The following is a 72,089-nucleotide window of genomic DNA, read 5'->3' as shown; positions in this document are numbered from 1 at the left end:
CAAAAACAATGCAAATGAGGTATATCCAGGCTTGGTTATATGCAACTTAGTAATGCACAATAATGGAAAACTTGACCGTTTCTTTGGTATTGTATAACCAGCCCTGATTGCCTTAATAAAGCATTTGTTTGATAATACAAAGGAAAAAAGAGGTCGACGCATTTCGAAGTAATGGGGTTCTCCTCAGGACCACCGAAAACTAAAAAAGAAGAAAAACAACAGTGTGTTTGTATTTCCAAACTCATGAGCATTACACCTTCAAGCGACAAGCTACTTCTGATCTTACCTATTTTATAGATCCAAACATGATCAATACATTTTCAAATAAAGATCTGAAAGAAATCACAGAGACCAACACTGAACACATAAATAAAACCAATGTCATGGAAATTGCACTTATTTCAGCAACAAGGGAGTTGAATCCAGCAAGGTCTTACCAGTGAAAAGAAGAAGTGAAGTGCGAACACGGGGCGGTATTCCTTGCTTTGTTGAGAGCCTCAAATATCTGTAAAAATAACATATAGGCTTAAGGTTGTCATTCAAGTTTTCCTTGAGGCCGAGATGTCTCTACATATGATTGTAAAGGCATACCTGAATCCTCGTGGAATATATCAGATGTCTGGAATGTTGGATGATTGATGATGTCATGGAATGATGGGTGCCTGGTGAGGTTGGGAGTGTCAGTTGGAGTGTGCAGGCTGAGCAGGACAGAGGCTGCTCCTGGTGGGGCATCACATGGACTTACCATCTTCCTGTGTCTAATTGATGTTGTTAACTTATCAATAAATCTACTATATTTATCTACACATCATCCGGCTACTGAGGATTACTTATTTACAATATCAGACCATTGCCTACTTACATTCAGAATAAGCAAACAATCGCCTCAGTGTCAAATACAATGTATGTCATGCACCAGCAGCTTCAGACCTTTTAATCAGATGACTGCAGCAGCTTTAGTTAGTGCACTTAAAACTCATCCTGTCTGCTATAGTGAGAACTTAATGAACGATGTATGTTCACTAGAAAATTGGCTGGAATCTTGTGCTAATGAGCTTGCCCCCCCTAAGTCCTGTGCAGCTACTGGTGGCAGAGCCTCAGCTCCATGGTTCACGGAGGCTCTAAGGAAAAGTAGAAGCTTCTGCAAACGTCTGGAGAGAGCCTGGAGTAGGAATTTTTGTTCTGAGGATAAGTTAGCGTATAAAGTGGCATTAAAATCCCACTATGCTAAAGTCCTCTTGGAAAAAAATAACTTCCTGTCCTTAAAAATAGAGAAAGCAGGCAATAAAAGTAAGGAACTGTTCAAAATTGTCAAAGACTTCTCTTCCCCGTGCGCGACAAACAGTCCTTTCATTCCCACAAATGAATGGACGACCCGCATTGCACATTATTTTTATACAAAAATTACTAACATCCAAGCTACGCTTGGGGAAGTACTCACAGCCTCAGCAGCCATTATTACTAAGCTCCCTTGTGCTTTACCCAATGCCAGTGGATCCCTACTGCACTTTCCTCCAATCACACTGGATGACTCATTGAAAATAATGAAATCACTAAAATCAGGCTCACCCTCAGACACCTGCCCTGCAAAAATATTGGCATCTGTTGCAGAGGTTATTAACCCGGCCGTAAACAAGGTTTTGAACCTCCCTCTGGCCGAAGGAGTGATGCCAGACAGTTGGAAGCACGGGAAAATTATTCCCCTTCTAAAAAAATCTTCCGCCGACCCTTCTGTAGCCAGCAACTACAGGTTTATTTCGTTGCTGCCTTTTTTCTCCAAGGTCTTGGGGAAATACGTAAATAAAGTTGTCACAGATTTTGACCAACTGTGTATTACACCCGAGCGAATCAGGGTTCCGTGCTAATTTTAGTACTGAAACTGCCCTTCTGGAAATTTCTGAATCCAATAAAACCTCTTTGGATAAAGGAGGGAAGGCAGTTCTGATACTACTGGACCTATCTGCAGCTTTCGATACCGTGCCCCATGACCTCCTTTTGGGAAGACTCCAGGGATGTGGTATAGGGGGCACGGTCCTCCAGTGGTTTACATCTTATCTGGAAAATCGTCAGTAAACAGACTGGTCTCCCCCCTTCTCGGACCCTATTCTGCCACTCAATATAGGTGTTCCACGGGGATCTATTTTGAGCCCCACTCTGTTTAATGTGCTCATGGCCCCCTTGGCGCCGTTGGCAGAACAATATGGCGCTAAAATAATATCACACGCCGATGATACACAACTGTTGTTCACGTGCGGTAAGGACGAGGCCCTGAATGGGAACGAGATAAACACCTGCCTGTCAGCAGTATTTGAGTGGATTAAACAGAATCAACTATTGTGTAATTCTGAGAAATCAAAAATTATCTTCTTTGGTCACAATCCGGGGGAAGAGTGGCGTGAATGGTGGCCATGGAACATGTCCCCTCCTGCTACCTCAGCCACTACTGTTAAGAATCTTGGGGTAAAATTGGACTCGGATATTTCCATGAAATCCCAGGTTCAGACTGTGGCTGGTACATGTTTTGGCCTACTGAAAATGCTGAGAAATTTCCTCCCACTGCTCCCAGTTTTCCATAGGTAAACAGTAGTACAAGCACTGGTTTTGTCCCGCCTTGATTATGTAAACGTTTATACGTCAGCCTTCCTGACTATCTTTTCGGCCGCCTACAGTTGGTACAAAATGCCGCTGCTGGAACCATACTTATGGTGGACCTCAGGACACACATAAATCCCCACCTGAAGTCCTTGCATTGACTCTCAGTACGAAAGAGGACACATTTCAAGGCCTTGGTGCTGCCCTATAAGGCCTTCCATAATATTGGGGCCTCTTATTTGAGAAACAGGTGCCAAGACTATGTTCCATCTAGAAGTCTGAGGTCTTCAAATCAGCTACTCTCGCAGATCCCAAGGTTCTCCCGCTCTCGCCTGGGTGGGCGTTCTTTATAGGTGGTAGCTTCTCGGCTCTGGAATAACTTGCCTCCAGCTTTGCATCAGGCGCAGGGCCTCCTCAGCTTTAGACGCAGATTAAAATCTTGGGTTTTTGCACAATAGGCCAGCGGCCTAGGGGCTGCCTGCTCTGCTCTGTCACTGGTTTCTCATTTCCTAGCGCCGGGACACTCCAGGGAGTAGCCGTGCGCTTTATAAGTACCCAGTAACATAACATAACATAACATAACATAACAAGGAAAGGTGCCAGGCACATGTCGCCTAAGATTCGCCACAGAAGGGGCATGCGACTAAAAGTAATCAACCATAATGTACAAACTGGTCATCTCGTGACACAGAACTTCCCAATGCTGTTTAGTGGACTGGGAAAAAAGAAGGACATCTGAGTCAAACTAAACATGAATGAAGGAGTTCACTCAGTACTGCAAGCACAGCAAAAAGTAGTATTCCACCTGCAGGAGGCATAGAAAGAGAACTCAGAAACCTCCTAAAACTAGACATCATTTAAGCTTTGAGAGACTCGTCGACATGGTTCTCCCCAATAGCACCAGTGCCAAAGAAACACATGAACTGAGATGTAAGAATACACATCAACATGCAACGGCTGAACAAAGTCATCAAGCATGGATTACATTCAGGTGCCACATCTAAGACCTGAACCCACAGCTGATTTGTGCAAGGATCTTGTCAAAACTCGATCTAAACAGAGGATGGCATCAACTGCAGCTGGGAGAAGAGTGCCAATACATCACAACCTTCTCCATACACCCAAGACTCTTCTGATACAAACTCTTTGGAATACTGTCAGCAGCAGAAATCTTCCAAGAGGTATCTTGCCAAATCAGACAATTGGTAATCACCGTATTTAATTACAGTGATGACATCCTAGTATTCGGAGCAGCAAAACCAGAACATGATGCAGCTCTTTACGGAGTATGACGGCTTCTTGTGAACACAGGTCTCACGCGAAATACTGGGAAATGTGAATTCCACAAAGCCAAACTACTATTCTTGTACCATATCTGCTCAGGAAAGGGGATGACACCAGACCCAGTAAGCATAAATTAGTAGAATACCACAGAGGAAGCCTACTGGACATAGGAAAGACATACTGGTAACTGAAAAAGGAGAGACTGCTAGTAGTGTAGGCATGTGAAACACTTTCATATGTTTATGTATGGCAAGAGATTCTCCACCATAACTGATTACTTGACCCTCTGTGGAAAACCCCAATAGCAAAAACGTCACAAAGAAATGAACGTTTGTGGCTAAGACTGCAGGAATACCACTACCAAATCATCCACAAACCAGGAAAAGATCAGAACTCTGCAGATGACATTTCAAGGCCCTCCTTAAAGTAGACAAAGTTCAACACCTCTGTTGCTGAGGAATACCGAGACATTTTGGGCAGTAAAAGCATGCCAACAGCCCTGTCACTCCAACAGGGCATTACAGTGACACATGAAGACAAAGACCTAGAGGCCATATCACAACCATTCAAGAAACAAAAGTGGAGACACAGCTAGGACAGAGGTGAACACCCAACAGAAATCAAAGCATTTCACAACATTCTGATGATCTAGGCACCACAATAGAAGGGCTTATCCTCAGGGGGTATAGAATTCTCTCGAAGAGTCTATGAAAACAAGCAATCAAACTCCTCTACGAAGTACATGAATGAATAGTAGCCATCAAGACAACGCTAAGGGATTGGCAGTGATTCCTGAAACACAGCATGGTTGAAATGGAACTACAGACATGTCACATATGCAAGTGCATCTCCACAACATCGAGACAGCTGCCTTTTATAATGTTGGAGATACCCAAGAAGGTATAGGACCTGGTTGCCAATGATTTTGGTAGAGCGATTTAATTGAGTAAATACCTCCTAGCATTTATGGATAAATATTACCGATTATCACTCCTAAAAATCATCTAGTTTGTCTGCACCATGCGAGCAGTCCAGATCCAGATGACATATTTGGTGTGGGGACTCCCAAAAACCGAAAAGTCAGACAATGGTCAGCTCTTTTCAGCAGTGGAGAGTTTAAGAATTCCTTGACCTCTTGGACATCGAACTTCAGATAATAATGCCAGTGAGGCCATAAACCAATGGCTTGGTAAAGAGATTCATGGGCACACTGAAGAGGAGAGTGCAGTGAGCCAACATAAAGGACATAGCAGTAGTGAAACCACTATGTCAAGTGCTGAGTTCATAGTGGAACAACTCAAATTCAGCAACAGGCAAATGCCCTGCCTCCCTTTAATATTTTGAAGGCTAATACTCACTGAACTTTCACAGTGGACAGACACTATGAAGGATGAAGAACTTAGACTCACAGATAGAGAGAAGGGAAGGATGAAGACCTATGCGGATGAGCGCAAGAGATGGACCTAACCTAAAGGAAGGAGCATGGGTTGTGGTCAAGCAGCAGCAGAGAAAGAAGTTTGACATGCCTTCAATTATAAGGGCCCTATTATGACTACGGCAGTCCATCGGACCACTGTAGCCATGGTGGGAGTGCGGGCACCAGCTGTCCAACCACCCCATTACGACTTGGGCATTCAGACTCTATTGGCACCACCACAACTGCCAGGAATCCCTAGCGGTGTGCAGCAGTCTTGAACCCGTAATATGCTTGGCGGGACCACTGCCGCCGTGCCAAACATATAAAAATTTTCCTTTCTGCCACGGCTTTCATGGCGGTGAGCCCACCATGAAAAGTGTGGCGGAGAGGAAAGGGGATGCATTCGGGGGGCACATAATGTACTTCCCAATCTACATGCACCCTCAGTTCCTGCAGGGCATGGACTTGAAGGTCCATGCCATGCAGGAACCTGCAATGGTGTTCCTGTTGCTGTGCCTTTTAAGGCTCTCCTATGAGCCATTAAACAGGTACTGCCATGTGCCAGGTGCTGCAGGACCTGGCACTGCTTGAAAACTTCAGACCATGCAAAACTCAGTGGCCAGACACACACTTTGGCATTCCTCAATTTTCACATACCCTGTCCGACAAATAACCCCCTCGCCTCCCATCACTAAACCACACGCAAAACACCAACCAGACTCTTCTGCTCAGGCAGAATCCTACTCACACACACAGACTAAGAACTAGAGTCGGCTGTCATGCTTCCCCCACCTCATGCCCAAAGCCCGTAATGACCTTCTCCTGCACATTTGAGCTGCCCTCTTAGAAATTATGCTCCAACAGGAACTTAAAACATGGCTTTTTACCTTGACAAGTCCCAGTCACAGATGACATAACCCTTGCTTTCTCACTACGACGATATTCTCCAGGGTAAGCTGTGCGTTTCACAAATAGCTATGGCACAACATAACATAAACTTTGCTTAGCATTATTGTTTTGGTTTTTACTCTGGTGTTCCCTGGTTCACACTACATATCTGTTATTCTCCATTTCGGTCACACTCTCATTTCTTTCTCACCTTTCTGACCATATTTGCACATATGTTTATTTCTCATTCACTAGTATCTACCTTGTCTTTCTCTCTCTCTCTCTTCAATCGCTTGTTTTGAACCCTTGTCTCTCACTGGCATTCTCCTCGCCACCTTCTCCTCCTCAATCACTGTCAGGAATATTAACCTGGGTGAGAGATGTGTGATTCTCAGAGTAAAGGTTGGATTTTGATGAAGGTGGGGGAATACATCCTTTTGGAAAGAGTGCCCTCACACACCCATGCGGTTGTCATGGTTCATCATCGGGCGTTTCCTCCTCGTGGGGGTGGCGCTGCTGTCCCCCAATGGCCCTGCGAGAGGGCTCTTTGTCAGAGATCTTTTTAGGAGTGACGCTGCAGTTGTGAGTGCGGGTGTGTGGGTGGGAATACCCCCTCGGTACCCAGAAACACAGCTTTATTCAAGGGCCCAATTGGTAAGATTAAAATGGTACACAAGGAAAGCCTCTTCAAAAATATTGCAGAGGAGTGAGTATTTTTCCTGCTGTTCTCTCGTCAATGAGTGTAAATGCTAGTGATGGTGAGTACATTAGGTCGACATGTTTCGCGCTTTGGATGTGTTCCTAGTGGATCATGTTGCGCTTCATCAGGACCGTGATAGAGGTATGAAAGAATAAAAATAGGAATCAGAGACGCAACACACTATATTCCTTTAGTACCTAGATTCAGGTTGTAAGGTGTCAATGTGTGTACATGAACGTCCAGTGGGAATTCCTGAATCCAACCTAGTAAGACAAAAATAATAGGAAAAATAATAATACAGTCATTGGATGACATTGCTCATTCATTCGTAGTTATTTGAAGAATGAGTATGCTGATGTTTACAATCGTAAATGCAATATAATGACAAGTAACAACCCCAGGCAAATCAAAATTCCAAAGTGCAATGAAAACCAGCAAATTAAAAATGACACTTTACTAAAAAACGATTTTTATAAAAAATCATCAGAGTATTTAATAATTTTCTTAATACAAATTACACAAAAAATGCATATATTTTCTAAAAAACCATATACATAATAATTAAAACAGACATGAACATAAAATTTAAAAATGATGGTAAGGGTGAAGCAGTGACGGTTTCTTCAACGCGTTTTGACACCAAGTGTCTTCGTCAGGAAAGTACCATCATATAATTAATCTCTAATTAAAATTAGAATAGACAGTCTTTAATACAGATTTTTACAGACTTTTCTACCTAAGTACATTATTAATTGCCGGTACATACATAGTCACAGTTCTATTTTTTTTTAAAACATAACAGTTTTTGAATTTACATTAGGGAGTACCCTGGAGAGGGCTTCGAGGAAACAGAATTCCAGACAGAGCGTGTAAGTAAAGAGATAGCGCATATAGGCCAAGAACTAGATACCCAAGATGAAGGTGACTAAGACTGAATCTTGCCAATTATTAGATGATAACATTTTGTATGAGCTAACAGTAAAAATAACCGCTTGTCTATAGGGCGGTACTGTAATGTTGTTATAGCAGCAAAACACAGGATGGGGGCTGGCCGCATTTCGATATCCATTTTGTTCAAGGAAAAAGTGTCTTCTGATATAAAAGAACTAAACATTAAGGTGCGCATGTGCCAGTGTTATAAAACCTTCACACAAATTATATTTATAACCCGCTTCAATTATGCCTGCCAATTGACTAGAGGTAGAGAGAACGAGGATGCGATTCTATACGTTTATAAGTGATCTCACCTGAAAAATTTAGCTTACGGCACTGCACCGTCAGGTTCTGATTTGTCTTAGTGATATTAGTGGTAATAGGGCAAGCGTGTCAATCAATATGAAAACGCTAAGATCAAAAAGACATGAATGAATAAAGTTTATATAAAAGGCAAGAGGGGGGAAAATCGTTTGTATTGTTCTTACTACAGGAACAATGTGGTTAATAAAATTCAACCATTATCCTAGCGGAGAGCAAATAATAAAATAGAGTTTGCCAATGGAGTCCCCTATTATGTTTAGACAAATATCTTGCGCACTGGCAGGTCATTTCATGTTGAGCAGAGACGTTACAGATTAACAGATGCACTATAGCACCATGAATATTATCTGTTAAGGTTACACAACAGTGTGTATACAAGAAGGAGAAATTAACCCAACCAACTATGTTAAGGTTGCATGAATTAAATTAGCACATAGCTAAAAATATTAGTACAGAGAATCCGCTGTTAGCTGGGCTGGTCGGACATTCAACTGTGCAGCACTTTGGCTGTCGTTTTAAAAGAAGGGCACGAATCTGGTAAGGAAAACAGTGCACCAGTAAGTAACTAGAGTAATGGTTAAAGGCGCGTTAGCTATAAACATCAAGGGAGCTACAGTTTATATTATAACCTACCTCTAATAGGCCAAATACACCTTTGGAGCTTTTATATATTTCCGAAATAACAAGGAACTGCGCAGTGATGATTCACGGTCAGCCTCACTGTTGGCAATTTCAAAGCGTATCTGTTTGAAATGAAGCACAGAATATATTAACAATGAGGTCTTACTAATGAACAGGGTTACTATTAGCTAAATTTGTTTAAAAACAGGGGCAATTTCAAAGCGTATCTGTTTCAAATGGAGCGCAGAATATATTAACAATGAGGTCTTACTAATGAACAGGGTTACTGTTAGCTAAATTTGTTTAAAAGCAGGGGCATACAGCTAGCATACCTTCAAGGGGCAATGATGACCTCCTCGTGATTCCTCTTCTCTGGTCAGTGCCGGATCGAAACAGTTTGTTACTCTGTTTCCTATGGGTTTATATAAGCCTGGTCTTGATTGGCTAAGTTGACTGGGCACGCCTATTCTTAAAGGGACCTGATGGTAGGATCAGGTTGTTTTCTACTGTGGATACGCATTTAAACGCCAAAAAAGTTTCATCAGTGTAACACAAAAGATAGTGGCATGGGGAGTAGAAACACTGGCAGCACTATTCTCCACCCTGAGGACCTCGGTTCGAATCCAGACATTGGCAGGACAGAATTGAACCAACCTTAGTATATTTAAATAATGGCGTTTTCCCATGGAAGATCGTCATTTAATCGATGGTGAAAAGTGTTGAGAGAAAAAATCCAAAACACTTCTCTTTTTATGCGGATTTTGTCTCCGCCTTTGTTGTTAAGAGTGGTTATTTTTTCGAATAGTCGCCATTTAATATCTGTTGGAAATCAATGTAATGTTTTACCAATGGGGCTGTCAGTTTGCATGTATTTATTGCGGATTTTTGTTTGGTTAGACAAACTTTAATGGCCCTGGAGGTTTCCCCGACAGAGCTGAGGTTACAGGGGCATAGAATCAGATAAATGACATTTTTTTGTATTGCAGTTCCTCAGTTCCTTAGCTTGAATTTTGAAACTGTTAAACATAATTTCTTCGCCTGTCAAAATATTAGAACAGGACGGACAGGATGAACACCTTACTGTACCTTTGATTGGATTATTGCCATCTATTGACTTCTGAATAAAGGGGCGGTTAATGTTGGTCGTGATATATCTATAGTGCACTATTAAGCCTTTAATATTTTTACTGCGGCGGTGAGCAAAAAGAGGTTTATCCATACGTTTCTGATTCTGATCTAAATTCAAAAGGTGCCAATTAGAGTTGATTATTGGTTTAATGTTGGAGTCAAGGGTGGAATGTTTAGTGATGCACACTAGTTTAGGTTCTTTATGGCTCTTGGTGGTATTTAATAGGCAATCTCTGTGAAAATAACGCGCCCTTTTATAAGACTTCCTCACTAGCCGATGAGGGTAGCCTCTATCTAAAAATGTATTTTCATTTCAGTGGCTTGGGCATCAAAATCTCTAAGGTTAGTACAACTTCTTCGAACTCTGAGAAATTGTGAGAACGGGATGCAATTTTTTGGCATCTAGGATGATAGCTCTGGAAATGGAGCAGTGTGTTTCTTGCTGTCGGTTTGATGCATAAATCAACCTCCAGGTTGCCATGACTGTGTCTGATAAGGATGTCTAGAAATTCTATTTGAGTGGTGTTTGTGTGGGCTGAAAATTTTAGATTGCTATCTGTCAGATTGAGCCATAACAAAAATTCTTTCAGAGTCTGTTGCCCATCGGTCCAGATGAAAAAGATATTAGCTATATAACGATACCAATGGGAAACAGACTCATAAAAGGGGCTACTTCACTATAAATAAATTTAGCCTCAAACTGGGACATGTAGATGTTAGCTATAGATGGGGCAACAGAGGCCCCCATGCACAATTGTAAATGCCACATGAAGGCATGCTGTGTCAAACACACCACTGTCACCAGTAATCATGAATGCAGTACGTATATTCATCGCTACAAGTATGTGACACACTCGAATTTGCTTGTCACAGAGGGAATGCCACCTCAACATAAAGCTAAAGAGTTGAGGTAACCCTGTGTTTGCACATGCAACACAATCTTGACAGGAATGTTATATCAAAGATCAAAGAGGGCACCCCTCTTGTTTCTATCAAATCAAGGCATGGGAGCAATAGTGGGTGAGGCAGTCCATTATAAATAACCTGTGGTGTCTTGAGAAATGCGGTATGCTAAGCTTGCGTGCACAATCGATTTGTTGGAAAAAGTGCGACACATCGAACAGTGCCAGGGTTCCAACCGGAAATGACATCAAGGGTGCAGGGGCAGGGCGCATCATGTTGTGTGCAGTACGAAAGGTATGGTGCAATGTGGCAGCCATCTTAAAGGGGAAGACGATGGGTAACTGATTGTGTATTCCTCATCATCACAGCCGTACTGTGAGCCTGAGGGAGTGTTGCTTGCTGAATGGAAAGGGGAGACCTCTCGGTCACCCCGAAATTATGGCTGGGTGCCCCGATCGCCCGGGAAACCTTTGCAGGCAGGGGGCGTGTCCCCGGCCGGTATGCCCAAAGTGGCGTGGTTGGAGCACGCCCCTGCCGCCTAAGAGGGTTGTCCTAACACCCGCCCGGAAGTCCGTGCACTTTTGGGCGCAATGGGGATGCTGCCCCGCCTTCCCGCTGCAAGATAAAAGGTGCGGGAATCCAGGCAGGCGTCCTCTTGTTCCCGCGCTCTGAAGGCTGCACCACTCGTCGCTCGTGAGCCCTCAAGGGAACAAGCTGCAGTTTTTTGAACGTGATAATCATTGTTTTTTTTCTGTTTCAGTCATCGAGGCGTATCTGGGATCCGAGGAGCTGCTGGAAAACAGGCAGAGATAAAACTGAACGTCATATATGCCTGGAAAGAAGAGTGGAAAGAGCTCCGAGATGGAACGGATGCTGCGCACACTGGTAAACCAAGTGGCGGCGATGGACAGGAAATTTGGTAAAGTAGACAGACTGGGTCGCGGCTGAGCGGCACTCCAGAAAAAAGTGGAAGCTCAGGCGGGCCCCTCAGGGAGACCTAAGAGGATCGTGGGGCTTGTTTTGCCAAACGTTACTCCAGGGGGGGATAAGGGGAAAAAGAAGAAAGGGAAAGGGGGTCCTAGCGAGGCCCCGACCATATGGCCCAGAGTTAGTGTGTGTGTGTAAGTGTGTTAATAAGTGAGAATGAGAATCAGTTAGCATGAGTGCGTTTGTGCATGAGTAACAGTGAGTGGGAGTGATTATGAGTGAGAATGAGCAAGTGAGAGAATGTGAGTTAGAATGATTGAGGAAAAAGAGAATAAGGCCAAGATTATCAAAACGTTTACACAACGCAACAGCACCCAAGTTTGCTGCATTGCATGAGAGGGAGAGAGCAGGAATGCACCATATCTACCGATATATGGAACTGTCCTGCTCTCTCCCTAACTCTTTCACACAATTAGGCTACCCAGCACCCCATGTACACACTTTTGGGCCTTACTGCAAAGGCGTCTGTGTGAGTCTATCATTTGTCTTGCACTTGAAGGTGCACTTCCAGTACAAAATACTATGCTTTGACCAACTTTGAAACTTTCCGAATTTGTGCTGGACATCCCGGAACACATACAAAGTGGGAAAAGTTAGGAGAAATAAAAGCATTTTTTCTTCTCAAAGCCTGCTTTCAATTGGTGTTTGATGCAAAACGCTGTCTACTATTGTTAGTAGATAAGGTTTTACATAAAAAAACAAGTGTGTTTGCATAGGAACACCTGTGTATGACCCCTTGAATGCCCCCCTGCCACAGAGTAACACAAAGCAGCAATTTGCACTGCTTCACGTTACTTTCAGGCAACTTTCCAGTGCAAAATAGGTTTAGCACTGAAAAGTAAGTTACAAAAAATAGTACAGGTTTGTCTCACTTTTGGGACACAAACACAGCGAAAAATTGTTGTTAATATGGGTACAAATGAGTGGAAATGAATATGAGTGAGGCAAATTTTGATAAAAATTGGGTAAATTCCTGCGTGGTTTATGCCTCACCACTTTTAAAGACGCCAATACTAACTAATGAAATGCGGCGTAACAGCCTGAGCTGCCAACTTTGGAATTGGGGAACAAGATTTGAATCCCAGCTGTGCCTTAAACCAAACAAATCTTATGTTGTTTAATGTAATCTGGTGCTCATGTAAAGCATGCTGATGCCTTTGGTCCAGGTTTGTTCTATATAAAACTGCACAAATAAAAAACAAAATGTGTCCAGGAAAATTTTACCCAGAGGATTGGAACTGCTACACGTGGGCACTCTTTGCTATCCATCCACCCCACACCTATTTTGACAACACACTTTTGCATATTCTTGTATTTCAGTCAGTACTTGGCACTTTAAGAAACAAAACCATGAATTCCCGCTACCCCCCTTGCTATTGACGGGAAGGTCTGGAATGCTGGATGATCATTGCATTTAAAAAACAAAAAGCTCTTTATCATTTATTTAGTGATTATTATCCCTCACATGAGTAGTAAGCACTTTATAAATGCAATTAAAAATCAAAACAATTAGGGGTTTCTGCCTGGTTTGCTAGGAAGCAGAGGAAGATGGTAGAGATTGCTTTTAAATATCAGATGTGGTCTCACATGCTAGCGTTAATGGGCAAACATTCTTTCTATTCAAAACAAAGGGTGATCAGTAAAGCACACTGCTTTGCACAGTTAAAACCCCTACTGTGAGGATTTTGTCCTGGATGTTGTGAATCAAGTGACCCCCCCATCCCAATTGCCTACTATGCGCCGAGGCTTTCGCTGAGTCGGACACCCACACAGCTTCAACCCAGGCTAGGGAACACAACAAGGGGGTAAGACCCTTTAAGCCAAATGGGCGTTGTGCACCTGGATCTAAATGAAGATTCCCTCTACTTTAGAAATCTCTCAGCACTACGTGCACATCCCTTCTATCTCCATTTTGTGTCCTGTGGCATCGTAAACCACTGAGAGGACAGGGAAGATTAGGAGTACTTGTTAGGTTGAGCCTAGAGCGACGCATGCACAGCTTGCTCGACTTTTAGTAAAGGGATTTTCAAAGTGCCACCAGTGGCTTTTGCTGGCCTCAAGCTTGTGTGCAAGTGCGCGTGCACGCGCCCAGCCGCCATTTGTCTCCTCCGTCACGTGTCATTAAGTTGCTTGTTTTTATTTCCTGTTCTTTCCCCTCTGCCTCCGTCCGATCACTTTCACTTTCGCGGCTTTGCTTATTTTCTCTTAGGGATCACTCACATTAGGAATGGATCTATTTAACGGGATAGTCTATACTATGGATATCCCTAACTCATGGAAGGAAACAAACATTGTGGTATTCCATAAAAAGGACAAACCTAAGGATGACCCCGGAGCCTATAGACCAATATCCCTCATAAACTCAGATACAAAGGTCTACGCCAAGGTTCTAGCTAATAGGCTGGGGAGGGTTGTCGCAGGCCTGGTGTCCCTTTGGCAGCATGGGTTTATCCTGGGTCGGGGAACAACGGACCATGTGAGACGGGTAATCACTCTATTTGATATACATGCTGCCGGGGGGATGGGATGGCGATGATCCTCCTCGACGCAGAGAAGGCATTCGACCGCGTTACCTGGCGGTTTTTATGGGGGATATTGGTACAAAAGGGCTTTGGTCCTAAAATAATTAGTGCAATCAAAGCAATGTATCGCAAACCCAAGGCTCGGATTCAGATGATGGGGGGAAGCTCAGAAGAGATTTTAATATCCCGTGGGACCCGACAGGGGTGCCCATTCTCCCCAATACTATTTGCCCTCTATATAGACCCGATGGTGCGGAAAATTCTAGGTTGTGAGGCAATTTTCCCAGTAGAATGCAGGGGCTACGAGACAAAAATCCTGGCATATGCCGATGATCTGGCTGTAATAACGTCCAATCCAGAGACTGCAATTATAGCTCTTACGGATATGGCTAGGGACTTCGGAAAATACTCTGGCTACCGTCTCAATGAAAATAAGACACAAATACTCTGTACTAGCAATATGGCAAGACAGGATGGTAGATGGGTCGATTCAGCAATATATCTAGGGATTAGGATAACCCCGGTAGTCAATATAATAATTGAAGAGAATTTTGGTCCACTGGTTGCCGCCATTACGCAGGAGCTAAAAAGAATAGACACTATCCATTTGTCTCTAATTGGGCACATAAATGTACTGAAGATGTCCATGCTACCAAAAATTATCTATCTCTTCCGCTCAATTCCGCTTCTGGTGGGTGAGGGGTGCATAAAAAGTATAGAAGCAGTATTTTCAAATTTCCTCTGGTCGTATGGTAAAATTAGAAGGTCCCTAAGTTATCTATCACTCCCACAAGAGAGGGTTGGATTGGCAGCCCCCAATATCAAATTATACCAATGGGCATGCCTTATGAGCCAGATGGCAATATTATTTGATACTGCCCTTAACCACACTCTGTCCTTAGATCCTCCCTCTATTTTCGAACTACTAATGGGATGTGATGCTCAAGGACTGTTGTTACGCCAAATAGAAAGAGGGTATTATAACAGAACTAAATACAAAATTATGGATGGAATCTGGAAAATTTGGAAAGCTATTCAAAAGGCATTAATAATTTACTAAAATAAACTACTATACACCATTGTGGGACTCTAAAGTTTTTCCTCAATTCGGCAATGATAGGATGGGGGCTATTTTGGAACAACAAGGAATAAGAATAATGGGGGACATCTTTGATAAGGGTACAGGGAATTTAATCGCTTTTACTGATATCCAAGCTAAATTTGGTATTCCCTCTACTCACGCGTTTAAGTATCTTCAGATTCAGCAAACCCTGTATGGTATCAGACCACGCATTCGTCCAGGCGTGAAAATCACAATAATCGAGTGTCTGTTGAAAGATGTAGCGCGGATTAAGATAATTTATAAAACCCTAACAGACTCAATTTCAGATGATATGGATAAAGTCGAATCGTCGTGGATGATGAAATTAGGGGACCCTGATTTTGATTTAGATAAGGCTCTCCAGCTAGCGAATAAAGCGCTTCGTTCTACCAATTTGAGAGCACAACATTATAAAGTACTCTTTAATCTGTACTTTACTCCGGCTAAGCTCTTTAATTGGGTAATAAAGGAAGATGACAGATGTCCAAGATGCCAGGAAGGACCCGCCGATCTAATTCATATGTTCTCTCAATGTAAAAAAATGAGGGGAATAGGTGTAGAGATAGAGACGCTTCTGAGGCTGCTGGATGTTCAGGTAAATTTATCCCCTACACTCATGATATCTGGTCTTGGTAATAATCCTGATTTAGAATGGGATAAGGAGGCCTTTGTATTTATATGTGGAGCAGTCCTTCGGATCTTGGTGGCAGCTGGATGGAAGATTAATACTGCACCTACTTTTCAAATGTGGCTGGCCAGGTTGCTAGGCATTCACAACATCTAAACTGCTCTCTATAAAAGAAGGGGAAGAAAGGTGAGGGAGTGGGGCCTTTCTGTCTGGGCTCCCCTCGCTTTGTGGAGACAAACCCCTTGATTGGTTAATAATATATTTGTATCTGTATATACATATGAATTTCTCTTCTAAAGCTTATGCTATCTTTGATCCTTACACTAAGCAACTATGAATTTTATATTTTGGATTTCCCAATGTTTGAATAATCTGATGCTGATAAATATGTTTCTCAATACATATGATTTTGTACTCGAAGACTTATCCTGTTTTGGTACCTTATGCTAAGCAACGAAGAATCGCATAATCGTAAACTGAAAATAACAAATTTTAATTAAAAAAAAGGAATGCAATCATTCAACGGGTATTGCCGAGAGAGGTGCAGATGCTTGCCGTAGTTATGAATGTTTTTGAAACCCAGTCCCCAGTCTGGGGTATACCCTCGGGAATGGAAGCCTTTTGAACTGGACTTCTTTTTGTTTTTACGTTCAAGTTTATTGAAACCAAGCATAACAAAAAATATGAGAAAACAATGCAGCAAAACAGAATGAGATGATAATAAGCCAGATAACAGTAAAATAAAAGGCTCACAGAAATGGAATCAATAAATACTTATAGCTAAATGTAAAGGGGTAAAAAGAGGGGAGAAATAAAACAAGGGTACTTTTTAAAAAGGCATAATAAGAGTTATAATGAAAGTTATAATAAAGGTAAAACATTGTATGCAATGCAATAAAAGAGTAACAAAAAGAGAGAATGATAAAATAGAGAATACATCTCAATAACCACAAATGGAAATTGAAGTAAAAAGACAACTTAGAGATACTTATGGAGGCTTTCGATCATCATCTGAGGGATTGGCATGAGCAGCAATCGTGGTGGAGGGAGGGGAGGAGAGTGTGGAAAGGTAGGTAGTAACTGGAATCCATAATAGGTCTCTTTTTATAGCAAGGGAAACAGGGGCGACGTAATTGGTATCAAGTCTATGATGAAAACAAATACCGTTCCACCAAGCAGAGTAAGTGACCTTTGTGAGGTCCTTCCAGTTGGAGGTGATCAAATGAAAGGCGACTACAAGAAAAAGGTCCAGAAGTTTAAAATGAGAAGGGGATTGAGGTAAGTCTGGGGATAAGGAACCTAGGAGGACATTAGAGGGGGAGAAGGGAAGTGACATGTCAAAAATATTATTAATACGGGACCAGACTAAACCCCAAAAAGCAACAATAGAAGGGCAATGAAATAACATGTGGGAGAGGTCTGCACTCAAACATGGACAGGACCAACATTTGGGAGAAAGGTCAGGGGAGAACGAGGCCAATTTTGCTGGGGTAAACAACAAACGCTGGTAAAGGAAATAAAGAGTTTGGGTAGTATTGGCAGCTCTTGACGTTTTATGGATTTTTAACCATAATTTGTCCCACAAGGGGATTGGCCAGGATGTTGACAGATCACGTTCCCAAGCCAACTCAGTTTTCGATTTGAGACGATCAGAAGGGGAAATAAGACATCGGTAAATACAAGAAGCTGGAGGAGAAGTATGTAGAAGAGGAAAGAGAGTGGAACAGGACGGGGGTAAATCAGAAGATGCGGGAAGAGATTGCAGATATTGAAGAAGAGAAGGAATGAGAAGATCAAATTGTTTCCGAAAAGAAGTGGGAAGATGAAATTGAGTTTGAAGATCTTGAAAGGAGAGAGGAACGTTATCGGACAGAAGCTGAGAAATCCAAAAGAAACCTTTCGATTTCCATGATTTCCAGAAGAAAGAACGAGTGTTGATGCGAAGTGCTTTATTATGCCAGATAGGTTGTTGAGAAAAAGATAAGAGAGAAGGATAGGAGGAGGGTAGAAGAGGAGATAAAAGATGATACGAGTGAGCAATAACAGGGAAGTGTAAGTAAGAGGCCTTAGCAGAAAAAGTGAGAGCTTCAGGAAAGTCGAAAGGCGAGATAAGGGATTTTTCCAAGGACAACCAAACTGGAGGGTAGGTGGGAGTGTCCGAAGAAAGCCAACGAGAGGCCTGTTTAAGGATAAATGAAGAGTGATAAGACCTAAAGTCAGGAAATTTAAGACCACCGATCGACTTATCCTTCTTTAAAGAGGACAATGCAATGCGTGGAGGTTTATTCTTCCAGAGAAATTTCTGTAGAAGAGAATCTAAGCGTTTAAAATAATAACTAGGTATGCGGACTCGTATCATAGAGAGTGAATAAAGAATGACAGGGGCAAGCATCATTTTAATCAAATCTAGTCTTCCCCACCATGAAAGATAAAGGGGATGCCATCTAGTAACAGAATCAGTGAGTTTTTTGTGATATATTCAAAATTGGCCTTCAAGGTGTAGGGAATAGTAGGGGAGAACCATAATCCTAAGTACTTAATTTTGAGAGGTTGCCTGGAAAAAACAGTTTGGTGGAAAAAATGAGGAAGACATAGGATATTGAGAGGTAAAACTTTGCATTTATCGCGATTGAGGCGATATCCAGAAACTGAGGAGAAGGTGTCAACCTGACGTAGAAAAGCAGGTAAAGAGGATTCCGGGTTAGAGCAGTATAAAAGGATATCGTCTGCATATACAGACAGTTTATTTTGATTGGGACCTGGGTTATAGCCAGTGATTTGGGCATCCTGTCGCAACTTTGTCAGGAATGGTTCCAGGGCTATAATAAACAAACCTCTAGAGAGGGAAAAATAATCAGAGATTTTCCCGTTAGCGAAAATGGAAGCTCTAGGGCCTGAATATAAACGGGAGATAAGAGAAATTTATTTAGGGGGGAAGCCAATCCAAGTGAGGGCATGGAACATAAAATCCCAACCGATCCTGTCAAAGGCCTTTTTGGCGTCTAAAGTAATGGCTGCAAGCGGATACTGTAACGAAGAGGCTTTACTCAATACATTAAAGAAAACTCTAGAGTTGTCGGAAGCTAAATGACCCTTGACAAAGCCGTATTGTTCGGGACCAATGAGTTCAGGGAGGATGGGATCAATACGCAAGGCAAGCAATTTGGCAAAGATCTTATAGTCCGTATTTACGAGGGAGATAGGGCGATAGTTCTTACGAAAATAGGGGTCTTTGTTATCCTTAGGGATAAGGCAAATCATGGCTTCTTGAAAAGTACCAAGGGAAGAGCCATTCGCAATAAAAGAATTGAATAGGAGGAGCATGCGTGGAAAAAGAAGTTTAGAAAAATGGGAATAGAATTCAATAGAAAAACCATCTGGACCAGGCGCTTTGCCACGTCTTAAAACAGAGACTGCGTGGGCAAGCTCCGTTAAGTGATATCGGTTTCAAGAGGAGCAAAATCAATGTGGGAAGAAGGAGGAGAGGCAAGAGAATGAAAGTAGGAGGATAAGTCAGAGGGAAGGGGTTGAGATTCAGGTGTATAAAGTTGTTTATAGAAAGTGACGAACTCCTGTAAAATAGCTTCATCTTTAAAATGGGAAGTGCCACCAGAGTCTGTGATGGAGGCAATGCGGGTGCGCTCCTGACGAGTTTTCAGATAAGAGGCTAGCAGCTTACCCATTTTATTCTGGCCTCTGTAATAGCGAGCACTACTTTTCAAAAGATAGGAAGCCGCAGCATCAGTGGACATTTTATTGAAAGCAATTTTGGCAGTGATAAGTTCTTTTAAAGAAGGGTCTGTAGGGGAGCGGTAATAGGAATATTCTAATTGTTTAATTTTAGAAAGGAGTTGGGAAGATTGTACCTCAAAGTTCTTCTTTTTGTGAGAAACATAATTCATTATAAATCCTCTAGCGGTCGCTTTAAAAGAATCCCAAATGACAGATGGTGGGGAGTCAGAAGTAGTGTTGGTATTGAAAAAATCTTCGATAAAGGAACTGAATCGGCCTGAAAAGGATTACCCCTTTTGGCTTCTGTGAGGGGGAGGCAGTAAAGGAAGGACGGCCCAGTCTATGCGCTCTTTGAATGTTACGAGTGGTGCCCTCTGGCATATGGAGGACCTTAGGGATGAAAGATTTGAAGAAAGTAAGGGGGTCTGACCCCTCCTGTCCTTCCTCAAGGCCATAAATACGGAGGTTGTTGCGCCTATTACGGTTTTCAAGCTCCTCGACCTGTCTCTGTAGTGTGGAAACTTGAGATTGGAGAGGAGAAAGCTTTGCACAGGTATCCGTAAGGGAAGAAATAGATTGTTCCACTGCAGTAACTCTGTTGTCGATTTGCGACCAGTTGTCGGTGAGAACCTGGAGTTTTGCGTTCGTTTCCTCCATAAAGGGTCGCAGTGCTCTAATCTCTTCCAATAAAATCTCCATAGAAACAGAGGAGGCAGGTTTAGGGGGAGAAGGAGGATTTTGCTTGAGGCGTTTAGAGAGAGATTTCCCTGATGCCGTTGTAGCAGAATCCGACGCCGCCATATTGTCTGTCTGAGGAGGAGATATTGAGTCTTGAATACGGGAGAATTTGGTAAATAGCTTCGAATTCTTGATGAAGATATGCCTTGGAGAAGCTTTCGAAGAGAGAGTGCTCTTCAATCTGCCCATAAGAAAAGTTGACAAAAGCGCGGCCAAAAAATGACGTAAAAATTTGTGAGAAGTAAAATATCACAAAATGGCCGCCAAGTTGAAAGTCAGTCAGAAAGCAGGGGCATCAAAGATAAAATTAGAGACATGGGGAGAGGCAAAAGCGTAACTAAGAGGAAGAGTTGAGCCATGAAGGACGTTATCAACATTGGAGAAGAAGCCACAGTCTTCCAGCGGAAGCATAAAAGATCGGCATCTCAGCGCGCCAGGAAAACAAAATGGCGGTCGCAAGGCTGCTGCGAGATAAGAAACTCCCATTGTCAATAAAGTTGTGAATTCTCAGCCGAGAGGAACCACAAATGTCCAAGAAGGAGGAGTAGATGTTCCGACGTCCTCACATCAGAAAAGTAGCGCTGAGGGAGCACGGAAAGTTAACAGCCTGCACAAGTCTCCGGAGAGCTTCACCCAGGCGCCGCCATCACCGTCGGGCGCCAAGCCACACCCCCTTGAACTGGACTTCTGGCTGTGGGGGAGCTGTGGTAAGTGAACAGCACTTGTTCAGGGCACAGATTTGAAAGACTGCTTTGAAAGAAGGTATATTCCGGTGCACCCTCTCCCCACGATTCAATGAGGGCATGTGTTTTATGTCAAGTATCGTGACCTAAAGGGCCATCATTAACCCCCAGCTATTAAAATGTTTAAGGATAACTCCATTGGCCAGCGCAGCTGTGATTTTACGAGGCCTCTTCATGGCGCACACACTCAAGGAGGAAGCAATAGCACAATGCAAGAAGTCACTCTTCATGGGGGGCGGGCCATGGCATGCTGGCACTTCCTGCATTATGCGTAAGACTCTGGGAAGAATGATTGCACGCGCCGGTTCATGATGCCATCCGTGAAAGTGAGAAGTGGACAGTGCCTTTGAAGTGGTGCATTTATAGACAGCCTCTTACCGCACATCCAAGACTTAGTTCAAGGCTAATTAAGCATTGCTCGCACCTGGTAATTGAGTGCGATATAGAATGCACCTTTGAACTTTTTGCCAAATAAATTTCAGAAACTAAACCCTCATAAAATGGTTTAGTATAATTACTGAAGATATTACCGAAGATACAGATTTTGATACATAAATCATAAAAATCCATGTATTTGTATTAAGGCCCTTTTACAGAAATTACCTTGGATTAAGCAATAACTTTCACGATATCACTGGTGTAATTATTTACCTGGAGAGATAAATAAAATCTACCATTCCAGATCACCTTAGACGGAGTGGAAGGAGACTTCATTTCTGTTTCAGAGATGATACCTACAGTCTACAATGGTAAATTTAGGGCCACCCTACTCCCTAATTTGAATATTCTCACACAAGTATTATCTCATCAGGTCATGCCGCTGCTCTTCCCTCCCCTCCGGATAGAAGCAAGGACTTAGCCGCATACTTCGATTCCAAAATCACGCGGATACTGGAGTCCCTCCCCCCGATCAGCCCCCTCATCCCGGCTGATATAGACGCCTGCTCCACCTGCCCGCGGCTGACCTCCTTCAGAGGAGTCTCCCTCGATGAGGTCACCACCACGCTGGCCAAAATGAGAAGCGGATCCCCCTTGGACCCGGCACCCGTCAGATTCTTAAAAACAGTGTCTCTCAGCACATCCCCCACCATCAGGGACCTCATTAACACATCTCTTGCCCATGGCACAGTGCCTTCCACTTGGAAGAGCGCAGTCGTCAAGGCCTTGCTGAAAAAGCCCCACCTGAACCCGGACGATATGGCCAACTACAGACCCATATCGCTCCTCCCCTGCATCAGCAAGATGGCTGAGAAATTAGTCAACGTGCAACTCTCCCAATTCCTTGAGACGAATAAAATCTTACGTCAGTCCCAAACCGGATTCCGGCCGGGCCAAGGCACAGACACTGCACTCCTCTCCGTCATCGAGGAGGCAAGATGTATCCTGGATTCAGGAGGATCAGTGGCAGTGATCCTCCTGGACCTCAGTGCCACCTTTGACACGGTGGATCACCGTGTCCTCCTCCATCGCTTGGCCAGGGCAGGAATTGTGGGAACCGCACATGCTTGGATCGAATCCTTCCTTTCCGGTCGCTCATTTCAGGTGTGGGACGGCAACTCCCGCTCAGACCCCCTCCCTCTCACATGTGGAGTGCCCCAGGGGTCCTCGCTTAGTCCCACCCTGTTTAATGTTTACATGGCCCCTTTGGAAGATGTTGTGACCCCCTACGGGATAAAAATAGTCAACTATGCCGACGACACCCAACTCGTCGTCTCTCTTTCCCATCTGGACAATAACCCAGAAATCCTACTGAACTGCCTGCAAGATATACACACCTGGATGTCCGAATCCTCTCTGAAGCTGAACGGTACAAAAACCGAAATCATGCTTCCGGGCAATAAATGGTCCTCCATCCCTCCATCCCTCCATCAGTTTGGCCGGACACCTTCGGTGATATCCCCACGCCTAAGACAGAAATCAAAACACTAGGTTTCTGGCTGGAGCAGGACCTTTCCATGAAGACCCAGGCAGCCAAGACCGCTGGGACTTGCTTTGGCCTTCTCCGATCAATTCGCAAGATCCTTCCTCTCCTTCCCCCCCTGTCCAGGAAACTTCTGGTCCAAGGGCTTATACTAGCACGGCTGGACTACGGCAACGCCACGTACCTCGGCGCTCCTGAAACCACCTTGGCCAAACTCCAACGTGCACAAAACGCTGCGGCGAGACTCATTCTGAACCTTCCTCCCAGAGCCCCGACCAAACCGGCCCTCAAATCTCTGCACTGGCTCACTGTGCGCCAGCGAGTGGAGTTCAAGGCCCTGTGCACCACGCACGAACTCATCAATGAGGCTGGACCTGCCGCCCTCAACGACATGATCACCCCCTACAAAGCCCCCAGAAACCTTCGCTCTGACAGCGAACATCTGGCCATAGTCCCAAGATTTAAGTCGCGCACCGGTGGCCGCCGCTTCTCGGTCAAGGCCTCTTCAAAATGGAACGCACTTCCTCGCATGTTGCGCCTTGAACCATGTCATGCCCTCTTCCGTAAAAAACTTAAAACCTTCCTCTTCCCCAAATAGTTCCTGGTCTCCCCTTCCTGGATTTCACAACCTCATAGCGCGGGGATGCCTTCGGGTCACCAGGCGCTCTATAAATCACAAAAAAATAAAAAAATAAAAAATTGTTGAGTCTTTAAGGTGATGAGTGATGGAGTTATTTGCATTTTTGCAGTATCTACTCCTGCAAGACTAAGTTGCAGAATGCAGAACTGCCGTCAAGCAGAAGCAGCATGACTCTTAGGATGGAAATTTCCTCTACATGGTACCTTTAGAAATTACAACAACAAAAAGATGATGGATAGAATTCTTGATATAATCTCAGTCACTTGCAGCTGCTCGGGCCGCATTCCACTCAATCGTTTTCCACCCACTCTGCCATGCTAGAACAAGCCTTGGTATAGCCAATAGGTCTCGCTTTTGGGACCTCATAAGTATTTAGTTATGCAGCACATATCCTTGGTGCATCAACATCAGCTGTTGCATGGCTAAACACTTATAAGGTTTCAAAGGCGAAACCTATTAGCTCTGCCAATGCTTGTTTTTCTTCATCCAAGGGCACATGGAGATGCTCACATATACTTGCTGTAGTTGTTTGTATTCATCTCGGGGGTCTGAGATCTGACTGACGGTTGACCTTTGCGTTTGCTTGTGCAGGAAATATTTGTGATTGTATGTTAGTGAGTTGGATTTTTAGGATTTTCTGTGGGGTTTTAAAAAAGTGCAGTAAGTGTGAGTTACTTCATGCATGAAGAGGACTGTCCTTTTGGAGACTGATGTATGTCGAGCACTCATGATTTTGGGAGTTAATGTTCGGAGATTGTCTTTGAGGCATAATGCAGGGACTTATTTTCGGACTATTATTATTATTATTATCATTAAATTAAATTTGTAATGCGCACAGCTACCCATGACAGGGTTTCCCGGCGCAGGCATGTCCACTACTGCAGACTGAGTACACAGAGAGCTAATCACCGAGAGAAAAGCCAGGTCTTGAGATCTTGGCGAAACCTAAGGTAAGAAGATTCGTGTCTCATAGAACTTGGGAGGGAATTCCAGAGTCTAGGCCCAAGACATGAAAAGGAGCGGCCACCCATCCTGGTTAATTTAAAACTGGGTGTTACATAATCGCCTTGAGTGGAGGAACGTAAAGACCGGGAAGGGATATATGGATGAATAAGTTCCTGAAGGTAGGCAGGAGCGGTCCCTTGTTTAATTTTGAAAACATAGCACAGGGTCTTAAATTTGATATGGCTGTCAATGCAGAGCCAATGCAGGTCCCGAAGGAAGGGAGAGAGGGATATTTTTCTTGGGACGTGACATAATAGGCGGGCTGCGGAATTCTGGAACACCTGGAGCTTCTTGAATACCTCCTGACTTCCGCCATTATGCATCGGAGCTGTGATGTGGGCTCCTTAGTATTCCCAGGGCCAGGAATATGATTAGTGACTGATGTGATGGTATAAGAAACAACGGGGCAGCTTTACAAGGTCTGGCGCATTTCTGCAAATCAGCAGGGATGCGCCAGAACACTTGTGACACGCAAAACCACCCGTGCGCCACCACTGATGCGCCGCATTTACAATGCGGTGCGCCGTCGCGCACAGATGGGAAGGTGTCTTTTGCATCCCCCGGCGTAAAGGCGGTGCATTGCTGGAATCGCGTTGCAAGCTTGCGGCCCGGCTCCAGCAAGGCTCGGGTGCCCTATGCCTAACATGCTGCATCACTCCTTACGTCTGCATCAAGCAGGCGTAGGGTTTTGAAGCAGCATGGCCGTAAAAGTGACTCAGTGAAATCTTGTAGATTTCACTGCGTCACTTTTACAAGGCGTAACTGAGAGGGAACGCCCACCCTGCGCCGGAACACTCACATGAAACCTGACGCCGGTTTCATGTGGAGCAGGGCTTTCCAATGTGACCCATCTCCCTAGATGCGTCATGTTGTAAATAAGACGCAATGTGGCGCATGGTTTACACCGCTGCTGCGTCATAGAAGTGACACAACGGTGGTGTAAATGTGTTGCAAGGGGCTTGTAAATCTTCCCCAACGTGTCCAAAATGAGTTACCCTTTTTCCCTCAATATGGATAGTGCATTTACGATGTTGCCCAGAGTGACCCCAGATCCGTATGATTTTAATGAAGGCGAAAGTCTTTTTATTCCTCTGGACATCTAACTATAGGTTGCAGCTTTCATAGATTTTTCTGGGATATAATTTAAAGGTGCTCCTTCCAGTGCCTCCTCAACAGAGGATGTGTCATATCACAGCTTGCAGCGAATTGCTTCTGCCATAAAAAACACGTTCGAGAGACTAGACATGAAGCAATCATTTTGAAGAACCATTATATCAGAACTGTTATCAAACTGCATGGAAAATTACCAGTGAACACAATTGCCAATCGCCCTCTCTTCCAATATCTCAACTCTCATAAATGACTGAATCCTTGCAGAAGAAGCTCACACAGAACCGTAATCGACAAGTTTGCAAACCAGGATGAGAATGTCTAGGATGTGTGTTTTAGTTCAGTGAATGTTGATCCATAAAACGTTGGGGTAGAACTTGATATTGGTGGGTTACGGGGTTGTCTGTCTTGATTTGGACTATTACTGATGTTGGCATGTGGTTGTTGCCAGGTTTCTGGAACTTTACTTAAATCTGAGGGGCTTGTCCCATTTGAGTTTTGGGTGACAGACATGAATAGTTTGTCCATTGGTGTGGCAAAGATGCGGAGGCTTGCCTTTCCCTTGCTTGCTTTTCTCAGGTGTCCCATTTTCATGTTGAAGATTTCTCTCAACTTGACTATCAGCATCTTCTGATAAACTCTGTGAGTGTGGGGCTGTGTTTGCACTTTTGATTGTTATTCATACCAAACCCACACTCATTGACATTAGGAATGATAGACATATATTGTTAATGGTTCATTTAGGTAAGCCCACAAGGTTATTTTAATTTTTTTCTCCGGTTTCCGTTTTAAATGATACAGTTTTTGTGAAACAAGAAAACAAATAATTATTGTCATTAATTGATCCCAGGCATGTCCTTTTTATATGTTTGATAACATCAGTATTTAAATGGTCCTATAATGTTTTAACTCATTGGAATAATCTAAGAAAGCATGTCCCATTTTTTCTGGATTAACGCTGACATGGTGAAGGAAAATTACATTAAACTGAAGGTGAGTAAATATTTTATTTCACTGGTGTAGTCAGGTGAAGTACCTGACTTTCATCACTTTATTAAATTCAAACCTTTGGAATTTATTTTTTCAGGTACGCTACTGGTGCCATATTTGCAGTAAAAGCTCTATTGCTAAACATATACTCCAAAACGTCAATTTGAAAGGTTTACTTTTAGCGTACTAAGTGAATAAAAGTAAGAACTTCTTCAAGTATTTCACTTATTTTGTTATTATGCAGACCTTTTGGTAAAGACTGTTATATTATTTTAAGAATACTTTAAATGCTAGGGTATTTATTGCCAGGAAGAACGCTTCTCTGTATTTCGTCAATGTAAGAGCTTGGCTCACACAACACATGGTGTAATTCCAATAATGTGCCAAGAAATTCCCAGTGGTTAGGGAAGTGTATTTAAGGGAGCGCATAGATGACAGGTGGGATTGCATGGTCATCCATAAGGCAAAGTCCATTTGCGAGTTCTCTGTGTTAAATAGACTTATTTTCAAATGCTTATGAATAAGCTTTTTGTAAATTGTCGGATTTAACAAATGCAGTTTTCCAACAATTTTCTACTATTTAATTGTTAATTTTGGTTTCTTTGTTTTCTCAACGGAATCACCGTTTATTTTCTACAGACTTGTATTGAGAAGAGTCAAACTGAGATTGAAATGTAGCTTGGAACAGTGGCATTAAAAATTTGAAGCACGAAAAAGCAAGTAGGAGGACGAAATAGAACAATAATTTTTTTTTATTGGAAAAAACAATTCAGTAAGCGTGGCACACTCCCCTTTCATGAGACTGCATTGCTCTCTGCATCGGCAGAGTTCCATATGACTAATTCCTTTAAGGCCGAGATTATACTGCTGTGATCTTCAGAAACCAAAATGTACATTTCAGTTGTACATTTCAGAACAATTAGAATGTTTGTAGTGTTTCTAATTTTTTCAGGATTAATTAAAAATGAAATCAGTTTTTTGACAACCATAAACTGAAAGGTGGGGGTAGGCCAGCGTTTGGAGAGGTTCGGAAAATGTTTTGATTGGGCCTGTAAACGTATGATAAAGCAGTAATAAGCATGTTCTCTAATTAATGTGAAGCAGGGCTCACAAACCATCTAATTGTAGAAAATGGTGAGCATTTTTCGGTTCTTATTCTCTGGAAGGGTGGACAATAAATGTTTGCACCATATGTCAAGGTTATGCCTAGTATCTGTTGTTATGGAAATATGAACACTTAATGGAAAGAAACATATTTTATTGTTTTCAGAGCGAGCCTGAATATACATATTAAGTCCAAGAATATAAAAAATCAGCAAATGCTAAAGTGTCTGTATATAGGTATATATATATATATATATCGTCCCCACCTCGCACTCTCCAATACGTGATGCACTCTCCACAATGATTACCGCCAGCCAGAGATATAGCTTGGAAGACTTTATTTCACATCAAGCCAAACTTTCAAAACCCAACGCGTTTCGGCGACACACCGAAAACGCCGAAACGCGTTGGGTTTTCAAAGTTTGGCTTGATGTGAAATAAAGTCTTCCAAGCGACATCTCTGGCTGGCGGTAATCATTGTGGAGAGTGCATCATGTACTGGAGAGTGCGAGGTTGGGACGATTGTGCGGGGCGACCTTGTGCCCTGGATTGCACCGACGCCGAAAGAGTCCCGGTCATAATACAAGGACAGTGGAAAGATATATATATATATATATGTATATATATATATATATATATATATCTATATCTATATATATATATATATATATATATCCACACATCCCAATCCCGAAAGAACAGGCGGAGGCCACTTCAGGGGAAACGTTGGGAATTCTTTAATTCTTGTGATTGAGTCAGCTTTGCATAATGCATTTCGGCCTGCCGGCCTTCTTCAGATGCTGCTGGGTTGCAGGAAGTACTTTTCACCCCACCTTAAATTGAGCCAGTGTCTCTCCCATAGGCGGTAGTCCGCCGGCTGTAGTCACATGATAACAACTCTACTGCAGTCTGTGCCCAAACTACAGCTACCAGAGTGCTGTATTTCCGGGTAAGTGTTGCTGGAAGAGTCTGTTGGATAGGCACAGTGGGTGTCCAAATCCTGCTGGCAAAGGCACGGGTGTAAATTAAAAAGTCCTTTTTAAGAACAGAAGATTTCCCTCGGGTCCCCTTTTTTTTATTTTTAATATATATATACACTGACGAAGGACTAGAGGTCCGAAACGCGTCTGTTTGTTTTGGTCAGAACGCCTGATTAAAATCTTTTTGCAACATACCCCCGTGAGTGCGTTTTTCGTCCCTGGAGGATGGGTCGAGTGGAGCTGCAACATATATATATATATATATATATACCGTTCTGCCTAAATACTACAACCCATGTTGGGATGTCATTTCAGGGCCCTCGCGAGGATACTTGTAAATGTACATGTATTTATATAGCGCAAATCGCCCACATCGCAGGCATCTATGCGCTTGCTTAGGGAACCCGTCCTGGTATTCCCCTGTAAGATAACCCCGGCAGGGTATCCACAAGGTCAAAGCCAGGCATCTCGCCACGAGGGGCCGTTGTGGAGATTAAGCAAGCTATTGCCCAGAGTCGCAGAGTGTGAACTCGTGAGTCGAGTAGGCACCGGAGCGAGAATTATCGAGTCCGTGGAATTATTGAGCCCAACCCCCATCGAGGCGGGGAATTGAACCCTGGTCCAGGGCCGATCTCAGCTTCCGGGTCTGCCGCCTCTAACCCCTGAGCCACACTTCTCTTGGACTGAGGACTGAGGAGAAGTAACTTACCTGCAAGCCGTGAGAGGTGCATACTGGTAGCGGTAGTCTGCCAAAGTGGCTGCAGTACCGTATCGGACTTTGACTCCGCCACCTGAAAAGACAACTATGGCGGAACAATTGGGATTATAATTGTGAGTGCTTTGGCGGGAGAGCTGTGTTGGAGCAGGCATCTGATGAAGGCACAGACCGAAACGTGTCATGCCATTGCACTCGTGTTAATAAAGATTCTTCCGAAATCCCAGCTGTGTTCCTCCGATTCTTTCAATCAAAGAATATTCTGTGGCATCTATATATATATATATATATATATATATATATATGTACACCGACTGTGTGTATCCAGTTACCACTCGAGGGTGCTTCCAAGAACCAAACAGAGAGACGAACAACTTGATTTTGCTGGTACTGCTAGCCGCAATAGCTTTTATTTAATCATTTCAAAAGTGCAACTCGAACATGACGCGCTTCGGCCAACGCAGTGGCCTTGATCACATGAGTGTGTCACAAGTGACGTTTAAATAAAAAAAAAATCCTATTACCACGTGACATTGCGTCCGCTGACAGCATGAACATAGAGGAAATACTCAATTCAATAGGAATGTAAACAGAAAGTGCACTGGATATTAACCAACGACAAAACATGACATCAACTCACTGGTATATAATTAATGCGAATCCAGTATTTAAAAAGGAAATGTAATTGTTACATAAAAATGTATATCTTGAGTCTAGTCACAAAAATAGATTCATTATTAATAGAAAATGTATGGGTCACATTACCGATATACTGAAACATAATCAACAATGCACAAATGCAAATGTGCTGTATGTTACATTTGAAGAAATGACCAAAATCAAACATAAACTAGAAACTCATGATGTTAACATTTCTCAGGATTTCCCTTAAAAATTGCCTTCTTTAAAACCATGAGTTCAAATTGATAATTGTACAAATACTAAGTCTTCAAATACAGAGTCCTATATAGATCTCCATATATGTCTAAAGTGCATAGTTATTATGCATATTCCTCTATAAAGTGCTACGTGCAGACCTCAATGAACTGTACACATGTGCAAAAAAAGCTTAAAGTGCAATAAGTGAAGTTAAAAACTATGAGAGAAAGCTGCATGAGAATTATACAGAGGATCTTTACAACAAACTGAATAATTGATCGAAAATGGAGCTATTCTTACAGAGGAGCCGCTGGACTAAAACTGGTAATCAGACTTCCAAGCTGATCTTGTAAAAAACAGTAGTTATAAATTATCCTGATTTAACCGGATAGTTCTAAAATGGTAATTGGTAACTAAAACCCTTGCTTCTTGATGCATTTTTTTTAGAAAAACGAACACATCTGGGCTTTGAGTTAAAAACTACTGTGCAGCTACAGATAATGATGTAAATCCTCACAGATATTCAATTCCCGAGGGGCCTTCGTATCTAGTTCAACAATGTATTTTGTCTCCAACTGTCTCAGCTTTTTCTCTCGGTTGCCCCCTCATTTGTTAATGGGTACACTGTCTATGACATAATACTGGAGAACATTTAGGTTGTTGTTGTGTTACAATTGTATATGCCTGGCGACAGGATATGTAGGATCATAGTTACCAGTCGCACGTAAATGCTGCAGGATTTGCACATATACATTCAGTTTCATGCTACCTATGTAGCGTAATCCACAACTACGCTGAGGGACATATACAGCATAGTCTGTGCGACAGGTGTAATGCCCTTTGAATTTTATGGAAACATCTGAAAAAGCAGTGCAATAAGCCTTGGTTTTCACCCCAAATTTGCAAGCACCGCATGTGCTGCTCTTAAAAAAACTTTTGGGGGGGAAAGCCAACCGCTTTTGATGTCTAATTCAGGGCTCGTTTTTACCAGATCACTACGCATGGAGTGGGCTTTGAGATAAGTGAAGTTTAGTTTGTTAGGCAGTATCTGCTGGAGCATGTCATCATTGAGGAACATAGGCCACTTTGTGTTGATGATATTTTTAATGGCATTGGCCTGCCTGCTGTAGGTGGATATAAACCTACAGGGGACATATCCAATATTATCCTAGCACACCCTATCTCCTCTATTCTCTTGTGGGGAGATGATATTAGTCGGTGGTCCCGTACTAGGATCCAATAGTGACTGTCTGTCCCTGTTGTTGGCCTTTTTCATTGCTATATCCAGTTTCTTGGCCTTATAGCCTCTCTCCAGAAACCTAATTCTGGCCGCCTCTTGTGCCTATGTCAATGCCTCACTAGTGCTGCACGCTCTTCGAATTTGCAAGAACTCGCCATGAGGAAGGCTAGAAATTGTGTGTTGGGGATGAAAACTGGTAGCTTGCAATAAGGTATTACCAGCGGTCGGTTTCCTGTAAAGGCATGCTTCAATAGCTCAATATTCTATATACACTGTGATGTCAAGGAAATTAATGGTTACAGGATCAATATGTGCTGTGAATTGCAAATTTAAGTTATTAAGGTTTATTGGATAAACAAAACGTTTGACCTGAGAAAGTGTTCCTTTCCATATAATGAATATGTCATCGATGTACCTTCACATTTTAACCACATGTTCTTCACATACTGCTCTATGTTCTACATGGAGGACATGCTCCTCCCACCAGCCTACGTGCAAGCACGCATAGCTGGGGGAGAAGCATGCCCCCATGGCCACGCCCTGTTTCTGCCTGTAGATTTTTCCATGGAACATGAACATTTCATTATTTAGACACCAGATTATCATTTCCAACAACATGATGTTATGCTTGTACATGGAAGTACATCCTTGCTTCAAAAAATGGTTGGCTGCATTCAAGCCATCACTGTGTCTTATGCTCGTATACAGGGAAGTAATGTCAAGGGTTAAGAGCATATATTCATTGGACCATTGGAGTGCATTCAATTTGACCAGAAAATGCTTAGTGTCTCTTAGGTATGTGGGCAAATTAACAACATGTTCTTGTAGGAAATGGTCCATGTAGCTGGAGGTACTCTCAAAGATACTATCTTTAGCCGATATGATCAATCGTCCTGGCACTGGATCCATCTACTTAGGAACTTTGGGAATTAAATAGAACGTAGGCAGAGTCGGAAATTCTTTGTGCAAAAAGTTGAATTCGTCTTTGGTGATGAGGCCTTCCTTTCTCCAAGTATTCAGCTAGTCTTTGTATTCCCTGGTGATTTTCCTGACCTCTGAAGCATTAGATAGTTCATAACAGTCCGTATCATCAATGTGTCGATATTCTTCCGCTTTGTATTGTTCCTTGCCCCATAAGACAGTGTTGCCTCCCTTGTCGGAATTATTAATCACACCAGATGTATTGTTTTTTTAATTTGGCCATTAGTTGGAAATAATGAGTAGCCTTGCGACTCGGTTTATTCTTGTCCTTACTTGACTTACGATATAATGATTTAAGTTCATCTGTGATGCGTTCGTGAAAGATATCCAAAGCATCACGAGGCTTCACTGGAACGAAGGAAGATGGTGCCTTAAAGGGGCTTTGGCCTGGTGCCGAAGTTATTATATTTTCTGAGTTGGCTATTTCCTGTGTCCTAGGCATTCGCCTACTTGCTTTGACAGGTTCATTTGGCAGGGCATGTAGCATGGAAAGTAAAGGTATTTCTGCCACCGTGAGCCCGGTGTTCGGGCCCGTAGAGGTTGGTCCTGTGTGATTTTGCCATGGTTCTTGATTGTAAAGAATTAAGCCAATTTGAGTTTGCGAAGAAATTTATATACGTCAACTCTTGTTTCCACATAATTGAAATTGCTTTCAGGACAAAAGCTCAGTCCTAGTGCTAAAAGTTGTTTCTCTGCCGCATTCAATTGGATGTTGGTAAGGTTCACAATTGTTTTGTCTATTGAAGTTGATGTTGTTACCAATTTTTCTGCTTCTTCCTCTTGGTAGCATATATACATATATATATAATCAAGAGTCATCATGTTGAATGCTAAGAATATTAATAAAATATGCAGACAAAGATCGGGCTAAAATGATGGAGGAGATCGGACAGATAAATGATATGCTGGCAAAAGAAGAAAATCAAGAACCAATTGTTCAGTATAAAAAAGATATGGTAGAACGATTGAAGAAGTTGGGGATTTCAATTAAAGAGCGAAAAGCCCAGAAGTTTATAAGAGACAAAAAGGATTATGATCGTGGGCAGATCTACACCTTTGCTAAAAAAGTCGAGAATGTTAGGCGAATAAAAATGAGTGGTGCCATACAAAAACAGCAAGAGGCCCAGTCAGGCGCAAGTAGTGTTCCAAGTTCAGACGTGGTAACCTCAGCAGAGGAGGGGCCCAGTGGGGAAGGTGGAGAACGAATCCCCACAGTTATTGATGAGTTCGTTTTTTTTCAAGAGGACCGACGGTTCAACTTACGCCCCAGAACAAAAGTAAACTACGCCTAACCGCCAAGAGGAAAAGGCAAAGGTGTAAAAGGCGCAAAGGTGCAAAACAAAGAGCAATAAACAATGCACAAGTACAATCTGACATTGTCCCGGATTTGACACAACCCAAAACATCAGTGATTAATTTGACCAGCATGAAATTAACGACAGAAGAAGAGGAAATCCTAAATCTAGGATTATCATTTTGCCCGACTGCGGAATTTAACTACGTCCAGACTAGGATAGACATTCTCAAATTTACAAGACTCTTGAAATTGAAAAAACATTTCTCTATGAACCAATGTTCAGCAAACGAGGCTTCTAATCAAGGAACCAGTGAGGCTTCATTGGGTGAATTGAATGTACAGGACATGGATCTCATGCTCGATATCCAACCATAGGGCGTTGTGTATGAAACTAATGAAAGCAGTGAGAGCTTTGAAAGACACTTAAGTGATGAGCCATCAGAATTGATGAACCAAGCAGATGAGGTGGCAAGAACTGAAGGTCTGATCATTAATGCAAGTGATCCTACAAGCTTCAGACCTAGATCTCGGTATATTCCGTATACTGCACGAGACACTATTGATGTATTCAATGATCTAGTAGTCAATGACTTGAAAAACTTAGAGAAATGTACAAGTGTGTGTATTAAACGATTTAACAAGCAGGAAAAAGATCAGGCTGCCCTTATTAATAAAATCAAGCAGGAAGATATGTGCATTGTACGTGATGCAGATAAAGGCGGTAACGTAGTTCTCTGGGATAGGCAAAAATATCTTTCTGAAGCCTATAAACAGCTTAACAACAGATCATGGTATTTAAGGATCAAACCAGAAATTATAATGAATAGTCACACACAGTACAATTCTGAACTTGACAATTGGTTTGGCCAACAATTGATCATGCATGATGAGCATAAATTTCTTAAAATAGTTAATCCGGTTACCCCGGTTTTCTATTTGCTACCAAAGGTCCACAAGGACCTCTGTAACCCCCCAGGCAGACCTATTATCTCTGCGATAGGTAGTGGGCTAGAAAACACCTCAAAGTTCATTGATTCTTTTCTTAATCCATTAGTTGCACTGCTTCCTTCATACATATTGGACACTGGGGCATTTTTGAAATCCATCTATGATATCCCCTGGGAAGATGATATGGTTTTGGTGACAATTGACGTCACCACCCTGTATACCAGCATCAAACACAGCGGTGGTCTTAATGCAGTAAGACACTTCCTGGGGAATAGACCAATCAAACTTTGGGCCCATACTCAAATGCTCTTGTCAATGGTTTCAACTTGCTTGAAAAACAATTATTTCATCTTCAACGACGAACTATTCCATCAGACGTGTGGCACTGCTATGGGCACCTGCTTCGCCCCCAGCTATGCTAATTTGCATATGGGCTGGTGGGAGGAGCAGGTGGTCCGGAAGCAGTGTCAGGAGGAATGGGACAACAACATCCTCCATTGGAGTCATTTTATTGACGACTTGTTTGTTGTCTGGAGGGGCACAATGTCTGACTTGAATGTATTTTTGGCTAAAATACAGAAGAACAGTTTGAATTTAAAGTTTACTAGTACCGTGAGTACAGAGTCTGTGAATTTTCTTGACCTAACAGTCTACATAAAAGATAATAAATTACAGACAAAACTTTAAAGAAAAGAAACATCTGGAAACACTGTGCTTCATGCCAGTAGTTTCCATCCCACTAATTTGGTGAACAGTGTCCCCTATGGGGAGGGTCTGAGAGTACTAAGAAACTGTAGTGACCCTACAGAAAGAGACTGTGCACTGGATACTCTTAAATCTAGAATTAAACAGCGTGGGTACAGTGAAAACTGTTTAAACACCTCTTTTGTAAAAATCAGACAAAAAACTAGAGAAGATGTCCTTTTCAAACATAGAGAGAAGATGAAAAGTATGGCTGAGAATGAATGCAGGCTGATTACCAACTATAATAAACTGCATGGTTCGGTAAGGAAAATAGTGGCACGACATTGGCATGTCATTAGAAATTACCCAATTTTAGACCCGTCGTTAACCAGTAGACCCCTTATAACATTCCGCAAAGCGAAGTCATTTAAGCAAATGTTAGTGAAAACCACGTTGATCAAAATAAAGAAAAAGAGCAAGAAGCGTAATTGGATGGCAAGAAAAGATGGATTCCTAAAATGCAGTAAATGCAAAGCGTGTGAACATGGGAAGAATGTGAGTACATACAAACCAGGTCCCTCCAAAAGGAATAAAAAGATAAAGGGACAATATGACTGCAAGACAGATTATGCTATCTATGTTTTGAAATGTAAATGTAACCTGCAATACTTGGGGAGCACGATAAAACCCATCCATCAACGGGTATTACAACATCTGAGGGCGATAAAAAATGCAGATCGATCATACCCGGTCGCCCGGCATTTTGAAAAATGTCATGACAAAGATGCAAGCAGTCTGTCCTACTATGTGATTGACTCAATACCTGTTAACGAGAGAGGGGGGACAGGATCAAGAAGCTACGCAAGCTTGAATCATGGTACATTGTAGAATTAAATTCTAAAAGCCCATATGGATTAAATATTGAAGAGGATCTGTATACGCACCTATGAATATGAATTAGTATTGAAGTGATGAATAATTTCTGTATCTCTGCTTCCTAGAGGGTGTTAGCCATCTCTTAATTTTAAAGTTTTTTGTTATATCACAATTTAAATTTTGCTTTTTTCACTTTAAGATGAACTGAACGTCTCGCCCACTGGGGCAATACCGATATGCCTACTAAACTCTTTTTGTTGTTGTTATTCCACACTATAGTATTGAGAATGTAATTCAGCGTTGAGTGGAATGGGAGAACAACATTTATTCCTTGAGAAGATAAAAATATTTATGCTATTTAAGCTTGTATTTGCACATGTATATGATAAAATGATCAGCACACGAAAAGGGTTAGATGCCATCATAGCCCACTTGGGCTCGATTGTTTTCATGAATGGGTTATAATAAACCTTTTTCCCAAAACATTGTGCCTTAATGATGAACGCGACTATTTGCGCTCAACATATAATAATCTCTGTTGCAATTTAAAAATACTCTTTATTCACCTGGAAATGGTTTTGCAGTCATCTACCAAATTAGCGTTCTCAATGCAAATGAATTTTGTTTGTACTATGGAATTTAACATCACGAACACTGCTAATGAGTCTGTTGTTCAGTTCTATGGTTTTTACGGGCCATGTGATGAGTCACATGACACCATTGCACTTTAAATGTTGTATGTCATTTAGAAACTTTATTCGTGAACAAGCCTACTGAGTCAGGCGAAACGCGTTGAAAAGCGGCGATAAAGGAAAATAAAAAAGTTTTCACCACATTTGATGTCGTCTCCTCTTCATATCCAGTGTTGAGGCTGAGTTTGGAATATATATATATATATGTATATATATATGTATGTACATGTATATATATATATATATATATATATATATATTCACTGAAAAAACCATAGGTTATAGACCATATATAGTTAGGGATTAGCATTTAAAAAACCTTATTTTATTTGCACAAAACCATTGAAATTCCATATATAGTTAGTTGCACTAACTATATATCGCGGACCCGCAATCCACTGCTAATGATGTCACATATTACATCATTCATGACATGGTCAGTGACATCACTGATGACATCACTGATGACATCTCAAATGACATCACTGATGACATCACTGATGACATCTCAAATGACATCACTGATGACATCACTGACATCTCATTTGACATTACTGATTACATCACTGATGATATCATTTATGTGATAATACATCTTCAGACTCTAATATAACCTTTGATACACTCAGTGTAAACAGGCACTCACAGACTGTCACACATCCATGGAGTTACTCACACACCTATTCAGTCATGCAAAGAATCAATCACATCTCCATTTCCTTAACTATACAGTTATACACACCTTACTTATTCAAACATATACTAACACATATTTACTCTCTTATACAATCCTTGATACAAGTTCACAATGATTCATACAGCCACTCTCACATTCACTGACTCTTATGTTCAGTTATTTATATATGTCAACTCTCACATGGAGTGTGCTTTACATATGTACTTACTTTGACATGTAGAACTGAGATATCCATTCACTCACCAATATACTCATGCACACAGTCAACTGTCCATACAGCTGTTTCTACATGCACTTTTGAACCCATACACCTAGGGAATCAACCGCTCACACATCTATGCACAGAGTTATACACCTCCCAGCCACCCACACACACACTCAGTCTCCCATACAAATACTTGGGCAACCATTCAATAACCCATATAGTTACTGATATAGCTACTGATTTAAACATGCAGCAGTTTACAGAAGAACATAAATATTGATTGCCAAATTAAGACACTTTAATCACTAACCCATGCACTCAGTGAGACACATTTAATCATTCTCTCATACAGTCAGTCATGCACCTACTAAATCCTTCATCCAGACACTTATACATCCACTCATTCTTCAATATGTAAGACATATTTTAACTTTACAGAAACATACAGTCACTGGGTGTTGTCATCAGTGATGTCATCAGTGATGTCACTGACCATGTCATGAATGATGTAATATGTGACATCATTAGCAGTGGATTGCGGGTCCGCGATATATAGTTAGTGCAACTAACTATATATGGAATTTCAATGGTTTTGTGCAAATAAAATAAGGTTTTTTAAATGCTAATCCCTAACTATATATGGTCTATAACCTATGGTTTTTTCAGTGAATTTTCAAGGTTTTGTAAATGCAAATTCCTAACTATATATGGTCTATAACCTATGGTTTTTTCTGTGAATTTCATTGGTTTTTTAAAAGCTAATATCTATAGCTGTAAAATATATTCTTTATTAAGTGACGTATCACGTAGCCCGTGAGACGCCTCATGATGCATCGCATAACCGTGACGTATCGTCTCTGCAGCGCAAACCAAACCCAAAACGTAAGCGCGCCAGAACACGCTTAAAGATATATATATATTTTTTAACCTTAATTAGACAAAATCCACACGTGCACATATCACAAACGTTCAAAAAACACAATATGTCGGACTCCCGTTACGCTGCCGGTTAGCTGCCCGGTTAACGTACCAGGAAGCACCTTTACCGCGAAAATCGCAAATTTTTTTTTTTCACCCCCCAGGGAACTTTAATAGCCCCCTCATCAATCCTAGGGGTTCAGGAGGGGTCTGCCTTACCCCTTTCATTCATTTACACCTTTTTTTTTCCCACCTCTTGTCTCTCGATCCCACAGAGAGACAAGATGGCGGCCGCTCCAGACTGTTTACAATGATAACAGCCAATCAGCTTCTCCTCAGACTCCCGTTACACTGCCGATTAGCTTCCCGGTAGCTTCCCGGTAGCTGCCCGGTTAGCTGCCCAGTTCGCGTACCAAGACGCGTCTCTACGGCGAAAAAATCGGATTTTTTTGTTTGTTTTTTTTTGGCCCCACGTGGTTTTATAATATCCCCCTCATAAATCCTAGGGGGTCAGAAGGGGTCTACCTTGCCCTCTTTCCTTCATTTCCCCCTTTGTTTTGGCCTCCTCTTGTCTCTCGATCCTACCGAGAGACAAGATGGCGGCCGCTCCGGACTGTTTACAATATTGACAGCCAATCAGCTACTCCTCAGACTCCCGTTACACTGCCGGTTAGCTTCCCGGTTAGCTGCCCGGTTAGCTGCCCGGTTCGCGTACCAAGACGCGTCTCTACGGCGAAAAAATCTGATTTTTTTTTTGGGTTACACTGCCGGTTAGCTTCCCGGTTAGCTGCCCGGTTAGCTGCCCGGTTCGCGAACCAAGACGCGTCTCTACGGCGAAAAAATCGGATTTTTTTTTTTTTTTTGGTTACACTGACGGTTAGCTTCCCGGTTAGCTGCCCGGTTAGCTGCCCGGTTCGCGAACCAAGACGCGTCTCTACGGCGAAAAAATCGGATGTTTTTTTTTTTTTTTTTGGGCCCGGCGTGGCTCTATAATATCCCCCTCATCAATCCCAGGGGGTCAGGAGGGGTCTACCTTGCCCCCTTTCCTTCATTTCCCCCTTTGTTTTGGCCTCCTCTTGTCTCTCGATCCTACCGAGAGACAAGATGGCGGCCGCACCGGACTGTTTAGAATGTTGACAGACACCGGAGAGCCAATCAGCTTCGCTTTGCAAAGTTCCGATACGCGAAAAGTTCGCGAACCGGAGCGCTGCCCGGAGCGCTGTTACAGATATATATCTTGATTTAAACGTTAATTTCTCAAAATCCACTGAAGCACATATATTGAGACCTAGCAAAGGCACATCGGGCTAACAGTCCCTACAATTTTGCCAAGTTTCGTGGAAATCCATTCAGCCGTTCGGGCTAAAAGTGAGTCCAACCGCCCTATGGAAATTAACATGGGAAAAACGCGTTTTGGGACCCCCCTTTTTTCTCGGCCCCCCCTTGACGAACCCCCCCCAAATTTTCAGGAGCTGCTCAGAAACAAAATGTGCCATTTTCCTGAAAATTTCAGCCGATTCCGTCCACAAACGCCAAAGTTATTAGACATAGAATTTTCAAAAGTCTCATAGGAAAAAAATCCTAACTATATATACCTACTGGCTATCGCCAGTAGGTAATATATATATATATATATATATATATACACAAACACAACTCTATCTCCCTTAGCCAAAAAGAAAGAAGAACCCCCACACCCCCACACCAGAATTCAAAAGGTAGCGGGCGCTTTATTCGACATACGTGAATGGCTGCTTGCTTTTGAATTGTTCGGTCCTGGTGCATTTCGGCTCCAGTTGAGCCTTGTTCACAGGTGAGCCATCTTGACTATTCAAGACTACAGCGTCACTACGTAGTCTTGATATACTGCATTTGTTTTCATGTTTAATTACATTTTTGTCTGCAACGCATGTTTCCATATTAATTCATTCTTTGGGGGGACACTGCAGACTTTCCATTTAATTTTAGACACTTTCCATGCGCCGATTAGGCTCCTAAAAAAGCGTTGATGCCATTAACATTTTCATCTCTTGCAGTGCCTGTATTCCTTTCAAATTTCTTCATCAACAGAACAGTGCCCCTTCACATTCCCTTGCCATGCTTTTGTTGCGCGCACTGCATCGCATTTGGGGATGCAGTGCGCGCAACAACATTTTATTTATTTATTTATATGTTTACTTACCTGTAAACCTCCGTAATCCATAGTTTGCTACCCCCCAACCTGCCCCTCCCCCTTCCCACATCACCGCCTGGCAGGTACTCCCACTACCGACCGCAGCTGGTATCCAACACTGTCTCCCTTATCCCAAAACAAATGCAGAACATCGCACATAGGCGCTTTATTCAACATAGATTCGAATGGCAGCTTGCTTGCTTTTAAAATATTCAGTCCTGACGCAGTTCGGCTTGGGTATAAATTGCACACCTGGAGGCTTATTTACAAGCCCTTGCGTCACCCATGTTAACACACAAAAGTGGCACAAGGGGCTTGTAAATAAGCCCCCTGCTATTTACCACAACCTGCAATGATGGTAAATAGTGGGCGCGCAATTTTCACATGATTTTGCCTGGCTTGCAAAACCAGTTTAGATGAGTTTTCAGCAGATGTATTACCTTTTTTTTGCCAGGTTTACTACGCTTTTCCACTCATGGAAACAAATTTAATGAAATTCAAGAGGAAAACTTTTGCATCTATTCACACCCATAAAAGAGATACAAAAATTCAAGCAATGAAACCTTTGAAATTTAGGACCATACTTATGACCCAGTTTGCGCTGCTCTTGCACCACGAAAGATGGTGCAAGAGCAACACAAATCTAAAGTCATATTTTTGAAGCCACTTTGCGTGGTTTTGAAAGGCTTAAAAAATATGGAGTAATGCAATGCAGCACAAATCGCAGCGGTGCATTACTCTGCACAAGAGACGTTCCATGGGCATTGGGTGGGTGTTCACACACAACTCTCATGGTTTCTGATGCATTCCCAGATTTATAAGGACTTGTAAATCTGGGAATGCACCAAAAAATACACCTCCCCACGAGAGGCATAACAAGGAGAAATAACTGGGGGCCTGATTACGAGTCTGGCGGCCTTGCAACCGCCAGACTCGTGGTGGTGGTCTACCGTCTACAGCATTACGACTTACAAAGTCGTTGAGGCGGAGGATCGCTGGCAGCGCCAGGGAACAGTTGTTCTCTGGCGGTGGTGCAGCTGCGCCACAACTCAATATGCTGAGCGGGACTGTGCAGTCCTGCTCAGCATATAACAAGTTCCTCCATCCCAAGCACCATGAAAAGGCTGGAAGTGGAGGAACAAAGGAGGGCCTACAGGGCCCCCATGTGCCCTCACCATGGGGATACATTCAAGGGGCACAACGTATGCCCCCTCCCCCCTGTCTTCATTCCTGCAAAGTTCCAGCACGGCATGGACGTCCATGCACATGCTGTGCTGGAACTTTTTTGCAGTTCCCATTGGAGGTGCCTGATTTCCAGGTACCACCGTGGGAAAGGCAGAGGACCGCTGACCATATTAGGGTTTGAACTCGTGTAACACGAGTTCAACTAATAATGCAGCTGGCGGTCCTTGCGGTTTGGCGTAGTGTAGGCGGCTTTGCGACAGCGCAGTTGTACCAAAGTCATAATTGGGGCCTCAATTTCTCCTCTTTTTTCCTCTTTCTATGTGTGTTGCATCCTGCAGCACACATAAAAAGAGGAAAAAGCCTCTCACAATTGTTTTTGTTCAGGAAGGTGCACATTCCTGCACAAAAGCAATCCTACATGCAACAAAGGCATCCTTGCAACATGGTGCAATGGTGCCAGCATTGACGCTAGGCTGCCAAAATGGCACCAATTCAAGGGGAAAAGACAGGAATGCACCATATTTGATAAATACAGCACATTCCTGCCCTTTACCTGTGACGCATGGCAGCGCAGGAAGGTGACTTACAGCACAGGGCAAATGGAAACTACTTGACAGACAACGGGCAAAAGTCTATTCAACTGTAAAATGCAAACATCTGTATAGGAATAGATATCTACATTTTACAGGCAATGAACATTAAACTGGAAGGGAAAATGGGCTTTACAATGCAGCGTCAAGCATGCATTCTGTTTCACCCCAAGCTAAACTTCGCTTGCCTCACCTGAACCACGCAAATGCGTGGTTAAGGCATTCGGCGTTCTAGCTTACTAAGCGGGCAGGGAGAGGAGCAGGAAGGAAAGACTTGCACGAAGGACAGGGACGCAGCGAGGTAAGTTGTGCTGGGGCTGACAAGGTAGTTTTAAGGGAGGGGACGATTTTAGAGCTCAGGGAAGGGGGGCCAACAAGGAAGGCGGGTTTTAAGGGAGGGGGCTGGTTTTAGGTTTTATGAGACATTAACATATTTCTCCTCACTACACCTCACCCCAGGAGGCGTATGGACTTTGTCGCTTCCCGAGGTTTATGTCACTTTGTAAACCTGGGGCAGTGTAAAATGTCATGGGTGTTGTGTGGGAAAACCCACTGCAACGCCCATGGAACACTTCCCAGGCACAGAGTAAGGCGACGCAGAGATTTGCCCTGCATCGTCTTAGTCATGATTTATAAGGCCACTCAAAGCCACACAGCCAGGCGTCACACTTGTACCACTTTACGTGGTGCAAAAGGGATGCAGGGCTCTCAGAAATTAGCCTCCTAGTGCTTAATTTGAACCAGTGTGCTTTACCAGCAATTCATTTTGGGGTCCAGCACTTATTTTTCCTCATCAGATTTTGATATAGGACAAGAGACAGAAAAGCAAACGTTGAAAGAAGGAGGAAGACACAAGAGGCAAAACCTGTAACACACAGAGAAAGCAGGGATAAGAAAGGACCTGCAAGAGTGCAATAAAGGGACAGGGATTGTCTGGGGTAGATTCAAGAGGCATGAGGCAGAATCTAGTCTGCATAACCTTGGTATTCTGCACACCTACATCCAATAGCACCAGCCGTGGGATTCTAAGCAAAACTATGGGACCCTGCCCTTATTCTTTCACAAATTAAGCACTGCATTATATATACTCCAAGTGAGTCCCAGTGTATATGAATATATGTTTCACTTTCTATAATGTCATTGTAATTTATCATCCAGGGTAAAATGCTCAAAAACACTTCTAACATTGATTCTATGGACTTGAAAAGTAACCGCTATCACTTTACGTCATTCTCATAACGGTTAAGGTACTAATAAATATCAGTTGTCCAGTGGTATACATATAGGCAGTTAGAGAATATGGAAGCAGGATTCACATCACTGAGTCACCCTTTTAAAACACAGTCATAATATAATGAGTATAGCCTGGGTAGGTCCTAATAGCTCTACTGCCTGCTTTTCGAACATATGATCTCCAAATGTCCTCATGTAATTGAAGCTGGGCATTCGTTTTGTGCATCAAACGTTCATAGGATGCTAGTGTCATCATTGTGGATGTTCATTCTTCCGCAGTGAAAGGCACGTTTGTTTTCAATACCACAATATTTATAAAAAGTCACTGCTAATGCTGTGCCTATCCTTCATTTTTAACAAATGTTTACCTCAGAGATTCCAATGGTTTCATGGAGTATTACAGGTTTATGGATGGTTTGATGTTCAGGTTGCTGGTTGTCTTCAACTTCCACCACAGTGAAGTCCAATAGGTCTGCAAAGACAGACAACAGTACAGAAAATACAGAGTGCCTCCTTCTGCAAAGTTACACCTCCAGCACTTTACAGCCTGTACCAAATTTGCTCTGTGAAGCTTATAAAGTGATATGAATGTCAATCTTGGATCATTTTGAAAAACGGAGTTCCAGCCTTGCCTACTTTCATGGTGGTTAAAAGGCCTTTTCATTCTGTGTCGGTGAAAGACTTTTCAATGTGGGGTTGCCACTGACATTAAACATGGCCGCCATGGGCTTGGAGGATGACTCCTCAATTAGTGTTTCATAAAACCAGAGATTAACCTTTTATAGCTCCCCACCATTTCAAATATATGTATCATAAATGTCCATGGCTGTTTTGTAGGCTATCTAGTTTAGCTTTCAAGCAGTGCTCAAGTTGTTGGTGCTGGAAGAATTGCAAAGAATCTATATGGAATTCCATTTGGAAATCTCAGGCGGGGTTTACTGTGTTGTTTGCAACTAAATGGCTAATAATTGAGGTTCCTTTTCTTGCCCATTTCACCCAGTTGGCCATATATCCTCTTTGAAGTAGAATTCTATGTCCAGATATCCCTATTTTTACTGACAACGAGAGTATTGGGTTACTTCTGGAGTGTATCTCACATAATGGACTACAAGCCTGTCACTTTGACCAGTTCCTACTGTTTCAGTGTGACCTATTGCAGTTTTTCCTGGAATATAGTAATTGGATATGTCAATAGCCGATAAATCCAACAAAATTCCATGGTTACATAAGATTAAGGTTGCTCTATCGGACATGGGCCTTAACCACTTATGGCTGGACCCAGAAGGGAATTCTTTCCCCTCAAAAATGGAGTTCAAAGCCCTATACAGGGAGTTGGTTTGGCAGAAGTTCTTTTCCCAGGTGAATGAAGATTCCTTAACAGGCCTCTTTATGGATCATAAAATGGAATATAGTTTGGAGGCCTATTGGGACACCATCACCAGTTTTGGGGACAGGAAGCTTTACCACCAATTTAGAGTGGGTTGCCTCCCCATAAAATCGTTCACCAAAAACTGGGGGACTGACTTAGACTTATATTGCCACTCTTGCCCATGTGTGGAAGAGACCCTGCCGCACATCCTCTTTGTTTGCCCTGCTTATAAGGCACCTCGCACAAAATGGTTTAAGCCAGTTTGTGCACAAATGGGAACCAGATCTTCTCAACTGGTTTGCGTATTCTAAAGTCTGACACCAGCGAAGTCATAGTTGTTGCCATGGCAACATTTTGGAGCTGGACTTGGGCCATAAGAAGGATTAGGATGCAGGGCATTATGTAACCACGTATGTATTTTAATACCCTTTTTGCCATCTTGTAATAGGTGCTTTTGAGCTCTGGTGTTTTTTCTCCAACCTAAATATGTATCCTTGTGACTAATTTTGCCACATTTAACTGAGGTTCCATCCTTTCAGTTTGATTTTATTTATCTGATGATAAAAGTCCATCTATATGTATTTGGAACTAGACAAGTAAATGGATTTTAATGAGTTGTATCCTTTTATATTTTATATGTTGTACTGAGACAAATCGGGTTTTAATGCTGTTTTGAATATGTGTCTTTTATGATTGTTCATAATCGAATAAAGACTAATTGAACTGATATGTCAATTGTGATAGATATTGAGCTGTATGATACAGTTCAGTTGTACAATATAGGAGCTCTCCAGAAGTAGTTGTGGCATACAATCTTTTAATTGCCAGTCTTGGGGAGCCATTTTGCCATATGTAATCTTTGACCTGATGGCTGACTTGATAAAAGTTGAGTGTGGGAAAGTTCAAGGAGTAGCATTCCAAAGACATTATTAAATCGGGATGCAACTACCATTTTTAGGTTGAGCTAGATAGCGCATGTACTGTCTCTTCGAGCCTGTCTTTATTCAGTCAGTGGGCATCAAGTCCATCCCTTTCTTGCCATTGATTTTCATTTGTCTATGTCAGTGTCCTTTAAAAATGCTTGTTTCCTAGTGGTCAGTCCTGTCTCTTTGTCCCCCTTTCTCTCTTCTGTTCCTCAGACAGAGCAGGGGCTTAGTACTGTCTCATTCCACTCTGGTTATTTATCTGTTCACTGGGGGATTCTTTTTTTCTTGGTTTCTTGTTCTGTTACTGTTTGTCTGTGTTCACCTTCAGCGTCCTAGCTGCGTACATTCAAATATAGCATTCTTCCTCCTACTGCCACTTAATGTCTCAGTTGTATTACTGCTGCCTCCCCTGCCGTGCCTCCCATTCTGTTGCTTGTTTTTTTTTTTTTAGGTCGAGGCTGCAGCGTTTGTAAATCACATCTTATCTCCTTACATCTGCTGCACATTTAAAGACTGAGGTCAAATGTTACCGGCAGTTTTACAAGTGAAATGAGTTACTGTCAATCATATGAATTCATTGCTTATTAGAGGCACTAATTTCAAATGACATCACCAGTGACGGTTAGTACTTATCTGGAAAGTGAAAATAAAATAGTCCAAAGGGAAAGAATGGGTTGGAGGGTTGGTTGTGAAAGCCACACAATCTTGTGTTCCGCGAGACGATCCAAACCCTACGTATATTCAATTCGGCATTCACAAAAACGACTTTCTCAACATGTTTCCTATTGATCTCGAAAATAAATGTTCCGGCTGACTAGTGATTGAACTGGGGTTGGAACCGGCATTTGTAACCTGCAAATTCTAGGGCAAGATTTTACCACTCATTTGTCAATTGCCAGGCAGGGTTCGACAGATTTGTGTGCTTGTTCAGAGACTGGAAATTTGTATCCTGTATGCGCTACATGTTTATTCTAGTCCATTTTATTGCATTGCATTTTTTCACCACACATCCGCCTCTGGAGGAATTAGTCGGAGTTGATTTGTCAGGCAATGGGAGTCTTTTTTTTCTTGCAGTTTTACCTAGCACAAACTCGGCCTACCAGTTGCATTACACAAGCTCCCTCCCTCCTGCCACCACACCTCCCTCATGGTGCTTGCCTCACTCTCCATTATTTTACCACTCACTCCTTGCTCCCCCCGCACCTCGCTCATGTGGCTCCCCCCCCCACAATAATACCGATGTCCCTTGTTTTAATGCCCCTCTCCACGGTTCCCTTTGCCCTTTCCAACCTTCCCGTCCTCCACAAAATCATTAAACAAAGCCATTTTACTCCTCTAGACATTGCTGTAGCTGTGTCTCTGCTCCCAGTGATAATTCCCCATTCTAAGTCCTCTAAATAGTGCTACTAGCTGCTTCTCTGGTCCCAGTGGTAATTCCTCATTCTAAGTCCTGTAGACAGTCTTGCAGTTGCTTCTCTGATACCGTCAGTAATTCCTCATTCCAAGTCCTCTAAAGTCTAGACAGTGCTGCAGCTGTGTCTCTGTTCATACATCCACAACACTGTAAAACAAAACACATGGGTAAATGACACTGTCATTTATAACTCCTATAGCTTTAACAGACAAATGCAAGCCCTATTGCATTGTAAATGCTTGTTTATTTTCTGCTCTCATTCCTAGATTGAGAGCTGTATATTGTTCCATTTCTCACATTTCTGTTCTATTTGCTCAAACAGGACATTTTGAAACCACTCGAAAGGATGACCATAGGAAGTACTAGCTGTAATGTGCAGCATCATTGGCATTGCTTTGCTACTAGTCCAGTTGATCTTCTGTCCAAAGAATGATGTGAAAGTCAGAATTGTTCACTGTAACGCTGGACAGGAAAAGGTCAGCATACCATTGTCAGTGTATAGCATACAATTTAGACAATGAACTTTGATGTTTTATACCTTCTACCTCCTGGAAGTATCAAATTGCAATTGTCAATGGCTCCATTGCCAGAAAAAGTAGAGGGGATAGGAGACACACATGTTTAGTACCTTAGATACTTGTTCTATCTGACAAGAATTCATTGCTGAAAAATATGGCCATGGGGGTTGTTTATAACCATTACACCATTTCTATAATGCTCTAGCTGGGTTCCATTTTGTTGATGATACAAAAGATGTATCCCCACTCTACCTGATCACAAGATTTTTCTGCATCAAGGAGAGTGCCAGCTCCTTCTCTTTGTCCCGTCTGGAGTGCCATAATAGATGTAGGACCAAACCCATGTTATTAGCAGAAAAACATCAAAGAACAAACTGGACTTGGTTCCTGTCTATTCTTCAATGTCGACATTTAAAAGAAATATAGGTCTGATTTTCCCACAGTATAATATACATTTCCCTCACTTTGCTGAAAGTGTGATGGCCAGTCTGTTAAAAATCTGAGCTTAAACCTGAGCTTAAACCTCCTGAGACCTATCCTGAGTCCTCGCTTCTCTGAATATTTTCCCCAGAAGAGGGATTGAGAGTGTGGTGCTGGATCTGTAGAGCACAATAAGGGAAGCTGTAGTCTCCAGAATATTTCCCAGTTTACATTGCCTTAAGGCTTCTGCTATTTTCTCTTCAGTGATGTGGATTTTTAATTTGTCTCAGGTTTGTGCAGGAAGGTGTGGCAGGGGTACACCTTGGAGGGTTTTCTGACATATAGAAATGAGAATCGACTATGGCAAATTCTTGGATGAAAGCTCTTGGACAAGGAAGCAATTAAATTGTTTGGTCATATATATTGCTGCAATAGCCGTTCTTACATCCCTTTGCTTTAGTTGCAAGACGAGAAGTCTACTGGCCTTCTCTCCCAGTTCCTATTGATGCTGCCTGCTGCAAAAGGCACCCTTTCACACTATACTAAGCACAAAAGTGGTGGGCAATGGGTGTTGCGTTGGGCGTTCCGCCGTACAACCCATTGATTTTGACGTTGCCCCCTATTTACAAGGGTGGCATAAATAGGAGGCAGTGCCAAAATTAAGACCAAGGAAAATATGGAAATTCTTTATTTCTCATAGTTTTTGCTGGTTCTATGTGTGCTGCATTGTGCAGCAGACATAGAAACAGAAAAACGCCACGAATGATTGTTTATGTGCAGGAAGGTGTACCTTCCTGCCCATAAAAAATCATTAAAATAATTATGATTTTCAACTTCTATGTCTGCTGCACAATACAGCACACACAGAAGTTACAAATCCCCATTCGGGATTGTTTATGTACAGGAAGGGTCACCTTCCTTCAGATAAACAATAATTCCCTCAACGTAGGCACTCTTGAACTATGGTTCAAGGGTGCCAGCGTTGGCGCTAGGCAGCTCAGTTCATCACTAGGGAAATCCAAGGGATGTACTGTATTGTTGTAAATACGGTGCATCCCTGTATTTTCTGAATGGTGGAGCACAGTATTTGCTATTTTGGCCTAACACTGTATTCTGTCATTCTCTTGTAAATATGCCCCTCAGTGCCCAGATACTATGAATGGTACGACCTTTGAGGTCCTGGGCGGACTCTAAACGGGAATTACGCAATCTGCTGGGAGGTGGTAAGGTGTGGTTATAAAAGTCATCACACAATGTGTGCAGTGTGTGATACATGTGGAAGAATAAAGACATTTGTGACAGAGCTCCGTGTGTGGCATGTTCATTTGCATGGTCCGGGGCTGGGGAAGATGCTACAAAGGGGACCACCTAAGCCATAACGCCCCAATTATTGGATCCGCCAGCACCGGGCAATTCAGAGGTCGGCCATCTATTCCCCAACCAGGCTCCAGTGTGGTTGGAATTATTAGGAACCTTCTGCATTTCAACCTTTAAGCAGCCAACCAAGGTGCATGCAATGAGCTTCCACCTGAAAAAGACATTAATGTGCAGTCTTTAATCGTTTTTTTGCAGAATGTCTGTGTAGCAGTAGAAGGCACCAGAGACACACCTTATATCATGTCCATGTCAGGACTCAAACAGGCTGGTATTCCCATTATACATGGTGGCTCAGAGGCCAAACCAGAGCCACATGTTGTTTTCAGAAGGCTGAGCTCAGCAGAGTTTCACACTTCGCACCCAGCTGTCGGTGCGAACCACATCAAAGCCTCCCTGGCAGCATGTGGTGGATACACGAGCCACTAAGGGCCCTGCGATGAACCCGGGCCTCGGGCCTTGTCTCATACTCAACAGAGACGTCAGGGCTCAGATCTCCGGGCAGTTACTCAAGGCTAGGGCAGGCAAGAATGGCTAATGCTGCTGAGACGGGCAAATGCATGCTGGGCACGTGACCACCAGGAAGAGCCACCCCATCTATTCCTCTGGCCATCAACTGTATGTGTCACTTTAACAATAACCGTTTTTATGAAGCGCCTCATAACCCACGTCGGCCATTTTTCAGCATTGTAAGTAACAGGTGTTAGCTATTACCCAGTTAATATTTTCTGGTCTCGAAGGGATGGAAGGCTGAAGCCGCTCACCAGAATTCGAACTTGTGACCTTCAGGGCATTGTGGATGTCAACGGCGTGCATCAGCTCACTGAGACGTCTTGCCCGCTTTTGGTTTTGCTGTTACAGCATATTTTTTGGTTTCGCAAAACAAATAGATGCTGTGCTATTTCGTTAGTTACTTAATAGAGGAAGTCGCAATGCACAGTTTATACTAGTCACGATTGTAGATAGTTTTTTTTTTTTTTTTACCAGGGCACAAACAAATAGGTTTAAATGGATTGTGAAACCACTGCTGAACATTTATAACTCATTTATTGCATTTACATCAATGTACGCCATTTGTGAATTTAACAACGTATTTTACAATGAAATTCCGATGCTGCGAACAACAGAAGAGCAAACTGGGTTTGAATTGATGTTTACAACGTTGGCAGTTTATATTGGGAAATATCGATTTAGTATTACTTTTGTCCTTTTTGCAATTTAAAATGGCTGAAACTGGTGTTCCTCTATCCATAGTCCCATCCTTCTCATTTGAAAAGTATGGAAATGCACTTTCTAGGATCCTTTTTTCCTTAACACAGCAAAAACTTTGTGGAATTCATTTGCTCTACATTATGCCTTTGTGCTAAAGTTTCATTTGAAACATAAACAGTCGGCTCGATTTTAAATTATCCTAGCAGCAAAAAATTGTGAGGCTTAATTTGTCGTTTTCCTATTTTTGCATAAGTGCAGAGTTTCTTTCATAAGACCTCAAATGTGCACTATGATAGATAGGCCTGGACATGCTCAACTGTTGTCATTTGAAAGACACTGTAAATTGATCACATATTGAGTACTAGGAAGCCTCAAACTTGTATAAATACCCTCTGAAGTGGCTGCAAGGCCACATACTCCGTGGCATGGTCCATAACGTAAATGATTGCACTTAGCACAATAGTTGCCATGTTCTCCATCTGTTCTCAGTTGAAATATGGGCCCCATCTTGATGTTGTTGTGACTGCCACTGAGTGGCAGTGGAAAAATGTCCATTGATCTGGATTTTGAGAATATCTTCCACTCTTCATTGCTAACACATTTCACCAGTACTATGGGGGAGATGCAGTGGTAATGCTGGGGCATTTTTGCACAAACCTCCCAGCTATTTTATTAGATATATTTGACAGCTTTATGCTGCAGGAGAAACGTTGTGGGAGTAAATGGCGAAAACAATATGTTGCCTGTGTTTTTTTCATATCAGGGAACCACCATCTAAGTTTGGAAACAACGGCGTTTGGAATTGGCATTAAAACAAAAGTAATCACTGCTCTGTTTATTGTACGGAATAGTACTAAGCCTCTTATGTGATCCTTAGAAACATAGAAGTTAAATGTGTAAATAATTTAGGAGTCTTTAACCCTTTCCAAAACTATAAAACAGATTAATAGGCCTGGGTGGAATTTAATTTATACCACAAAAATTCACATAATTTCGTGAATTTCACATTCAATGCAAATTAGATTCCCTCCAGGCACTTTTGTGACTGCTGATCGGTTGTATGATGGAACAACACATGCGATTACTTCACAATCCTTACCAATGCAGTCAAAACCATGACCGTGTCTTTACCATACATGCCTATACTATGCATGCCTTTACAACAAATGTCATTGTAAAGGCATGATTGGTAAAGGCATATGTGTGGTACAGATCTCACCCCAGCCCCCGCCCTGAGCCCTAAAACCTGGCGCCCGCCTTGCAAACCACCTTGCCCCAGCCCTAAAAACTACCCTGCCCCCCCCCCCCAACCTGAACCCTAAATTCCGGCCACTAGCCCTAAAAACTACTCCGACCACAGGCCCCGCCCTGAGCTCTTAAACCCGGCCGCCAGCCCTAAAAACTATCCCAAGCTCCTACCCTGAGCCCTAAAACCGGGCCCGAGTCCTGAAAAATACCATGACCCCTGTTGTGTTCTGCAGTCGGGGAGTGACAGCCTTAGGGGTAGCAACTTGGGGCCTACACTCCGGGGCATCTAGGTCTACCTAGGCTTAACACGTGGCCCTAGAAATAACTGAGGCGGACTCTGGGAATAACTTCGTGGCTCTCCATGCGCGCGTCTGAATGCGTACGTGCGTGCAGGGCCTCTCTTTATTATAGCAAGTCACATGGCTCAACGCTGCACACTCCTGGCGTCAGGGGCGTGCCACATCCGGGAACATAACATTCCTCCTAAAATAAGGAAAAACAACAACAACAACAACAACACTAACATTGTCGAACAGTCTGTCATAATGTTCTTCATTGACACATTCTGCTTCCAGATATGATTCCGAGCTTGTGGAGCATTGTTACAAACATTGCACTCATACAATTTTTCTTGAAACAGTCTTACGTGAAATAGTCGTGTAGCCGACAGGAGGGTGTGGGGTTTCTTCTCAGCCTGTGTTGCGACCCTCTCTGACTCGGAATGTCTGTCTCTGTGACTGGGATCGTTCCGGGCGCCTCTCTGTCGGCCACATCCGGATCTGTCAGGCCCTCGAGGGCCCCAGCATCATCAACCGCCTCTTCACTCACGGCTGCTCCAGGGTTGCTACTCTGTGTGACCTCGTGGCTGGGTGTTAGTTCCTGGTGTAACGGATTAGTTGCAGTTTCAGTTCCATTGGCAAACGGCGGGGGACAGGATGTTGTTGGCTCCGGATGGAAGCGTTTGAAATGTGATAAGTTTCTTGTTACTGTCTCCCGTCCCCGGACCACTGTGATGCGGGTGCCTTTTACGCCAATCACTCGCCACGGTCCTTTTTCATAGTTCAGCCTAAACTTGCCACTGGTTACCCTGTTGCGAAGGAGCACTAAATCGCCTCTGTTGAAGCGTGTCATCACCGCCCTTCTCTTCTGGCTGATTCTGGCAAAGGTGGCCTTTCTTTTCTTCGCAATCCTGTCTTCATTCACCCCTTCCGGGGACCACCGTGGATGGTGAGGGATGGAGTCAGTCACCACTCGCCCCATGAGGATATGGGCTGGGGCTATCCCAGTGGTTGAGTGTGGGGTTTGCCGGTAGCTTCGGAGGAATGTGAAGATGGCCATCTCCACTGACTGGCTTTTATCATGGGCGATGCAAATGACTTTGTTCAGGGTTCTCATAAATCGCTCTGCCTCCCCGTTGGCTTGAGGCCAGCGAGGGGTGATGCGTCGATGTCGAGCGCCGATGGATGATAGATAAGTGGCCAGGTCTTGTCCTTGAAACGGGGGTCCATTATCTGTGCGGAGCTCGCGCATGGCCCCGTGAGTGGCAACAATTTTCTCTATTTTGGGGATGACACTCTCAGCACTTGTGCTTGTTATTATCTCCACTTCAGGATATTTAGAATGGTCATCGATCATTACCAATGTGTGTCTTCCATCCGGAAGGCTGCCGAAGTCCATACTGACCCTCTCCCATGGTCGTTGGGGCCAGGGCTCCACTATGATCGGGGCTTCCCGAGGAGCATCTCCTGTAACTTGACAAGCGCCACATGACCTCACCACCTTCTCTACCATGTCGTCCATTAGGGGAAACCACACTTTTGTCCGTAACCGGGCTTTGGTTTTAACCATTCCCTGGTGGCCCACGTGTGCCGGTTGTACCACCTGGTCAGTGAGTGCCGCAGGTATGACTAGGCGATGCCCTCTTAGCAGACACCCTGCTTCGTCCTCATTTAGCTCTTACCGGACGTGATACAGGCTCTCCATGATTTTCTAAGCTTCGGGTGTGAGCACCTTCCAACTCTCTTTGGCTCTGTGCCAGTTCGCTGTTCGGAGGATCTCTTTGGCCCTCTGGAGACAGGCATCCTGTGTCGTGGCATTCGCAATGTCCTCTATGGAGAGGGGACGCGGGCATGACCGCACGACCACCCATTTGACATATGCCTCTGTTTCTTCGGCCTCATCCATTTCTTCCGGGGTGGCTGGCCTGGGATGGCGTGAGAGATAGTCCGCAGGGTTCTTTGCTCCGGGCTGGTATTCGATGTTGCAGTTATATTCCTGCAGTTGAAGCAGCCATTTTTCGATGCGAGGTGGCGGCTTTGATGATGTTCCCGAGAACAGGGCCACTAGCGGTTTATGGTCAGTTACCACTGTGAACGGCTTGCCGTAGTCATACAGATGGAAGTGCCGGCACCTCCAATGGATGGCAATAGCTTCTTTTTCAATTTGGACGTACCGCTGCTCTGTGTCTGTGAGAGATCTGCTTGCAAAGGCAACCGGTATCCAATCCATTTCGTCCCTCTGCTTTTGCATCAGGACAGCTCCAAGTCCTGCCGGCCTGGCATCTACCGCTATGAGGGTGGCATTTGGAGGGTCAAAGAACGCAAGTGTGGTGTTGCTGGAAAGGGATTCCTTGATGCCTTGGAAGGCCTTCTCCTGCTCCGGTCCCCAGGTCCACGGGGTGGAGTCCTTTGTGAGGTCGCGCAGGGGAAGTATGAGGTTGGCCAGATCTTTGATGAACCTACCGCAGTAATTAACCATGCCAAGGAAACTCCGGACCTCGGTGACTGTCGTGGGAGGTGGTGCGTCTTTGATGTCTTTTACTTTGTCAGGGTCTGGGTTGACACCTTCTGCCGAAAAGACGTATCCAAAGAATCCTATCTTGGTTCGTAGGAATTCACACTTCTCCCTATGGAGCGTAAGTCCTACGTCTCTTAGCCTGCGAAACACTTGTGTTAGTCGATGATTGTGTTCCGTAATGGTGCGGGCGTGTATCATTATGTCGTCGCTGTCATTTATCACCCCAGGTATGCCAGCGATCAGTTCTTGGATGACATTTTGGAACACCTCCGCTGCACTGGAGACCCCGAAGCTGAGCCGGGTGTACCTCCGAAGACCAATGTGGGTGGAGAATGTGGTTATATTTCGCGATTCCTTGTCTAGTACTAGCTGGTGATATCCCAATCGTAAGTCTAGCTTTGAGAACCAGCAGGCCCCAGCCATTTCTCCGATGAGGTCATCAATGGTGGGGGTGATGTGACGCTCCCGTTTTATGGCCGCATTGGGGAGGCGCATGTCCACGCAGATCCTGACTGCCCCTGGCTGTTTCGGTTTTCAGGTGACTACGATGGGCGAAACCCAAGGGGTGGGACCTGAGACCTTTTCGATGATGCCAGCCGCTTGCGGAGTTCCTCTTCCACCAACGGCCGAAGATGGAATGTAATGCGACGGTGTCGCAGAGCTACCGGCTGTACTGTGGGGTCAACGTGTAGGTGTATCTCACGGCCCTTGAAGCGTCCAATGCCCTCGAAGAGGTCCAGGAATTCCATGAGGAGTTGTTGTACAGATTCCTCGTGGACTCCGAAGGCGAATGTTACCACGCCTAGGTCCTCGGCTGCTCTGCAGCTCAGTAGCATGCCTTGTCCTTCTTCCGACACAAAGATGTTCGCACTGATAGTCTTGTCCCCATGGCGGACTGCCGCTCGGAACTTCCCTCGGATCCTGAGGGGGATGTCCTGTCCATATGCAAAGACAGTGATGGGAGTGGGGCTCAGAGCTGGAGGCGTAGCCATGTTTCTGTAGAGTGAGGCGCTCATGAAGTTTATAGACGCTCCCGTGTCCACTACCGCCATTATGTCCTGGTCCGCCACCCGGATTGAACATTGAGGGAGTGTTCTGGTGCGACGAGCGGCAGTGCCGATCATGTGTACTTTATGCACCGATCGCTCTTCCTCCTCGTCATCATCCATGTCACTGTGGCTCTGCTCTCCTTCCGTTATAGTCTGTATTGCTTGGCGTGGCTTGCGGAATCTTTTTGATCGGCATACTTTTTCGAAATGGTTCATCTTGCCACATCCTGAGCAGCGTTTTCCCCGTGCTGGACATTCTGGTGCCGGGTGACGCGGGCCTCCGCAGTATCCACATGAGTGTCCAGATGCCCCACCCTGTGTGTGTGTTGTCTTTTTGTGCCACTTGGATGGTGTTTGGACTTGAAGCTTATTGACAGGTTCCACTTTAACAGTAGCTTGCACTGCGGCTTCCATATGCACTGCCCTGGCTTTGGAAAGTTCCTTCGTGCGGCCGAGAGTTAGGATATCGGCCAGCGGCTTGCCAGACTCTTCCAGTATTCTTTCTCTCAGTTTGGCAGAGGCGCAGCCCTGTATGATTTGCCCTCGGATCTCTTCTGTTACATCTTGGAACCCACATGACAGCGCCAGCTTTTTGAGTCTGGTGTGGTAGGTGTCCAACGACTCTTCCGGCAGCTGACGCGCTTGTCGGAACACAAAGCGTTCATAGTCTTGATTGGCCATGGGTTCAAAGTGGGCATTTAGGGCATTTATCAGCGTGTGATGAGTTTTGGGGGTCGCCTCTGTGAGTGTCCGAGCGATGGAGTGGATGTCCTTGCCACCTAGGTGGAGCACCATGGCCCGCTTTTGTTCCTTGTGGACTTTCGTGGCCTCGAAGAATACTAGGAGTCTGTCCACCCACTCTTTCCATTTCGGGGCGAGAGTCGAGGGCGCACCCTCCACCACAAACGGTTCGATGGGCGGAATTGTAGCCATCGCCCTGGGAGCGCTTGATCAGGCCTTCGGCGGGCCGGGGCTGCACCGGAGCCGGTGCACGAGGGGGCCGGACTTGGGCCTCTGCTGTGCACTGGGCCGTCGGCACCCGAAAGTAGGACGGTCCGTGACCGTGGAGTATGCCACAGGGAGCCCAGAAAGGCGCGTGCGACCGGCGCACTTACCACGGGCGAACAAGGCCAGCGGTGGGACAGGCAGGCGCCGCGTCCGCCAGATGCGTGAGATGATACAGGGCGCCGCCCCGATCGTCGTGCCAGGCGGACCGAAGCGCGCTTCACGCACGTGCCGAGGGGCCCGGTGTGGCGCTGGGTGTGAAGCCACCGATGAGAGAGTATGCCTCCTGGGCACTCGTAACGATGCACACTGCAGGCTGGCGCTGGGCAGCGCGGCTCACCTGCGATCCCCCAGGGGTCGAAGTCTTCCCTCCAGGCGCACCTTGTGGGGGCGTGTGACGCCGCGAGGCACGAGCACCACGAGCCAAGGGATGGGCTCGCAGCCGCCCCACGGGACAGCAGGCACACACACACCCCGGGCGAGGATCCGGCAACCACCCTCGTCGCCAATTGTTGTGTTCTGCAGTTGGGGAGTGACAGCCTTAGGGGTAGCAACTTGGGGCCTACACTCCGGGGCATCTAGGTCTACCTAGGCCTAACAAGTGGCCCTAGAAATAACTGAGGCGGACTCTGGGAATAACTTCGTGGCTCTCTGTGCGCGCGTCTGAATGCGTACGTGCGTGCGGGGCCTCTCTTAATTATAGCAAGTCACATGACTCAACGCTGCACGCTCCTGGCGTCAGGGGCGTGCCACATCCAGGAACATAACAACCCCCACTCTCAAACCTAAATCTAAATCTGAAGAAAAACTACTCACTAAGCCGTGGTTCCTTACAGGAAGTCTCCAACACCTCCCACCCCCGACCCACCCACTCCAGTGCTAGACCGTTGACTCCTTTACCATGTATATGCCTTTACCACCTTTACAGCAGAAATCGTTGTAAAGGAATATGTGTGGTTAAGGCATATGTGTGGTAAAGGCACATGAGTGGTTAAGGCAAGCGTTGTTCCACTTGCATTGTAATGGCACGCTTGGTTTAGCCCACATTGTTAATGCCATTTCCCCTGCTGATGTGCTGGCAGGAGTTGGTATTTATGACTTCTACTGAGAAAAGCAAAAATATCCTCTAGTGTAAGAGGCCTACTGTGTTGGCTGATGTAAGAATGTTGCCCAGCTGGCGATGAACACTGCCCTATCAAATGATGTATCATTCTCATAAAGCAACTTCTAGGAGGAACTTACTTCTAATTCAAAATACCAAAATATAGAACCAATGAAGTACTCAATCAGGCATTCACAAGATCAGCAACAGGCTTCTGGAACGTTTCCCCATCAAGGTAAGTAAACAACATCCCTTGTTGTCCTCTCACAGGAGCCTAAATTATTAGCGCTGTTCATACCTCTATGATAAGGCTGATCCCACCTATAGTCATTGCTCAGTTTTCTTGTTGTTGTCTGCTGGGAATGCACTCATGAGAATGGCCTCTCATCCGGGTGCACCCCCACACTAGACAGACTTTGCCCTTCTTCTTTACTCTTTTCCCTTATGCAGATATTTTATCTGCATGGCTACTGGCCTCTGCAATAACACAAATGGGCACTGGAATAAACCAGGTACCCTGAGGGAAGGAGAGGTAATAACCGGAGTATATCCTCCCAGAGAAGTATAACACAAAAAAACACTCCAGTGGACCACGTGGTGGTCAGTTGAGTAAGAGATAAAAACTGTACCTGCGGTCTAGAAACCAGAAAATTAGGAGCGACACAACTTGTTCTACTATAAGGTTGTGTCTAGCTCAACCATGTGTGTGGGGGGGGGGGAACGAGTTTGTTATATTACCCTCACACACCCTAGTGGTGTCATGCTTCATGCATTATGGTCCTATGACCCTAGTGCACTAGGGTCATAGGACCATAATACCTTGACAAGACCCACTTGTATAAATAATTTCTATACAGTATTTTAACTTCTCAGATAGACCCCAAAATAAAGTGATACCTGGGATCTATCTGGGTGATTTTATCTTATGTAAAGCCCCCTCCTTGAACATATCAGAAGAGCTTCCCAATACTGTGGTCGAGCCCACCCCGACTTATAGGGGTCGGGGTGACCGGATGATGAAGCATGACACCACTAGGGTGTGTGAGGGTAATATAACAAACTCGTTTTCCCCCCCCCCCACACATGGTTGCGCTAGACACAACCTTATAGTAGAACAAATTGTGTCGCTCCTACTTTTCTGGTTTCTAGACCGCAGGTACAGTTTTTATCTCTTACTCAAGTGACCACCACGTGGTGCACTGGAGTATTTTTTCATGTTATACTGGCCTCTGCACTCAAAAGAAATTGTACTACAAAAGCCTTTGTGGTGGATCGTACCCAAGCCACTATTCTGGGCAAAATAAAGAGATTTCAATGTGTGTTAAGTTTTAATTCCCGGTGATCACCTAAGCTGCCCTATTCTGCCCTTTGAGTAGATAGAAGGTAAGTAGAAGGTATAGACCTCTAAGTGGAAGGGCACTAAATAAAAGAATAGCTGAAGCAAGCCAAGTACTGACATTAAAGCCAATCAGAAGACCTTTACTGCCCACCTGGATGAGATGAAAAATCTGAACTTGTGTGATAAAAAAAATCACACTAAGTCTAATAACGTAGCAGCCGTCTTCCTGCTGGGCCTCCCTAATTGATCACAAGACCTAGCTTTACAGGGAGACAGGGGTTTTATCTGTCACTTAAGAAGTGGAAATTTCAAAATTGCTGTGTTTGTAGAATAATGAGGAGCTAAGCTCCATATTTGTATACAATTGGACACTCGCTCTGAGTTTCTTTGATTCTCATTCTCTTATTTTAACACCTGCCTCTAAGAGTAGTGGAACTGATGTGACCCTAGTGCTGAACTTTCCAATATTTGAAAAAAATGCCTGCATTTTTTTGCTTATTCTTCGTGGCAACTGCTGGGGGAGACCCCTGCCTGATTATTTTGTAATCACAGTCTTTTTCAATGAATTCATATTTGCATACTAATTTCAAACACATAGTACTGCAATTATCTTCACAGATCTAGAGCTCAATGTTGGTAATTTAGTGGCATGCAATATAATCCAGATTCAGTGGCCAGTCCCTGTGGAATATTAGTAAACTGTTTGGTCATGTCCGAATATCTATTAGAAAAAAAGTTAATTTATGATATCTTTATGCTGTATAACAGTGGCACTCCTTTTCCAGATAGTTCAGAAAAAGCAGAAGCATGTACATCTATTTTCGAAGTTTTCAATATTTGCTGTAAATGTTTGCAACGTTTTGTTTATTCACCAAGGAAGCTGTTGAGGAGGCTCCTGGCCGATTTTTCTGGAATCACAGTTATGTATAATAAATAAACTTTGCAAACCAATGCTCCAAACAGATAGTAATGAGGTTTTCTTTGACATATGTCACAAGTGCAGAGTCCAGGCTCACTACCCAGACCCGGCGGTGAGGGGTAGGCTACACTGTTTAGACACGGGAGCTCAGAACCTAAACTACAGAGGTCGTTCACCCGACGTACTACCCGCCGGGTACTGTTGTTGTATATACACTTGGCCTTTAGGCAAGACTCAGCGCAACACAGGTATATCTTTCCCGATCAATCCATAATCTGAAATGACTAGTTGATACTAAGGTAGATCAATTTTTTGTAGACAGATTTATTTATTTCTTACTTAGGTCCTGATGAATCGCTAGTCACTGCACATCTGCGAGAAACATGTCGACCACTTTCTACACTCACTAGTCTTGTCTCGGAATAGGAAACATAACTTTCCATCGAGTACAGACTAGTCTTTTCTTTTAATTGAAGCAGGGGACCTCCAGAATAAAACTTGCTTCTGGTACCCCTAGCCTCATTTTAACTCACCTTTTCGTCTACACCAACCTGGCCCCACACCCACACTTCACCTAAACGGTAGTTGGATAAGAAGATCTCCACCAAAGAGCCCCTCTTTGAGGTGTTGCCTGTTGGATATTGCAACTCCGACCCAACGAGGAGCATTGACAATGATGAAGCATGACACCTGAAAGGGTTTGTGAGGCCACTACATCCAACAAAATGGATGCCCTTCTGTAGGACTCCACTGAGTCCCTACCACAGCCCAGTACTTCTTTGTAACACATCTTTCCATATATTGACATGAAATATATTGCAAGGTTCATTTGTCTATTGTGTTGAACATTAGTGAACATGGATATATATTGAGGGCAGAAACTATATCTTTTTGTGCATGAAAGATCTGTAATATTGCTATAATAGAAGCACTGTTCCCAATGCACCGTGTCAAAGGTGCAGAGCTGATGCAGTGGTTTGGCTGGAGCCTCAGAGCTGCCTCCGACTGCACAACGAAACACAAGGGCATCTCTTTCTATTTGCCTATCCTTCTACGAAGTGCACAAACAATATGATAATAATACTTAGTAAGAAATGATCTGCAAGCATAATAGTTTCTTAGTACATTATCGTGTAAGTATAAAGCATGTCAAAGTCACCATTAGAAAAAGATGTCAAGTTAAAACGTGGAACTAAAATGGAGACTCTGAGCGGGCCTGTTGTGCTTTGCAACACTTGTAGATGCAGAAATCTATGTGTCCATATAGAGCAAACAGTGAGGCAAAGCATACACTCTCAGAAACTCTAATAAATTTGAGTGGAATTTCTGAAAGTGTTTGAATTCCTACCCTCATACAGTACTGTATAGGAAAAACAAATAATCTATAGTTTTTTAGGTTTCACCTGAGCCAGCGCATGCGCTACTCTGCGAGACATTTAGTTAGGGCTTTTAAAAGTACTGCCACATGGCCTAGCGCTTCCGTTCACTCGCGCGTGCAAACCCACCACTACCAGCTTTCAGCACCCTGTCTTTCCTTTATTAAACAAGAATAGTGATGCATAGGAAATAATAAAAAACTATTTCAAGGACCGAGAAAAATTAATTATGCTTCCTACTTGAATTATATCACATCCAAAAACAATCTGTGCTTTATATTCATCCAAAACCAAACTGAATGACACAAAAAAGACTAAGTGACTTTAAAAAAAAATTATTATTATTATTATTATTTTTTGATTACTGTTCTATTTTTTCATAGACAGAAAGAGTTCTTTTTTTTGGTTTTACAAAAAACTACATATACACAACAAACACGTATATGTACACTACATTTATATTCATCACAAAACTGTACACAATATTTACATTGACAAACTTTCACTTTTGCCAGCACGCGCGTGCCACTTTTGTTTCAAATAATTCTTTCGCAGAAGCTACCTCCTGTGAAATCCTTTCCTATGATGTCACATACAATGTCACTTGCCCACTGTGTAACTTAGTTAGTCCCCCGCTTTTTTTTAGGACTTGTGCCCTGAGTACACCGCCATGATTTATGCTTGCGACCTGAAAGCGTGTGTGTCCCCGACAGTTAGACGGCTACTTGCCCAAATTTTTGCATTGACTAGTATTGTAAAGAATTTCAGTGATGTCACACCTTCACGTTTGAATAATTTCCCAGGTCTCTTTGACACAGGAGAGCGTGCAATGAGACATGGGAATCTAGGCAACATGCACATGCGCTGTAGCGGGTCGCTTGAGACGAGTGCGCGCAAGAAGGCAGTTACCGGAACGTCAGAACCGCTGTGTGTCAGGTAACTGGGAGTTACGTGAACGGGGGCTGCATCTCTATGTCACTGGGTAGCTTTATGGGAGGAGCCCTCTGCAGGGTTGGCTTCCGCCTTTCGGGGGTATGACAGCTTCGGCCTTATGAAGAGGCACCTCTTGAGCTGGTGGTTTGTGACCCCCTCCCTGAGCATCCAGTTTGTCTAATGTTACATCCGTTTCTGTGCATTTTTATTGTGTTTCCATGCAGACTAAATGCAAAATCAAAGTATTCATCTAGAGGCATCGGTAGTGCATCTCCACATAAGTAATGCTCCTCCCAAGTTCCCGGAGCAACTTTCAGTACACCTTGGCCATAGAATTGCTGCATAAAGGGACAGTTACTGCAAAATGCTCTCTTACAGACACCCTGCACAAGTTTTCAAGGGCTGCCTAGACTCATATAAATTTCTATATGTGTATTGAAACCTTCCTTTGCACCTTTTGACTTTGTGAGCTCTCCTAACCCTAGTGCTACCAATACCTCCTCAAAGCTAATAAGCGCTATATAAATGTAGTTGCAATCCAATCCATAGCAATGTATCATTTTCAGGAAGTGGTGTAGGTTTGTTATACCTCTTTGTCCATTTCCTAATAACTGAGAAAGGTTGGCATCAACTAAAACCTTAGAAATGCAACGCCATGTAGAATGGCACATGTATTCTTTACATTACCAGAAAGAAGGAGTTGGCCATTTTATAACTGTTAGTTTGTCATTGATCTGTTATGTTATTTTATGGTTCAGGCTCACTGATAATTTATTTTTTTGATCAAATCTAACATTTTATTTTTAGTATAATCATAGCTGCCAAGGTTTCAGATTGCTGTGTGTGACAGTTCCACAATTTCAGGGTAATTGAGTGACATTTTAACGACTATAAGTGACACTTTCTCGTGAGCAAAATTAAGAAATAAAGACGGGGTAAACGTATAAATATCAGAAATGTACACCAATTTGGGCAACGAGAAACTCTAAGCAGCTCTAAAGAGCATTGGCATAGCCAATAGTTCTCACCTTTGGGATCTTTTAAGTATTTAGTTATGCAGCACAATATCCTTACTACAACGACATTAACTGTTGCATGGCTGAACACTTATAAGGTCCCAAAAGCGAGACCTATCAGCTATGCCAATGCTTGTTGTATTTAGCTTTTACATTATTATAAGACTAGAAACCCGAACTCCTAAATTAGGACTGTACAAAAGTAAATGTTATAAATAAAAAGCAAAGAGTACGTTATCAATACCAAGTGTAGTTTTTTTATAATCAGAAAAGAAACAAAATGGCATAGGACCTGGTGCAAAATCCTAGCAAATGCAAAAAATGTTTAAAAACAATGCAAGTCAGAAAGCAGCATCGACAGTTATAACTTCAAACTAGAGAAACATGTTACAAAAAATGTATGAAGCAAACCAGCCTTTCTCTGATTTATTTGATCTGTGTTTGGTCTGTACTGACAAAGTTTTGTTTGAGTTTTGCCTTTGTGTGCTACTAGTAATCACAGAAACAGATCTACAGAGGACTCACTGGTGAGACCTGGCAAGGCTGAAAAATGACTGGGTTTCCTTTGTTTTTGTGTTTATGGGGGATTTGCACACGGGACAGGCTGAACAGTTCCCTTTGGCGCGGGGCCAAGACTGATTTGCATGTTTTCCTGTCTGTAAAGGCACACTGTGCTAAAAAACACAGCAAGGACATGGAAAGTGTTCGGAGTAATGCTCACCAGTGCTTATTCTCAAACATTTTCGGCCACCACTTTTTTGTTTTTCTTTCGAATTCGCTTTAAGTGACGTGGACATGCAGAAGTGTGGGTCGATTTCTTCCACTGTTAAGTGACTCCAGCTTCAAGAAACTGATTTAAGGAGAGAAGCTGTAATTTAGCTCAGCTGGGCAGCTGGGCACAGGGAGGTGGGGAGGTGGGGAGCCCGGAATATAGATGAGGAGTTAGAATATAAATCTACACTTCCGCATCTATGCTTACCCTGGCCATATGGAGTCAGTTGATATTGTGGTGGCAATATGTCTGCAGCTGAATCATGATGATCTTGACATTGTGACCTATACCCTAAAGTGTTGCCAGCGATGTTCTGCGCAGCACCCCAAAAGAACACTGTGACATGGTATAATTAGAACATGTGTGTTTTATTTATGGTTGCTAATAGAGAGTCCAGTGACAAATTTGAATGACGTCAGGGCTGAAAATCAAACATTTTAATGTAATTTTATGACCAAAAGAAGTTCTTCAATGGAAGGGAAAAAAACTCAAAAAGTGCTGGAGAAGCAAACAAAAGTAAAGAGAACATGTAGAGGAAAAGAAAGAGAACACACACCAACGAAAATAAGGTGGAGAAGAAGACATAAGGAGGAACAAGCATTTGCAATGCAACAGGTCTCGCATTTACAAGAGTATAGGCTGTTGGCGTTGTAAATGACAATGCCTTTTATTTAAGTTTTAAAAACAAAAACAAAAATAAAAGGCATTGCTATTTGCCATGTGAATAGCTCAAACTCGCGTAAATGTGAGACCTATTGCATTGCAAATGCTTGTTTGAACATGTAGTGCCATCAGGTATTCTGTTATTTTTGACAAACAAGGGAACCGAAGGGCAATTAAGGACCTCGGGTGACAATTATATCATGAAACAATGGTCCTTAGAGAGGAAAATACTAGAAACAAATGATGTATAGACCATAATAGGTACCATATGCTTTCGATGTCCAGCCGGACATGGAATTTTTATTCAATCAATGCAATAATATGAAGGAAATAGGAAAACATCACAATACAGTGGGACACAATCCTGCATCCAGTACATAGAACATAGGAGAAACCATTACCACAAAGAAATACACAAAAAGTATTCAGGCAAAGCAAGAGCTTTGGAAGCTTGGCTTAATCAGGGAATGTATCAAGCTAACCACAATAGTACCCACATTGGTAGTACACAATGGTTAAATGTGACACTATTTAGTTTGTCGACGACGTTTTGATCCCGTGCTCAAATGATAAAGGTATCATCATCAGGACTAAAAGAATACAATGCCTATAGAAGAAATACAATGCCTCCTGGATTTGCGTAAGAAGTTTTCAGCGGATGTCATGTGATGACTCGCTGAGTGTAACTTGTCAGGGCAGAAGATTCTATGCCAAAAAATTGTGTAACATGCAGCTGGTTTCCACGTTTTCCTTGTTTTATGAACGTGACTTGATGCCCTTGATAATACAATCTTTCTAGAATTAAGGCTCTGGGCTTCTTTTTTTGAATGTGAGGTATTGTCAGGTATGAGTCCCTCATTGTCGTGAACACATATGAATATAAATCAGGGGCCACAACTGATAGAACAACATGCATACAAACAGGGATTTGCATACGGGCGACTATTAACACACCCGCCCCATTCCCATGCATGTTCACTTCAACAATTAGGGTTACGATCCAATGTTAGGTAATGGACGCGGCGCTTTTCCCCAATTAGGCAGCTTCCAGCACCAGAACAGGTTTGGCGTGTGTGGACATAGATGCGGCATGCTGGATGGAGCTTCCAAAGAAAGGTATGTCTTATTAAATGTTACCATTGATTGTGATGTTTTGCGCTTCCTCGCTCATAGTGACTTGCTTACTGATGCAATATAACGTAGTGAAACTTTGGGAGGGTGATACGTCACATTGACATGGTTTTAGGTATGGTGCACTGTGTCTGGGCGGAGGAAGGGAAGATGGTGGATTTACTCTGCCGCTGATGGCTCGCACCTAGAGCTGGTGCTTCTCCGCTACGGTATGCTGAGGCATAAACGTCGGAAAGTGAAAGAAATTAAAGCAACTAAATGAAGGAGCGAAAATCCTTCATCGATATGGGGAGTACGGATGTTTTGTGAGCCTTCAAGCTAACCGATACATACAAACAATTAAGGACTTTCGCCACAACTAAAAGTGAAAAAGTGAAAAGTGAAAGGGGTCTCCTGCTTTTGACTCATCTGATGTTGGTCTTGATCGCTGGGATGTCACGGCAGACTTGGATTCTCACCCAGCGTGGTCTGACTGATTCATTGTGCTCCTCTCTCGGCTGGTACTTCTTGGGACACACACCTGTTCTGGCTGTTCCCCGCGGAATGGCTCTGCTGAAGACAACCGTGCAAAAGGGAGGACGCACTTGCTCGTGCTCTACAGCTATTGTAACTGATGCTGCTGGGCTTGCTACTATGGAGGATTAAACACACACCACTACTTGGAAGAGCAAAACAACGCAAATGGCTCCTTCTAGAGTCCAATGCCCGATCATGAAAATATTTCAATCAGGTAAAGCTAACAAACTTCTTAATCATGGCGGCGGTGAAGCCTTGGAGTGAGCACGAGAAAGGAGGAACGGGGGCACAGACAGAAGGAAGGGGGGACAAGGGAGAAAGAAAGGACAAGCAGCATGCGCTGCCCACACTTTGCGCACACCGGCTCCTTGCGCATGCGCCGCTGCCATGTTTAGTTCAGGCAGCGATGCCCAAGACAAACAAAAAGTCCGAGCAGTGCGGACTAAAATTGTAGTTGGTGGCCGCTGTTTCCGGACTACACGGACGTCAGTTGGCCATCAACAGCCACTGAAAACAAAGATAAGAAATGTGAGAACAACACTAAGCCAATGGTAAGCAGCAGGAGAAAGTACCGGCTGCTTGCCAACTTATAGAGATTACTTTAGGTCTCGCTGAGACAGCGCATGCGCTTCCAAGGCGAGACCTAAAAAAGGGAGTGGTATAAATCTCTACAACAGAGGACACAACATTTTTTTTTTTTAATGAAACTATTAACATGTGTACCTGGTTTTCGGCTGTATTCATAGAATAGGCCAAAGCCATACGTTTGGGAATTCATTTTGCAATACTAGCCATTGCTTATTGTTGTATGTGCTTTTATTTTGGGATGCCCTATCAAACTAACATGGCGAGGGCTGTGTTACCTTTGTTTAACTCCTTTACTTCTCTTATGATGCTTCATTACAGCTCATAAAATAAATAGGAATGCACTGAACCTCAGGCATTGAAAGAATGGAATTAGGAGGAATGTTTTGAAATATGCATTCCCATCAGACACAATATTTGAGACTGTGGTATTCCCTTTCCATCAGCACGTCTGGAATTTCAGTAATATCTGGGAATCTAGCCCATCCTCATTTAAAGATAAACATTGGAAAAACATTGCACCGCAGCACTGAAACGCAAGGCTCTCCTTGTAGTATGGAGGATTCCAGTGCATATTCGGGAATTTGACTGGCGTGCTGCTAGTGAGTCAATGAGCTTGCTTCATTAAAGTAATCTGCAATTTGAGAGCCCACTTAACGTAATTACTTGGCATTGTTCATCATTCAATAGGCCACATGTGTTGCAAGCTAGGAAACATGAACTCCAGCACTCGGAGAGTACTTGTAAATTATTGAAGGCAATAATGCTGAGAATGATTCATTCTGTTTACAAACAGAAATTGTAATTTAATACTGTCCCCAAGCCACACTCCACGCTGAGGAGAACCCATAGAAAATGGTCTGGCAGAAAAAAACACAGATGACCCCTGCTTTTCAGGGACCATGCATTGAAAAGGTAAAAAAATACAAGCCCGGATTACAGAAGTGGAGTGTTTCTGGGCACATATTTCACACCTGTGCATTACGAAGGGGCCGTTTTCTCAAGGACACATGAAAATAAGGGAATGCCTTTGCGACCATGCCCTATTACCAGGGACAAAGGAATTATAGGAAGGAGAGTGCCAAATTATGCGGCAGGGTTGAGTAAATTATGCGTCCAGAAAAGGCAAATCACGCAGCTTAATGCAGCACATTATTTAATAGTATTACTTCCTTATTTTGTACTTTAAACACTTGTTTACACTACCCGGGCATTGGGTGCACAGCATTAGTACAAGTTTAACACCTAAATATAGCAATAAGTAACAGAAAGGTGACCGGTCAACCTCTGCAAAAGGCCTTCCTTGCTAAAAACGCAGCAGCATGTGTTGCAGCACAACTTTTAAACCGTTGGAGCTAGAAACACATTTTTTTGTTCAAACCTGCAGATTATGCAGCAGACGATAGACAATGTGGCAAATGCATCAAAACTATTACTATGCAAAATTCACCACGGGGGCACGATCGCATTACTCCAGCGGCCCTGCCTATTACCCAGGCCGCTGCGCTGCACATGGAAAGAGACTCAAGGGGAGGGGAGGCACACTGGGTGAGTCACCTAGGAAGTGGTGCACAGTTACTGTATCCTCTGAGGGCAGCAATGAAGAGAGTTCAAAAAGCCTCCTCCATTTGGGTTCAATTACTGATTGCATTCCCTATGGGGATTAGGTCCCTGCTTCTGCCCGTGAAGTTTGCCAGGTGTGCCTGCAGTGAATGATGGAGTGTCAGTTTTAGAAATGTCAGTCTGTCTTTCACTATGCAATTTCCAACAGAGGTAGGTACTTCAATTTCATCCCTATACTGGTCAGTAGGGTGTCCACCAACCTCACGGTCATTATGGCGCATTTTCCGGTCCTGGACTTTCTAGCCTGAAGCATAGGTCTTCAAAATGGGGCCCCGTTCCCCTAGGAGGTCTGGCTTTATATCGAGGAGGCTCAAATGCCTCAATAAGTGACCTGGAAGCACGAATTTGTCTGTTTTGCCCAATTACAAGCCATCTTCATGTACACACAGACTTGCTTAGGGTAAGCCGAAGTGGTGGGAGTTTAGGGAAGGCAGCAGGGTGACTTCTATTTAGATGCAGAAGAAACCCCTGGGGCCTCCATACAATGGCCCAGGAGACAAGGGGAGATGTGAGATGAGGGTTGTCACCTTTCCCAGAAAAAATACTAGCCGTTTATTTCCATTTTGCTTTTCTGGAAGGGCCAAAAACTGGTAGGTAAAAAAGAATTTGTGTAAAATCCTCATGATCAATTAAAAATAATTTAGAGAGCGTTCTAATACTATTTAACTGCTTACTTCCTGTGTTTGCTTTTTTACGTTTACATTTCAAAAAGGAAAGAATACTGGCTTTCACTGTTTTTGCTATCTGTTTTACTACATGGATTTAAAAATACAAGAAATTCTGGTAAAACGCTTCCCAAGGGTGAAGCCTAGCTGGGATCCGTGGGCTCATTTTCTTTTTAACAAAAGAGCACAGATAGAACAGGGACCAGAAAGATGGCCTTTGAAAGAGGGCGTAAACCTGGGCTCTAGTTTTTTAAAACAAAGGTCAAAGAAAACAGCCTGGTTCCTGGTGCCATAGCTACAATTGAGAAGAATGTGCAGAAGAACTCGGTTCACAGTGTGTGATGGGCACAATGCACTCAAATTACGCCAGCCTTCCTACCCGAAAGCAGAGGGGAACCCATTTTCCTGGCTATGGGTTCAGAACAAAATAGCCTAAACCAGACTCAAACAGGGAAGACATCAGGGGGCTTATTTATGAGGCTGTGCGTCACTTTTACACCACCGGTGCGTCAGCGTAAAAAATGTGCCTTGTTGCACCATATTTACAAAGTGACGTATCTAGGTAGATGTATCACTTTGTAAACCCCTGTGCCACATTATACCTGTGGCAGGTATAACGATGCAGGGGGGTGTACCGGCGCAAGAAAGTGTCGTAGAAGTCACAGTGAAATCTCACTGCGCCATTTCTTGGCCGCTAATGCGTCAAAATCTCACGTCTGCCTCATGGCAGGCGTAAGACTGACGCAGGCACTAACAACATAGGACTTGCCCATGTGAAAGTACACATTGCTTGGGTTGCGTCACTTTTGTGACACACTGCAGCAATGCGTCACTTTTGCGCCTACAGATACGTCAGAAATACTGAAGTATCTGTAACTCCTTGCGACATGATGCGTATTACTGTAAATATGACACATCGTTAGTGTCCCAGGGAGAGCGCAGTGAAAAGTGACGCATTGCTGTTTTAACGCAGCTATGCGTCACTTTTCATAAATGAGGCCCCTGCTGTGAGGCAGGCCTAAGATATTGACGCATTTGTGTCCTAGAAGTGGCGCAGTGAAATCTCATAGATTTCACTGCGTCATTTCTATGAGGCTTGGGGCAGGGGGGAAGCAAAGAACTGTATTAGATGAGCAGTACCCAATACAAATAAAATGCTGCACTCGGTGGTACAGCTCTTAAGAAGAACACCATCACAGTTTTTTGTGAGACAGGAGCACCTTCTTTAAAATGATGGAGCAGAATGTCAGGAGTCCATCTGGCACCCGAATAGCAGTGCTATTGGAGTTCAACACTATCCCAAGAAGGGAGGTGACATTACACCACTTGAAGCTAACACCTCATGCCAAAACCAACGTCCAAGAGACCCTACCTACAGCAGGTTAGGAATTGCCAGATATTGGCTGGAAAAAGAGCAGATTTCTTTTGACGTCATTTCATTCAAAGTTTAATCTTTGTGTTCAGCGCTCAGCTTTAATTGAGTAACTCTAACTGCCATTTACAGTTGGCCTCCATCATCACATTTTCCAGTCCAAACGCTCATGTTTCCCTGGGGTCTATTAGTGAAACACCTGTAGTGCTATCAGCACCAATTATCCGCTACCACAAACACAGCCTTTTCACAGCGTGCTGGGCGCGTGCCAGTGCGCGCGCTCTCTCTCTCTCTCTGGCTAGGAGGGCAGCACATGCTTGCTCATGAGGTATTTCAGAGAAATGAAGAACTCACTGGCTGAACGTCTTTAACAGTTCGCTATGCATTTCTTTCAATGCTTCTTTCTCATTCTGGATTTGAAAACATTTCTGGATTCTAGGT

This window comes from Lissotriton vulgaris, chromosome 2_1, assembly GCF_964263255.1.
Source record: "Lissotriton vulgaris chromosome 2_1, aLisVul1.2, whole genome shotgun sequence".
Classification (NCBI taxonomy): domain Eukaryota; kingdom Metazoa; phylum Chordata; class Amphibia; order Caudata; family Salamandridae; genus Lissotriton; species Lissotriton vulgaris.
Note: the sequence above shows the minus strand (reverse complement) of the source record.